This window comes from Lotus japonicus, chromosome 6 (assembly GCF_012489685.1).
Source record: "Lotus japonicus ecotype B-129 chromosome 6, LjGifu_v1.2".
In the NCBI taxonomy this organism is placed as follows: Eukaryota; Viridiplantae; Streptophyta; class Magnoliopsida; order Fabales; family Fabaceae; genus Lotus; species Lotus japonicus.
In genome coordinates, this window is record NC_080046.1 from 14,098,837 (window position 1) to 14,170,414 (window position 71,578).

At 38.1% G+C, this 71,578-nt stretch overlaps 6 protein-coding genes across 7 annotated transcripts in view; 2 read left to right on the top strand and 4 right to left on the bottom strand.

The window, feature by feature from the left end:
- Positions 1-954, bottom strand: part of LOC130724949 (cation/H(+) antiporter 15-like) — a 3,454-nt gene extending 2,500 nt beyond the window's left edge. The window contains exons 1-2 of the mRNA XM_057576216.1: positions 613-954; positions 1-253 (exon numbers count right to left, since the gene is read on the bottom strand). The exon at positions 1-253 is cut by the window's left edge and continues 755 nt beyond it. Of these exons, the coding sequence (XP_057432199.1) occupies positions 1-253; positions 613-840 (481 nt within the window). The 5' untranslated portion in view covers positions 841-954. The remainder of the gene's footprint in view (positions 254-612) is intronic.
- Positions 955-15,575: 14,621 nt separating this feature from the next.
- Positions 15,576-16,245, bottom strand: LOC130724951 (40S ribosomal protein S18-like). The gene is made up of 3 exons (XM_057576217.1): positions 16,117-16,245; positions 15,838-15,998; positions 15,576-15,741 (listed from the first exon to the last, which is right to left on the bottom strand). Exons 1-3 carry the CDS (start codon positions 16,243-16,245, stop codon positions 15,576-15,578), a joined length of 456 nt encoding a protein of 151 aa, XP_057432200.1.
- A 6,681-nt stretch (positions 16,246-22,926) lies between these two features.
- Positions 22,927-27,351, bottom strand: LOC130721959 (cation/H(+) antiporter 15-like). The gene is made up of 3 exons (XM_057572545.1): positions 26,918-27,351; positions 25,542-26,549; positions 22,927-25,070 (listed from the first exon to the last, which is right to left on the bottom strand). Exons 1-3 carry the CDS (start codon positions 27,143-27,145, stop codon positions 23,799-23,801), a joined length of 2,508 nt encoding a protein of 835 aa, XP_057428528.1. The 5' UTR covers positions 27,146-27,351; the 3' UTR covers positions 22,927-23,798.
- Positions 27,352-27,885: 534 nt separating this feature from the next.
- Positions 27,886-37,789, top strand: LOC130725920 (DNA replication complex GINS protein PSF3-like). 2 transcript variants are annotated; one of them, XM_057577112.1, is made up of 7 exons: positions 27,886-28,038; positions 29,912-30,012; positions 30,251-30,319; positions 35,876-35,976; positions 36,645-36,737; positions 37,169-37,308; positions 37,414-37,789. In XM_057577112.1, exons 2-7 carry the CDS (start codon positions 29,968-29,970, stop codon positions 37,521-37,523), a joined length of 558 nt encoding a protein of 185 aa, XP_057433095.1. In that variant the 5' UTR covers positions 27,886-28,038; positions 29,912-29,967; the 3' UTR covers positions 37,524-37,789. The 2 variants fall into 2 exon arrangements, with proteins under 2 accessions (XP_057433095.1, XP_057433096.1); XM_057577113.1 differs by having other exon boundaries at positions 27,895-28,038; positions 29,897-30,012.
- Positions 37,790-39,527: 1,738 nt separating this feature from the next.
- On the top strand, positions 39,528-40,225 carry LOC130726943 (protein EARLY FLOWERING 4). Its single transcript, XM_057578260.1, has one exon. The coding sequence runs from the start codon at positions 39,570-39,572 to the stop codon at positions 39,978-39,980; it is 411 nt and encodes a 136-aa protein (XP_057434243.1). The 5' UTR covers positions 39,528-39,569; the 3' UTR covers positions 39,981-40,225.
- A 3,017-nt stretch (positions 40,226-43,242) lies between these two features.
- On the bottom strand, positions 43,243-46,821 carry LOC130725918 (peptidyl-prolyl cis-trans isomerase CYP19-4-like). Its single transcript, XM_057577107.1, has 6 exons — positions 46,517-46,821; positions 44,803-44,850; positions 44,676-44,699; positions 44,330-44,512; positions 44,153-44,228; positions 43,243-43,748 (listed from the first exon to the last, which is right to left on the bottom strand). The coding sequence occupies exons 1-6, from the start codon at positions 46,737-46,739 to the stop codon at positions 43,610-43,612; spliced, it is 693 nt and encodes a 230-aa protein (XP_057433090.1). The 5' UTR covers positions 46,740-46,821; the 3' UTR covers positions 43,243-43,609.
- Positions 46,822-71,578: the final 24,757 nt, after the last annotated feature.

Consider the following 71,578-nt stretch of genomic DNA (forward strand, 5'->3'; position numbering starts at 1 on the left):
TGCTTTGAAGCAAATAATATATTCCACTCCCCATTGCCATTGGAATTATAATGCCTGCAACAGCAATGCTTGTAGCTTTCTTCCTTGCGTGTAGGATTGTGTCTAAATTCATGTCCAAACCAGCAATGAAAACAAAGAAAACCAGCCCAAAGTGTGTCATGGTTTCAATTGGAATTATTGCCCTTAGCGGGACAAGTGATGATCCATAAAAAGGTGTTCCCCCAATTATCTCCGGGCTTATCATGAACCCTATCTGTTAAACCCAAAAAATCATCAAGATATGAAATGAAATCATCCATTTATGTAATTTCATAGATGCATGCATGTCTCATCTTATAGTAAATTTACATTCTAACATTCTGGCAAGCACATAGAGGGCATTAAGTTATATGAGGATCCCTAAATAATACCAGAAAGATATGTCCCGAAAGATAACTCAAGTGGTAAGAGTTGACAAACATATGGGGAGGGAAAGGTCTAGGATCAATCCCTAAAGAGAAAATTTTGCCGATCAAAAAACAAAATAATTGATAAATACTCTATGCGTGCTATAGTAAATTAATAACATGCTATAATTTGATCTTTAAATTGAGCATGATGGATGTTACTTACCAAAATCTCAACAACAATGAGAGGTTGATTCAAGGGTCTCAGGATGTAGTATGCAGAACGAGTGGTGATCAACATGAGAGCAACTTGGGCTGTAAAGAAAGGGAGGTAGAATGTTAGAATGCTATCACTTTTCCATATTGCATTGGGATTAGACACGATTGTCTCGTAACATCCTTCAATTTTTACTCGTTTGTTATATTCATGTTGAATCTCACTAACATGATCCATAGCTTCAATTCAATTCCTCTCTTTTGATCATAAATGATTTGGGATCAATGTGGTATCAATATCTTTTCGTTCTTCTGGGTCCTTAGTTTCTCCCCATTCTTTCTTCTGGGTCACCTTTAATGTAACCTCTAATAAGGGGCTCTAATAAGGGGAATGAATCAAAGTTTTAATTAGATAAAGTGAAAAAACAACCATGTCATGTTTCTTTTTCTAATTACCTTTGGGAAATTGATGTCATTGGTGGTTACAAATTAAATTCCCAACGGTTTTTCTATTTCTGTCTCATATTTAATGAGAAATTGCAAAACCATTAACTTTTAATAAATCTTCGAATGTCAAAAAAAAAAACAAATCTTCATGGTTTATCCTCTTTGACTCATTATAATTAGTTAACTACTATTACTCGGTACTTACCATCAACATGCATGTCAATCAATTTGTATTTTAATTTTGTCTTTGAAATAAATTTGTATTTTAATTAAGAGTTGGTTTTTTTTGTTACACTTAAGAGTTGGTTTTAATGATATCATCAGATAAAATTGATTTTACATAATTTATCAAAATGAAATAAATAAGTAAGGTGAATACTAGGGTGGTCCTTCAATTTAGTACCGTTAGATCTTGAAATCTATGAATATTCTTAGATAGATGGTTAGTAGTGAAAGGATGATGAAAGGGCAAAAATATAATATACTCCCTCTTATTAATTAAAAAGTAAAACAAAATTCATAATTCCTAATCCTATTTACTAACCTCATTTTATTGTTTTAACTTTAATTCAAATGAAAAAGAACCCAGAAGAAGAAGAACAAAGAGGAATGATAGCCTCATGTGCTCTACCTCTCCCCTCTCACCAACATCTTCCACCGTCGTTTCTCTCTTCCACCGGAACCACCATAGCACAGCCAAGAAAAGACCCAAATCATGTGGGAACGACATAGATCGGTGTCGACGAAGATCGAGGATGGCTACGATGCGCGAATGATGGAGGGAAAAAGAAGCAGCTCCATGACGGTGCACGACCTTCATCTCTTCTGTTTCCTCACGACAACCCAAATTTGGGTTTCCTCTCTTCATATACAAGTTCTTTATCCTTAAATCTTTGTGAGCCCTCAACCCATTTCAGTGTGACGGTGGTCGAGGTTAATGAAACGAACAAATATGGGTCACTTAGTGTGGAGGCCCAACTCATTCCCTTTCCCACATTCATAGTATTATGCTAGTAAACTTATCTTGTCATTTACTTCGGTAAATTAAAATTTTATTCCGTATTAGCAAACATGCGAGCAAAACCATAAACTCCACCATATAGATATGTATTGCACACATACATCAAGTACGAGTTATATTACACCAACATACAACACATTGTTATAGAGAACGCCAAACTGGGAATGAAAATGAACCCGACCACACAAATCAGTCATGACAAGCTGATCGAGGGAACTAAAGCCCTTTATTTACATACGGCTACACACACACACACAGACACATATATATATAATCACACAATGACAGCTCCTGCTAATAGCAACTCGCTCATCCATCTTCTTATATATAGTCTTCAGCTGTCTTCTTGTATATCATCTCGATCAGCCACTAAAGATAAAGAAGTAAGAGAAAAACAAGCACAACAGATGGGTGAGAAGTGTTCCAACTCAATCCCATGAGGGAATAACCTAACATAAATGAGTAAAATACAACATATTGTAGTAAAGTTATCAAACAGTCATAATGATAAACATAAATCCTCAGGCCTTGCTCACGGAGCCAAAGCGAATCTTGTCCACGGGACCAAGAAAACCTGTCATGATTATTCTTGCTCACGGAGCCAAGTAAAACCAATATACATGCCCTTGCTCACGGAGCCAAGGAAAACCAATATACTTGCCCTTGCTCACGGAGCCAAGGAACATTAAAACAATCTGCTCACAGAGCCAGAAGGTCACATAACTCATAAACTTGCCCACGGGGCCAAGACTCATTCTTCAACATTACCTTACTCACGGAGCTAAGGTAAATCCTTCAAAATCATCATAGGAGAATGAAATCCAACAAATCTCAATATCCATAGTAACAATAGCAACAAGAGTTACTCATCAAGTCAATCGTGACAAAATCCACCAATAATATCAAACACATGAATCAAAACAAACATTCATTGCAAGTAATGCAAATAATCAAACTGGCAAGGGACCTAAGGAGGGCCCAAACTCATTTATTCATATTATTCCTCCATCATGGTTAGTGACGTCTCCCCCTTTACCTTAATCGCCTTGATTAGTGTTGTCTCCAACAATCCTCCCAAGTTCCTCTGCACAAATTAATGATCACACTATTTCATTAAAATTTGATTTTTTTTTTTGTCCTTTGGCCACCAGTCTCCACGGGGAAAGGAGCCCCAAGTGACTAATCTGGCTTGGGATACGGTAGTGATGTCCCTGACCACAAATGTATTATGTTTTACCTCAGAGGGGATCGAACCCGGGCCAAAATCCTAGGCGAAATCCCTTAAGGAAATGCACATTCACCACTTGTGTCACCCCTTGTGGCTATTAAAATTTGATTTAACTAGTTTAAGTTAATTAACCTTTTAAGTTTATTAAGTCTTCTTCATATTCTTAAAGGGTCATAGTCCAATCTCAAGGTTCAGGTCTTTCAAAGGTCCAAAGTCTCATAGTTCAAATCTTCAATTAATTACTCAAAGTCCAAAATTTCATGGTTCCAATACAAGGTTATCAATCAATATATATTAGAAAAGAAGAACTTCCATAGTGACGTGTCAGCACCAAATTAATTCTTAGTGACGTGTCAGCACCAGATTAATTCTCATAAAAATTATTCAACGTGTCAATTTGTTAGAGGATATAATTTTCAATTGATATATGTTTTAATTTTATATATTCTAAAATAATTGATTGATATTAATTTAAAAGATAAGATTTGGTATTTTAATTTATTTTTAGAATATATTGATTAATTTTTATTGGATTTTCGAATTTTTTATTAATTCGGGATTTTATGAGTTTTTATTGTGATTTGCTAGATTTTGTTAGTTTTTATCTATCTTTATTTAATACCTTTTTTAATATTAGATTTGATTGGGATTTAGGTTGTTTATTTCTTAATTTTATTTTAATTTATCTTATTATTTATTTTATTTTAAATCCAGGAAATACTTTATTTTATTTTAGATTTACTTTTAGAGTATATTAATTAATTTTTCTTAAATTTTCATATTTTTAATTAATTCAGGATTTTATGAGTTTTTATTGTGATTTGCTAGACTTAGTAGTTTTTATCTATCTTTATTTAGTACCTTTTTAAGTTTTAGATTTGATTAGGATTTACGTTGTTTATTTCCTAATTTTATCTTATTATTTATTTAATTTTACTTCTATGAAATATTTTATTTTATTTTACATTTATTTATAGAGTATAATAATTAATTTTTATTGAATTTTCAGATTTTTAATTAATGCAGGATTTTATGAGTTTTTATTGTGATTTGCTAGATTTTGATAGTTTTTATATATCCTTATTTATTATTTATTTAATTTTAATTTCATGAAATATTTTATTTTATTTTTGAGTTACTTTTAGAGTATAAATGAATTTTTATGGTATTTTTATTGAATTTTCATATTTTTATTTAATTCAGGATTTTATGAGTTTTTTATTGTGATTTGCTAGATTTTGGTAGTTTTTATCTATCTTTATTTAGTACATTTTTAAAGTTTAGATTTGATTAGGATTTAGGTTGTTTATTTCTTGATTTTATCTTAATTTATCTTATTATTTATTTAATGATAATTCTAAGAAAAGGGAGTTGATTTGGTGCTGAGGGTCCACAAAGCTTCCATGGACACATAGAGATTTGATAGCTGCTATTTCTACCTCTGCCACATGTCGCGATCAGGACAGAGGTATGCCGTAAGATGATGTTACGTGAAGAAGAGTTTATCATGTTCTGATTGATGGTTTGTGCCATTTCAGTTTATCCTTTTTTCGTAATTCAATCCTGGATTCTTAAATTTCACATATTTTGTGTGTTTTGATCCAAAAGTTTACAAATTTTTGCATAGACCCTTTAACGAATCATTGTTGAAGACGTAACGTTTTGATTCTGATGTAATGTTATTTCTATTGTTCTTCTTCCGCTTTTGTATTTTTTTAAACCAGATTTTAGTATAGTTTGTAGAAATTCATGCGTGTGAAGCCATTCTAAACCAGATTTTGGTATAATTTATAGAAATTTACGAAACTTAGGATAGCCTGAATTTATATTCATTTCTCAAATTTTGCCCGTTTTTATTCATCATGTTTGAGCTGTGTGTATAAGCATACTATTTGCACTGTATGTGAATGATGCACAACTTACTAATTTTTTTTAATGATGCACATGTCAGTCAAATTGATGAAAGCATATGAAGAGCTCACATTTAATCTTCATGAGTATTTTTAGCCCATTCTTAAGGTTGGTTCATGTTTTCCTCAAACTCATTAGTTTTGCATATACTCATGTTTTAGTATGTCAATTGGGTGACTTATCTTACTTTGCTCTATATATTTCCTTAAGTTCAATTTAAATTGATTGTTAGTATAAGTTTATTGGTGAAGTAACCACAATTATTTTGGGTGGGAGAATTATTTTGTTTTTTTCTCACATATATAGATAATTTGTTGGGGGCACATACGGGGCAATACACCATTTTTTGTTTCTCTTGACTGAAATGTGCCTTTGATTTTTTGTTTCACATGGGTTCCACCCCAAAATTCACAAATACACTAAATACAATTCTTTCACCACAGTCCTTTTAAATTGGTGAAGGAGGGTATTTTGTTCTTCAAGACTTCATTTTGGGTTTATGTTTCAATCTTCTTCATGAATTGATTTTGTTCTTCAACTAATTGTAAGATGTCATATGCTTCAAGGATTCCTGCTTTTCTCTTCTTAATCAAAAGCAAAAGGATTGAGGAAAAGAAAATATTCTAGGGTGCAGAATATTCACTAATTGGAAAAAAAATAACACGTGTCATTCTCATATTAATTCTCATAAAAAATACATTTTAAAATTTTAGATTTGATTAGGATTTATGTTGTTTATTTCTTGATTTTATCTTAATTTATTTTTGATTTATTTTTAGAGTAAAAAAAATACATTTTTAAATTTTAGATTTGATTAGGATTTAGGTGGTTTATTTCTTGATTTTATCTTTATTTATTTATTATTTATTTTTAGAGTATTAATTAATATATCCCAAACTTTTTTTTAAAAAGAGTGAGTTTGAAAGCTATAGCTTAAGTTAATTTGTTAATATATTCCCAAATAATAATAATAATAATAATAATGATAACATATGTGTGCGGATATGGGCCGGTTGGGTACTATAGTGCCCATACCCGCACCCATACCCACTATTTTTTGCGGGTAATTATCTATACTCAACCTCATACCCATTTAGCGATTTTTTACCCTACCCGTAGTGGGTATTTTTTGCGGGCACCCTATGATTTTGAGACCCATTGTCATCCATAGATTTAGATTTTGGGAAAGATGGATAGCTTCCTGTAATGACATTGAATTGTCTAAAGGTGGAGAGCTTCGAGTTGCTACCCACGTGAGTATGGAGACGGGTACATGTAATTTTTAAAAACGCAGGTATGGAGATGGTACTATAGTACCTACCCATTGTCATCCCTACTTAGTTGGAATAAACACAATAATGTTATACTTTATGATATATCTTACACAATCCTGATTTGTGCTACTATCACATTAATTTTTTTTAAGATTAATATGTTGATAATTCTTTATATCTATGATTTGTGTTATCGTCTTCATATTTACGAAGAATGTGAAACGAGTTCCTCTTGGTCTCAATCGGGCTTAGAAGAGAAGTCTTTATGTCCACTTTACTCATCAATTCTGACTTTTCTATTTCATTCGTTGTTTAATATATTTTTAATAATCAAAGTATTAATTAATGTATCAAATATAATATAGACATATTTCCCGTGCAACGCGCGGGTAAAAAACACTAGTTTTAATTAATCAACTTCTTTCCTCATCAATCAAGATTATCAAAATTTATCAAGTTTTAAGTGAATTGAAAACCTGCCCATAATTTTAAAAGCCTTTTAAGTCATCAAGTTTATCTCTAGTTTAGCTTCTGTCTTGTTTTGCTTTTTCCTTGTTGTTTTGTAGTTTCATCTGTGTAGTGCACTATTATTTCCCTGTTTGTTCTTGTTTCTGTCTTTTCCTTGCTACTCTTTGTACTGGCTCTCTTTGCTGGTTGGGCTTTCTCCAATCTAGCTTTATATATTCCTTTTTGGTTTTCCAAAAAAAAGTTTATCACAAAAATCCCCATTTAACTTATTTAAGCTTCAAAATCCAATTATTCTAGAAAAACATCCCATCTTAATGATTCTGTGTGATATTCCAGTGTAATTCATTCCCAATGGACACTGTTACATCATCCTAACATAATCAGGGCCAAGAGAATCAAGCTCCTGCATATGAAATCAAAGGTTTTGGCCATGGTGATCTTGAACAGAGAAACCTGTTCTTCTTGGCTCTGATCCTCTCCTACTTCTCCAGATCAATTCCCTGTTACCTCTACATTCAGATGGTACCTACAGAGTCTTATAACAGCGTTGGGTTAACCTTATATTTTCAAAAAATGCAAAAAGTATTCATAACTGAGTTCAGCTCGAAGTTCGTGAATTAAAGGTTAGAAAACATGTTACTTTTTGTTATAAATCTTTTTTATGAGCCTATAAACAGATTCGGGAAGGAAAGAAACCTTAAAATCACGTTTCTAGAAAATCTGGAAAATTCCAGATGAAAACTCGCCGGAGAAGACGACACAGCGGCGGAGATGACGGCGGCGATGGTCACCGGAGGTGAAATGGGCACGGTGATGACTCCGCCTTGCTTCCATAAGCACATTGGTGGTCGTGGCGTGGTGATTAGTGGTCTAAGCAGAGAGAAAAAAACACGATTGAAGGTCAAGAATCTAGCCGGAAACTGGAAACCTGCGGTGGGCTGAAGAACACGACGAATAGAGTGGAAAAATTTCCCAGAAATGGCCTAAAAATACCCAGAACCTCACCAAAATTTCCAGAATCACTCCTCTAATACCCAGAAGCAGTTTGGTGATGTTTTTGGAAGGATTTGTGTTGGTTTCTTCGAAGGACAGAAATGAAGAAGGAAGAGAGTTTTAGAGAGAGATTGGGGCTTCTTTTTCTCAGTATCTAAGGCTGCAGAGGTAAGGCTTAGAAGGGAATGTTTTGGGTGTGATTAGAATCGAAGGGAATTGGTCCTTTTATAGAGAAATTTGAAGAGGATGAGTGGCATGAAGAGGCTTCTTCATGTGAAACTTAACCATGGGTTCCCATGGGTTATCTTTATTTTGCCCAGAGGTCCCTGAAATGAAATTTGAGGATTATTGAGGGACTAAATTCTAATTTCTTAGTTTACTAGGTGTATAAAAGTAAATATACCAATTAGGAAATCTTAATTAGTTTCAAAATTCTAATTTCACCTAAATAATTTCTTTTATGAAGATTATTGAACCACAAATTGCTAATCAAATCATTTCAAATTATTTCTATGCTCTAAACATCTTAAATTAGTGTTTTCATTTTATCAATTATTTCCTACAATACACACAATACTAATAATAATAATAATAATAATAATAATAATAATAATAATAATTAGCTAATTATTTTAGTAGGAGAAAAATGAGATGTTACACTTAGTACCTAGAGATGAGCAAAATAGGTCTTTCACGGTGACGACGCGGTTCGTACAAATTTGAATCGAAAAATGGAACATAGATGAAGAGGGATGATCATACATTCTCTTACTCCCACATTACCAACTTTATAAGCTTAATTAGTAAAACAAAAGAGAACAGAGTTGTTGGATGAAATGAAGAAATATAAATCAATGTGTAAAAGAGTATAGATGCAGGAACAACCTCATGCTTGTGCTCTGTTCATTTTTACTCAAAAAAATTTAGAATCAAACAGAGAAGAAACCTTTACCTAGTTGGCCTGGTTCTTGCCTTCTCACTTGCCCTATGACTTCTTCGATGGACGATGAGACATAAAAGTGCAACCTTGATGTCGTTGTTGTTGCTGAGAGAAATGAGAGGATTCAAACCCGCCGGAAACACTGCATCACCGACGACGTCGACCTTCGTAAAGAAGTGTCGTCGTTGTGGTGGTTTCTTGACTGTAGTAGGTGCGATGGTCGCTGTGAAAGCCTCTAGATGTCGATCAGCAGCAACTCTTGGGCTGTAAAACGAGTGGGTTCGCCGCGACTTTGCACCGCTGTGACTAATCTTAGCGCCGTTTTAGCAGCGATTGTGAATGGAGAGGCTGTGAGATTGAGCTCGTGAGAAGAGGTTGAAGACGCACCACTGTGATAGTCCTCTGAAAAAAATACCTTACAAAAATTTCAGCTTTATTTCTATACCAAGTTGTAACACCCCGATTTCGGTGGCGTCACTTTAGTAACCAAAAGAAACTTAAAGCGGAAAAACATGGATTATTTTTTTTTCGTCGATAGTACCATCGAAGACTGGAAGAAAATAAAACTCTACAACAAAAGCTAACAGAACTAATGTACATAATATAAACACAGCCCCCGCTGTAAGTAGTAAACCACGTCACGAGTAAACCTTCAGTGACGGGAAGTAAGAAAAGGTAACGCCCGTAGGCAAAAGTACAAACCAAAAGAAAGGTCAAGTGTCCGCAACACTATCCCTCAAAAATGAGAATAAGGCAGCCCAGATGGCCTAAAACAAGACCTCCTAGCCCAACCAACTCTCTGTAATTCCAGTAGAGGAACCACACAAAAAGCTATAAGCGGGAAACTACCCTGTTCCCAAAAGAAAACATAACGGTCAGAGCTAAGACTCTACTCCTACACCAATCCTATCTCGAGGAGCTCACACCAGCACTAAAACCTACATGCTAGCATGATCGTCGTCCGAATCTGAATCCAGAACGACCTAGTCTATGTACACCATCCGTCCTCCTCTCGCAACCGCGACGCGCTCCTATTCCAGCGTCTCAACCCTAGTTCCCCCCCCCCTCCCCCGAAGGGTGAACCGTCATGAACCAGCCCGCCAAAGACATCTGACAAAGGGCGTAGTCCACCAAAGCACACACAGAAGACGCGAGGGTCAACTCCAAAGAATTATGTAAATAATACCACCAATAGATATAGATAAGAGAATAGCCACTTAGGCTTATAGCTAGGGTTGTATATTTCACAATGAATATAAACGCAGTAGTAACAGATAGCATGCATCAAATAGGATTAACAATTATCAATCACACTCAACAACTAAGTCAGTATGCATGTTGCATGAAATTCAAATGACGGTTAACCCAGTTAACCAAATGCATTCCGGAAACGGATGGACATCAAACGGATCAATCCTAGCACCAGCAACGGTGGGACCATTTCTGCCCGCGTGCCTCTTACACCACACAAAGGTAGTCAGATCAGCAGTAAACCCGAAGGTCTGCCATTTCGGTCTGCTACAAGAGTCGTCTACAAACGCTCTTACACGGCATTCCGGGTCTGATGACCATTTTGGAAACCGACGAGGTCCAGAGTACGTCCTGTGTTAATACCTCATTAATGTTGCATGAATGCAGGATGATTAGTCAAACAACGTCTCCGAATCTCACTCGACACGTCGCCACGTGTTCTAGCTAACTTAATGTCTCTATAAAGAATACCCTAAGGTAAAAGTCGATTCTGCGACAAAATACAATAATCATAAAATGAGTGCAAACACTCACGATAACTCTTCGAGTCATCAATGCTCTCACGAAGTCTCACGCTTCAGTGGAGTCTCACACATTCACAAAGTCTCACGCTTCAGTGAAGTTTTATGCTTTCACGGGGTCTCACGCCCTAGTGAATTTACACACTTGCACGAAGTCTCACGCTTCAGTGAAGTTCCATGCTATTCACGAGGTCTCACGCCTCAGTGAAGATCCATGCTTTCCACAAGGTCTCACGCCTCAGTGGAGTATCCCGCATTCACAAGGTCTCACGCCTCAGTGAAGCTTCATGCTGTTCACGAGGTCTCACGCCTCAGTGAAGATCCATGCTTTCCACAACTAAGATTCAATCCTCAACTTGCATTCGAGATTGTTATCATTATTTAAAGGTTTAGAGGTTGTTTAATATCTTATGAATTTTCCTTGTAAAAATAGCTTCCTTTTAGTCTTATCGTATTTCCTACGAGTTTTCAAAGATCCCATAATCCCGATTAACTCCCAGAGAATGTCTCGATCCACTAAACCATAACAAGGCCCGAACTCCGTTCGTCCCGTCAAACTTTCTCAAACTCTCAAAATCAAATCGGCATGACCTGCCCGTTATTCTCACTCCTCAGTGCCACAGATATATGTGCAATAGCATAGTTAAATTAGCACAATACAACAATCAAAATCCATGCATCAACACATCCTAAATTAACCACGTAGCACTTAGCATATATAGCAGATATCACACATCCTAGATTAATCATTTAGCACATAACATGTAAGTCAGTCTCGAAAACAATTAATAGATGACTAATCATCATTGTCAGCCGAAGCCTCAGAAAACATTTTTCCCAATCAAACACAAACAAGTGCATAAACAGTAAATCAAGTCGAATTCGTCGACACCTAAAGCATTAACTAATAGTTCAGTGAGTAGCCCTCACCTGTAGATTCTCCAGCTTGCTCCTCAATCTTTCCTTCACAATCTCCCTCCTCGAATCCACAAAGTTCCTTGTTCTTCGGGAAATTCCTCAAAAGAACCTTTAGAGTAAAACCACAGAATTCTATCAAAATCTATCGAAAACTAAGCTATCAATACTCACTAAGGTTACACGAAGTAGTATATACTCCGAGGTACGATAATCTAGCGCGAAAGGACAAGTTTTTGAAAAAGGAATTTTCCTCCTCCCCCATTAGGGTGCTCGGCCACTTTAGGTAATTAGGTGGTTCGATTTTTCTTCGATCAAACTTAGTTCCTAGGTTATTATTAGTCGTAACTAAGGGTATTCTAAACTCGGAAAAATTATCGGATCGAAAACTGTCGCATGGGTATTTTGGTCAATATTTTTAGCTCAGAATTTCAAAACTGAAATCTCAAAATGCAAATTGGATGGGGACGTCACCAACGACGTTTAAGACAACTAATCCTACTAACACTAAGCTAAGGCGATAGTTTTCAGCCCAAAGGTTGAGACTTTGCTTAAAAATGGGTATTTTAAGCAGAAATTGATTCCGGCGGAAATCCGGCGACATAACGGAAAAACTAATCCGACAGAAGTGCTCTTGGGCACGTAAGGAAGATGTTTAGAATCAAAAATGAAGTATTCAGGATAGTTTTGCAAAAACCTCAAAACTATGAGCACAGAAAGACATAGAGAAAAGCTATGGAAAAAACGATCAGAGGTAAGGATTAGCGACTATACCTCGAAACCTTGAAGTAGCAACTGTTTAATCGACGATCCAGCAAGAAATGAACAAAATCTCTTCTCCTCCTCCTCCTAGCAAACTCGCGGCTTCAAGAGAGAAAATGGGTGAGTTTTTGTGTTTGTGAGGTTTTTGTTTCAAGCTTCACATATTTATAGGGAATGAAATGGAAGATATTTATCAAGATTGGATAAGTATGAATAGATATTTATCAAGATTGGATAAGTATGAATAGATATTTATCAGGATTGGATAAGTATGAATAGATATTTTGAGAAGATATTTTGTAAACCGGTACAGATTTGTTTAGATATCGGAGGATTTAGCTCATAGAGTTAAGATAAAAATATGAGAGTGATTTCCGATTCTTCCTACTGATTCCAAGGTATTCTAGACACGATATTCTCCCCGCTGAATCTTCTAATTCTTCAAAGAAATATCGGTATGATTTTTGGTTTTCGAGGCTTGTTTTTAATGCTATATATAGAGGTTGGCAAAACGCGGGAAAATGAAAGTTTCGCAATTCCGATATTTCCGGCTTCATTCTCCATGAATTCTAAGATAGGTTTTGGCGACATAATACCAAAACTCAACAGAGGTTTCCTTGTATTTTAGGTAGCTAATGCAAAGTCGGTGTAAAACCTATTTTACCCGATAAGTTACTTTTTGCATCGGATGTCGGAATAGAAAACTTCCTTCTGAAGAAAGATTGAAATCATCAAGAGAAATGGGTGTACGCGTGTGGAATCTTCATTTGAAGCTCCGAATAGAAAAAGTCTTCATCGTCGGTTGATTCTAGGGTTTTGAAATACCAGGGTTTCGTTTTCGGCAAACTTCCGATGATTGGAATCGGACGTTCGTAGATCCTAGAGTTTCGCCTTGAAACGATTGTGATATATGGAAAAAGAGAAGTTCTAACATTTCTCTGAAGATTTTTGGACTAAATTCCTACAGTGTTCCAAGGGTGGAACATAGTTTGATTTCCTAAGGTTCTTGTCCTAGGTTTTAAAACGAATATTAGTCGTGCTATAACTTAAATCGACTTCGATACAATCCTTTGACTTTTCCTGAACTTTCTCCTTCATAAATTTATTTCATTTGGTAAACTCTAGTTCAAGTTTCCCTTCACGACACATCAACCCTAATCGTGAATAAGAGGTTTCCCTTCACGACACAGCTTATGCTTATATACAACTTATTTTAAATTTATTTCAATAAATTTTCAAAAATAGCTTATGAATAAGCGCTTATGTCATAAGCGCTTATTACTGTAAGTGCTTAATTAAGCTTTTTTTTTCAAACGGGGCCTAAGTATAGAACGCAAATTGAGAAGCTTCTGAGAGAGGAGAACAGAGGAATGGAATTTAGAACCTGTAACAAAGAAGAAAATTAGCAATAGAAGAGTAGAAATAGATTGTACTATTTATTGTACAAACTCAGCAATTCCATTCTAATTTAGTGTATTTGAGAAGAAAAGGTGCGGTATGGAAGCATCATCAACCAAGCACTTAGTTGCTACTTCTAATTTTATATTCTTCTTTACAATTTTCTATAATGTCACGTCTGCACCACTTTAATCAACTTCATTAAATTTTTACTCCAACCCAACTACTCAAAAAAGTTTTTTAATAAACCCCACAATCTACCCCATGCTTTTATATTTTATTGTTTTATCTCTATTATCTCCACTATTTCTATTTCTAATATATAGTACTGTTGTTAATAATAATTAATAAAAAGTAATTAATAAATAAACGATCAATTCTTACTTTTCAAATACTACCGCTTGCCAACTTTTTTTTTTGTAATTGTTATTCTCGCCCTCCTTTCATCTAGTTCCACCCCCCTTAAAGTGGCGAAAAGATAAAAAATACCCCTTGAAAAAAAACTTCCCCCTTCCACACTCATTCCACCTACCACTCCTTTTTCCTCATATCCTCTCTCATTTTTATTCTTCCTTCACCAACACGCCCATGTGTTCGTCACCGCCGCCTTGACTTTCATCGTCGTCGTCTCCATTCAAGGTACTGCTCGTGTTCGTTTCTGTTCATTTATGCAATGTTTCACACTTTAAAGTGTGTTATATTTGAATTTTAAATTGCATTTAAAGTACGAAGTACACGCACTTCAAAGTGCAAAGTTAACGCACTTCAAAGTGCAAAGTTAACTACACTTTAAGGGTGCATTTAATGTGCACCACTCAATTAGGTGGTGCACCCATACACCACAAAAGTTAACCACAAGATATAATATTAAAAAAATAAACGGTAGAGATCAAAACTAGATAGGTGATTTAAATTACATTCATATCCTCTAATATCCTCTAATTTCCACTTCTCTGTTCTGGTGAACCAATCTCAGTCCCTGCCAAAGCTTCCAGCCACCACAACCCAACACCCAACCTTGCTTCAATCTTCACCATAACCATTGAACTTTATCATCAAACCAGAACCAACCCAGAAACCATGGCAAGCACAACCTTTAACACCGACACAACCACCACGATGAACAGCTCTTTGAAATCCAGTTTCCACCGTTTAGCCCATTCCGAAAACACAAGACATCACACACCAGTGGGGATAATTTTTTTTGGATCAAGTAACCATTCACTTTCATTCTCTTCTATATAGTCATATTTGGCTGCACCAATATAATTATGTTGCTGATGTGTTTCCTGATTGTAAACTTGTTTGCGCATTATACAAGCAAACCAAATGTGAAGTTTAGAATTTTTTTTTGATCATCAAAAGTATATGTATATATAATAAATATGGAGTATTTTGGGTACTCCAAACCCAGTACAAATCAAAACAAAAAGAGAGAAAGGATCAAAGACAGGGGGCAGCGAAACACCCCTGCTAAAAACTAAAACTGTACAGGGAAAAACCAGCCCAACTACCTAAATTCACTACAACTACAGACAGGAAAAGTTCCTAGGCACTTTGCATAATTGTTGCCAAAACATCACGAAACAGCTCCCACACCTTCCAAAGAGTACCAAGTGGCATAATAAAGAAGCAGCATGCAAACAAATAGCAAGGTGCGATCATAGACATTCCAGGCAAGTTCTAGGATTGATGGTCCAATCATAAATAGAGTACTTAAAATCCTTATTCCAATCATAAATGTGAAGTTTAGAATGAAAACCAAACAAAAGCAAATTTCATTTATCAGCATAGTCTAAATCTTACACAAGACATCTACTTCTATGAAAACCTACAAATGTTAATCACCAGATTTTCTTGAGTCTCTTAAGGTCATCCCTGAGCTTCATGTGGAGGGCATCCTTGTAGTCCTTCTTCCTGTTGAGGAACCAATCTGGGATCTTGAATTGCTTAGGGTTGGCAACAACAGTCATCACATTGTCCAACTCAGCAACACCCAACTCACCAGCTCTACCAACAACATAAAAAACCATTCATTTCAGCAAAAAGATCAAACAAACGTAAAACAAACATGCAATCAAAATTGTTCAGAGACAAAAAGAAAACCTCTTGTTCATGTCAACATCAGCCTTCTTGCAACAGATGTTGGCGAATCTCCTTCCAATACTCTTGATGGAGGTCAGAGCAAACATAATCTTCTGCTTCCCATCAACGTTGGTATTCAACACACGTAGAATGTGCTGGAAATCCTCGTTTGCCAAAAGAGACTGCAAACCCCCATCACCCAAAATCAAACAAAAATTAAATTTAAAACAAAATTGAGAATCACTACACCATATAAAACCATGGAAGCAAAGTTGGCAAAATCAGCATGTTTTAAGCCACCAATGTCGTTATCCCATTCCAAACCGCCATCTCAGACACCTTGCGGTGCGAACTCCACCGCTCCTCCCTAGAAGCCCAGTCGTCGTCGCAATCTCCAGTCAGGGCAGCCACCGCGGCTGACGTCGCCATCCACTCCACCCACCGCGTGACTTCACCTTGGTCATGCTCCCCAAAGCCGCGCAGTTATGGGTCGACCTACCTCCCTCGCTGTCGCGAATCGCACCAGCAGCAGCCAAGGGGCCACCACCGCGAACTCCACCGCCTTGACCTCGCCGCGAACGACACACTAGTTGGCGGCGCTCAAGTGGCTCTGTGTCGCGACATTGGGAGAAGGTTGGTGTCGGAGATCCCCATGAACTAATTGCAATTTGGAAAACTCATTATTGGCCATTGGTTTGAAGGTGAGGAGCGGTGAAAGCAATGGAGGCTGATTGGGTGGAGGCGAAGATGAGATTTGGTGCGACGGCGGAAGGGAGCGGTGGTGCAAAACTAGGGTTGGAAGGTAGAAGACAAGGACAACCTAGTAATTTCGCGCAGAAATTTGATGGAGGACGGGTACACCACCCAATTAGGTGGTGTCCATTAAACGCACCCACACTTTAAAGTGCGAACTATAGTAGAATGCAGAAAAAATTGGAAAAATTGTATGGTTGTTTACCTTTTTCTTTTGCCAATGTAGAAGGTATTACCATGAGTCCAATTAAGTCCTACGAAGTTGACAAGCAAGAACAGAAGTCATTATCTGGGAAGTTAGTAAACGCAGAGGATGTGCAAGACGAGCCACTCTTTGTGGACTATACAAAGGCATTCACCACAGATAAGATAACTTACTGTTTATGTCGATAACAATAGAAAATTTAATCATAAGTGACTAGTAATGACGAATATTTATGTGCTTGTAGGGGTTTGCTTATCGGGATGAGGTTCTGGAATGGGCTCGTAATCTTATGAAGCAATTGGTCTTCTTTATTGTTATTACGAGGTCCAATAATGGTGGTGTTAACAGGAAGGCCTTTATGATATTACGATGTGAGCGGGGCGGCACATACCTATCATACAAGTCCGTCTTAAAGCGCTAGGACACGGGACGAAACTAAGAAGTGTAATTGTCCTTTCAGGCTAAGAGCAAGACTAACCAAGGAAGGGTGGAGGGTGAGTGTGAAGAATGGAATCATAATCATGAGAAATCAGAGATGTTGCTTGGCCATCCATATGTTGGTCACTTATATAGTGAAGAAAAGGCCATGCTTGGAAAAATGGTTGACAATAAGATTAATCCAGGAAACATGTTGCTCGCATTGAAGAATGTCAATTTAGTAATCTCACCACCATCAGATAAGTGTAAAATGAGCGCATGTCATGCATAAAGTCAAAGAGGGGGCCTTTAATAAAATTGCAACACTTGACGAGGTTGATGGAAGCAGACAAGTACACCTATTGGTCTAGGACTGAAGAGGGATCCATAGTGGTTAGATCATTATTCTTGGCGCATCGAGTTGCAATCTAGTTGTTTAATCAATTCTCCACTGTTGTGTTGATTGATAGCACCTAAAAAACCAACAAGTATAGGATATCATTGTTGGATGATGACCCTCCATTTGTCCTTGTTTTTAGGGTCATTTATTTGCTTCTTTTGAGTCTTTTTCTTTGTCTCATGTAGTGTTTCATGCTATCTCATTCATTTTTATCTTTATTTGTGCATTTGCAATAGTTAGGTAATTTCGTGGTTTTATAAGGACCTTTATCGCATTTTGGTAAACTTTTGGGTCTTAGGTAACTGTCACTCGTCTTGGGTCCTTTGCGTAAATAAATCTTTGGTATTCTGATATTTTTCTTGAGTGGTTAATGAAGAAGGCAAGTGAAAACTGAAGGAGATGGAATATCAAGAGGCTTAGAGCCTTGAAGTGTGCATTGAAGTGAATTGAAGAAGATTTATGGCGAGTAATTGGCGCTCAAGCGCCCCCTTTTGGCGCTCAAGCGCCACCACCTACAGTGGCTGAAGACTGGCAGGATAAGCAATTGGCGCTCGAGCGTGGGACATTGGCGCTCGAGCGCCATGAGAGACAGTGGTAGATGGAGGATTTTGAAGCAATTGGCGCTCGAGCACCCAGACTCGTTGATTTAAGTTTATAAATAGTTTTAGCTATTTTGTTTTGAATAATCTTGAACATTTTACTTAAGTCTAGAGCTGAGGTACATTCTGGTGCTTGTGGGAGGTTTTCAGGGCTTTGTAACTCAGGTTTTTCTTTACATTTATTGTATGGATTCTCTAGCCATGTTTGGCTAGTTACCTTTTGCTTTAGATTTAAGTGATACTATGAAGTTTTAGTTATAATTCCTATCTCTATGCATGTGTTCTTGAGTTAGCCTTTGAATCCCATTTCTGTTTTTTTTTTCTTTATAAGCTTGAGTGCACGCTTGCTTTTTGCTAAACTATAATCAGAACGGAAGTTGTATTGTAGTTTAGGGACCTGTTTTGTGATTACCCTTCTATACTTGCTGCTAAGATTAGAGGAAGGTTTGGGGTTTGTTAGCCTGAACATTACATGCTTGATGCTTCAAACAAATTTTTAAGTAAGCATGGAATTGAGCTTATCTTTTGGTTTGAGAGAATTATCTCTGCGAGGCATCGATAGGTAGTTGCTTAGGCTATAGCATCAAAGAGAGGCTTAAGAATTCACATGTATAGGATAAGTTTTCTAAAATGAATTAGTTGAACGAAAACCCAATGCATCTTTATCATTGTTAATTTACACGTTTTTACCATTGCTACTACGACTTCTATTTGTCACAAACAAACAACACTTAAACAGAATTTAATTTGCTTTCTAAACTTGCAAACTTTAGGCTTAAAACTAGGTCTATCACTCACAATCCATGTGGATTCGATATTTAAAACCGGGCAGATTCTGTACACTTGCAGATTGCCCATCATTGGAGATGGTAGATATGACACCAAATGGTGACACATTCACTATAGGTTTTTCATACCTATGAAATGAGTGTGAACTTGAAGTGACATGGACACTAGATAAATTGAGAGGGTTGATACTTAAGGATGATGATTTGTCAAAGGTTATAGTAACTGACAAGGACAATGCTTTGGTAAACGCAGTTGCAAACACATTCCCCACCACCACTCATTTTCTATGCCAATTCCACATTGCAAAGAATGTGAAGGCTAAGTGTACGCTAACTGTCAAACCCAAAGAGCTATGAGAAGATGTTGGGGATGCATGGAGTAATGTGATGTATTCAGCATCCGCTGTTGAGTTTGATGCTAATATGGATTTCCTGCCTTCTCTTTGTGGGGAGGAATCTGAGTTCATGTAGTACATCAAAACTCAATGGTTGCCTGAGAAATACAAATTTGTGAAGTATCACATTGATGAGTTCATGCACTTAGGGGACACAACAACTAACAGGTACTTTGCTTTCATGTATTAAAAATGTTCATCAATCTTGTCATTTTTATATGTGTTTAATTATGCCTTCTTTAACATTCAATAGGGTTGAAGGTGCACACTCAACTTTGAAAATATGTCTCAGAGATAACAAATGTGATTTGTGCGCGAATTGGAATGCTATACATAGGCGCACACTCCTGCAGCTCACTAAGATCAATGTTAATTTTCAGAGCAACATATTCATAAGACAACATAGATTCAAACATAAGTTGTACGACAACTTACGAGGCCTTGTGTCAAGGAAAGCACTACAGTTAATTGCAAAGGAGAAAGTGCACGTCGATCAATGCTACTGTTCTATAAGGAGAACACACGACCTTCCTTGTGCATGTGAGATTGGAGGGTGAGAGTCCATTCCACTTCTATCAGTTGATCTATATTGGAGGAGACTTACAACAACAACTGCGCCAGATGAATCCGAACCTGTTTTGGGTTTGAGCATTATGACTGAGATGGAGGTGATATAAAAAATGTTTGAAGAAGCAAATGCTCCAAGAAGGCAGATTATAAAAGAAAAGCTTCGAGAGATTGTCTACCCAGATCAAACCTCCATGTGCCCTCCTCCTGATAAACTTAAAACAAAGGGGCGGAACAAAAAAGAACCTAAAGGATAGACCAAACACAATCCCTCACATTAAGAGCACGTTGATGCGCTTGTGGAGTCACTACAAGATAACAACTCCACCCTTCCATCTTCTAAAACAGCCAAGGGCAAGGTATCTACAATAGAACATTGAAAAAAGAAGAGACTAACCCCTACCCCCACAGGATTTGCAGCCAAGAAGAAAGGGCAAGGTGATGCCCTCTCAGCCGGTTCATGAAGTGCTCAAATTCTTCTCAGCCCTTTTGCTTCATGAAGTGCCCAAATGTTTACATGATTATGTGATTAACATTGTAGATTTTGATGATGATGAGAATTACGGATATAGGAGTGTTTCTACCTTGATGGGTATGGGGCAAGAAAGATGGCCTAAAGTGCGGCGAGCAATGATAAATGAGTTCACCACACACACTTCTACATATCTGAAACTGTATGTCACCAAAAAATTGTACCAACACGTCCCACAAGTCTTGATTTTTGCTCCAAAGGAGATTGCGACATAGGAGAAATGTTAAGCATTCTGGATATGAGACACCTTGTTGCTTCAGCGTATCGGGTTGTGTTGGTGACATTATCGCGTAAGGGCTGCTCTACATTTTTTCCTCTTACTGGTCCAGTGCCACATATCCTGGACCACAAACTTATATGTATGCTACATGTCAACAACAATCATTGGGTACATTTATAACTTAAGTAATATACACTTTAAAGTACGTTAATTAGTGTGTTAATTAGTGTGTAATTAATGAAGATTGTAATCGTCTTGTAGGTGCACTTAAGGAATGGATTTCCTATGTCAGCTCTTAATACTTAGTGGCATCATCATTGTACTGAGGACACTCTACATTGGGAGTTATCATACTTAGACCACATCACTGCATATCAACAAATCCTTAAACAACAACAAAACTCACTCAAGAGCGAAGAAATAGTAGATCTAACTGTTAAGTTCAAACGTTTGATCATGTCGTTTGCAATGTTTTGTACGATAAGAATTTTAAAGACATAAACGATATACTAAAATTATTCACATTTCAGGAACACTTATATCTATAGTCTACACCCATGATGCGCTGACCAAACATGAACGATCTACACAAAGCGACAGATCAAGATCGTCTATGAAGATGAGATCATCTGAAGATTGCGCGCCAGCTGTGGAACTCAAAAAGATCACAGACAAACTTGAAGAAGAAGTTTCAAGAGAAGAGCACGTGATCTGACAAAGCTCAATGGTCAAAGCTCAAGTACAACGTTGTCGCCATCAAGCTGCCAATTATGCTCATCAACAGATAGAAGGCAAGACCCAAAGCTACCTACCAACTAACATACTACTCTTTTGGGCAAAAGGTCTTCAAACAGTGTCATGCATTTAATGCACCTGACAAAGGTACACTAAAGTATCGTTTGATGGCTATAATCTTCGTGAAGAACAAGAGTCAATGGCTATATTCACTCACACATAAGACATAGGAGTATAAAAGGAGAACTTGAAGACTTCATAAGGCATAAAAAATATCTCAATTTGAAATATCTTCCAACGATCCAAGTTAGCAACCAAGAAACTCAAGACAAGCTTAAGAGTCAAATTCTATCGTCTGCTGCAGAGAGATACACCTAAGAGTCAAATCTTTTATCCAACTTTCTCTAGATTTAGAACACAAACTATACCCAAGAGTCAAATCTTATCCAAACACTTTGTAGTTCATTGCGCTGTTAAAGTTTATAATCCCTCTTGTGAGAAGATAATCTTGTAGAACTAGACGATCTTGTAAAATATCTTAGAAGAAGTCATGCATAATACTTGTTGGAGAAGTCATGCATAATACTTGTTGTTGGAGAAGTCCTGTCTAATACTTGTTAAGAGAAGTCATGTAGAATACTTGTTAGGAGAAGTCTTGTAGAATACTTGTGGGAGAAGTCCTATCTAATACTTGTTGTGGGAGAAGTCTTGTCAAATACTTGTTGTAGGAGAAGTCCTTGATACATGTTAGTGGAAATCTTGGTTAAGCCAAGGACTAAACGTAGCTCCATCGCTTGTGGGTGAACCAAGATATATCGTTGTGTGCTTATCATCTATTACTTTATTATTTTTATATCCGCTGCATCAAACTATTGCGAAAACTCTTTCTACAACTTATAATCATTTGAAAACTCAAGTTTTTAGTGAACACAACTCAAACCCCCTTTCTTGTGTTACTTTTTCAATACCACTAACTGATGACTGAGTTTAGACTAATATAATGTGTTAAACAATGATAGTGACCTTGTAATGTATTGTAATATGATATGTTAAACAATTATAATTCTGTTCATGTAACTGTTTCTATTGTATATTTTTGTGCTTCTATTTCTGTTTTTGTTGCATCACTTTATGCTTCTGTTTCTGTTTCTGGTTTTTCGACCATTAAAGTGCGTAGGTGACCCACATTAATGTGCGTAGTTCACACAATTTAAAGTACAAGCAAAACTATTTTCAAGGGTGTTTTCGGATTTTGCATGTTCAAGGGAGGTGGAACTAGATGTCGGGGTGGGAATAACAATTACCCTTATTTTTATAACAACTGTTTGCCATCTTTCTCATTATTACTGATGTTTTATTATATATACTGTTGGGATTGTGATTCATTAAAATAATATCATTTAACCTCATTATGCATTAAAATAATATTACTTTTCAAAAGAAACCACTTTTTGATAGTTGCTGCAGAGAGCAACTTTTTTTGTCAAGGTGGAGTAACTCATTTCTTGCAATGGTGAGTGAAACTTGAGGAAAGAGAAAATTTCAGAGAGATGCTCTAAGATAAGAACAGAAATTGACAGAGAAGAGAAAATAGAGAGACAGTTCAGAGAAAAGGAATTCACAACATACATAAAAAAAACCCTACTCTAATTCTCTTCCCTTTTATACCCCTCTAAAAGAAACCTTGTCCTCAAGGTTGAATTGGGAATAACTTGCTTGAATCTCTCCAATATCTTCCCAAGTGGCCTTAGAAAATTTGCAAACTTCCCACTGAATGAGTACTTGAGGGACCAATGTTGTTCCCTTGAGAATGGTTTGAGTGTCAAGCACTGCAGTAGGACAGAAAATGGGTCCCAAATCAGATGTGGTAAGAGGTAATGGAAAATATGGTTCTATAGTAGCTCCACTGAATGGTTTGATTTGAGAAACATATCTTAGCCGCTGCAGGCAGTTGCAATTTATAAGCCACAACCCCAACTTTATCCAACACTGTGAAGGACCCAAAATAACGCATGGGTAATTTTTTATTTTTACATAAAGCTGTAGAATGTTGGCGATATGGTTGGAGTTTAACCAACACTGCAAATCCGATTTGAAACTGTCTCTCTTGTCGCTTTTTATCAGCTTGCGTCTTACTCTTCTCTTTATCTCTCTCCTACTTTCCCATTATCAACCATCACATAGTTTTTCACTTTTTCTCTTTGCCATTTCTATTTACCACCTCCATCCCAAGGCATGTATATCCACAAACATAGTGTGCACTTTGCAAGTGTAAAACCTCATTTTCCATGCATCTTGGGGTTGGGCACAAGCCATATGCATAAAGACCCATATCACATCACCACCAATAAATAACCAACCAACAGTGATGCTAATCTATCTTCACAAAAAGTGCCTCTGAACCATCTTTATTTGAAGATGCTTCACCAGATTGTTTAGTGCTAGTCTCAAATTCTATCCTCTCAAACCCATATTGTTGCACAAGAAGGAGTGAAGAGCAGGAACCAAAGTTATTTGATGCCACCATGTCCCCTATAACTCCAAGTTCTGGGCAATCGGTATGTTTCATCAAATTCGAAAAGACCACGGAGTTCCTACCAGTACCTTGTCCTAAGATGAACAAATCACATCCAATTTGATCTGTTTGATTAAGTACCTCTGAAATATCATCACGAGAATGAACCTCTTTTTCTAAATATTCTATAGAATCTTCATTATTCACTGCCTTGAGTCTAAATGAATTCATATACTCTTCATCCAACTCCTTCTGCTTTTCATTGTCCACTTCTGCAGATAACAACCCTTTAGATTCAACATGCGATGAAGATGATGAATTTGCTTCTGCAGCTTCCCCTGATAAAAGAATCCTCACAACAGACAGATGAACCCTTTGATGCTTTGACATCCTCCACGCAACGGCTAATGCTTCACGGTCATCAGGACCGCCAATGAAAAGCATGAGCACACGCAAATCCACTTTGAACAACGAACCAATTCCACGATCAACGAAGATTCCAACAGAGCAAGGCGCATCTCTCATGACATACTGGTTTATGTCCTTGATTGCAGAATTGGAATTTTCTAGGATACCCTCTAAACTTGATTGCTTGTGAAAAGGGAGGAGAATCAAAGTTGCTTGCTTTTCTTGTGCTACATTGTATATGTCCTCATGAATTGTTGAGTAGCGGGACACGGCAGCAAGGGTCTCCACCTTGGGGGTGTTCTCAGTTTCCTCTGCATAAGCTGCAAAAACATTTGTGATGGTTTCCAAATCTTGTTCTGATTTGGTAAGGGAATTATGTGCTCCATTTTGTTGCATGTTATGATGGTTGATGTGGGAAACCAAAAGGGATGTGGTTGTTCCTGTCATTTCAACAAGTTGAAGAGCAATCACACGTAGTGGAGAGAGTTTATTTGAATTACACGCCTCGAGGATGTTGATGATTCCTGTAGTTTGGCGAGGGTTATGGACACAAGCCAAAACTCGAAGCTCTGAATCATCCTTTAAATTATGTATAGTCCTTAACTTGTTTTGCCTGTGAAGCTTTCTTGGTTTGTATATGGCATTGATGATTATTGGCACAATGATAGTCATCATGAGAACTGTTACTGTTAAAATTGAGTAGGACTCCGCACTCAAAATCTGAAATGAAATAATAATAATAACAATAATCAAATATACCTTGGATTGGAGTAATAATAAATCTGATATATACATGTATAATGAAAGATTAGAAATCATATATATAAGAAATAAATTGATAACCTAAATAGTATTACCTCTAACTTTATTCCTTATTATAAGAATCAAATTGGAGGTTCACACATTGATTCTTTTTGTAGGAACTAACTTGAAATTTATTGTGCATTAATTATTTCTTAATAAGAATGTTCTTATTTGATTGAACTCACACTCTCTTTCCATTCTCCTGAGCATTAGTGATGCATTAAAATTAAGAAAAGTGGGTTAAGGACAATTTTGGAAGTTGTATAGTAATAGAGAACAAATTTAATACACTTAACAACTTTAACTAGATTTCTTAAACGGTATGAGATAGTTATTCATGATCTGAAACGGTGGTAGTAATAAATAAATATAGTAGTACGGTAGTACCTGCTCGTCCCAGGCTATGTTGAGCATTATTAAGGGTAAGACACCTTTGGTGTTCATAAGCAACCCAACAGCCACACCATCAAGAACATACATGCCATAGAATTGAGTTGCTATTAGTGTGCTTAAAATCTTTGGGACACATGTCAAGAACATAGTTAGCATGACCAATGTGACACCTTGTGTTCTGACAGCATACAAGAACCTGAGTCTCATGCCGCAGTTACCATAGAATATTGGAGCCAAATAAACAACCCCAAGATCCTCTGACTTATTTATCAGCATCTCAGTGAATTTCCCACGAGGTATGATGATTCCATAAACAAGAGCCCCAACAACAGGATGTGTCCCCAAAATATCTGTAATGAATGCACAAGCATAAGCTCCCATGACCACAAACAACAACTGATAATTGTCCCATTCATTGTGATTGGTTTTGCGGATGATCAACCGCTCCATATAAGGGCGAAGGACAATGAAGCAAAATAAGACAAACACAATGGTGGCGATCACCGAGTAAATGGCAGTTTTTTCATTCATTGCATATGGAATCAACAATGCAAAAGTGGCCCAGTTGTAAAAATCAGTGATCATAGCTGCTGTTAAGGCCACTCGTCCTAGACCTGTGTAGAGAAGCTTGAGGTGTGCCAGGATTTGAGAAACGATGGGGAAACCAGTGACACTGTATGTTAAGGTCCAAAACAAATATGCTTTGAATGTGTTGTGATGTGCCAACTTCTCAGGAGATCCCTTGTACATGCTTTGAAGCAAATAATATATTCCACTCCCCATTGCCATTGGAATTATAATGCCTGCAACAGCAATGCTTGTAGCTTTCTTCCTTGCGTGTAGGATAGTGTCTAAATTCATGTCCAAACCAGCAATGAAAACAAAGAAAACCAGCCCAAAATGTGTCATGGTTTCAATTGGCATCATTGCCCTTAGAGGAACAACTGAAGATCCAAAAAAAGGTGTTCCCCCAATTATCTCTGGGCTTATCATGAACCCTATCTGTTAAAAGCCCCCCAAAAAAACTCATCAAAATATGAAATGAAATCATCCATTTTTGTCATTTCATAGATGCATGCATGCATGTCTCATCTTCTAGTATATTTACATTCTGACAAGCACATAGAGGGCAGTAAGTTATATGACAATCCCTAAATAATATCAGATAGATATATCCCGAAGGATAACTCAAGTGGTAAGAGTTGACAAACATATGGGGAGGGGAAGGTCTAGGATCAATCCCTAAAGAGAAAATTTGGCCGATCAAAAAACAAAATAATTGATAGATGCAATTACTCTATGCGTGATATAGTAAATTAATAACATGCTATAATTTGGTCTTTAAATTGAGCATGATGGATGTTACTTACCAAAATCTCAACAACAATAAGAGGTTGATTCAAGGGTCTGAGGATGTAGTATACAGAACGAGTGGTGATCAACATGATAGCAATTTGGGTTGCAAAGGAAGGGAGGTAGAATGTTAGGATGCTATCACTTTTCCATATTGCATTGGGATTAGTCACGATTGTCTCGTAACATCCTTCAACTTTTACTCGTTTGTTATATTCATGTTGAATGTCACTAACATGATCCATAGCTTCAATTCAATTCCTCTCTTTTAATCATAAATAATTTGGGATCAATGTGGTATCAATTATCTTTTCCTTCTTCTGAATCCTTAGCTTCTCCCCCTTCTCTCTTCTGGGTCACCTTTAATGTAAACCTCTAATAAGGGGAATGCATCAAAGTGTTAATTAGATAAAGTGAAAAAAACAACCATATCATGTTTCTTCTTCTAACTACCTATGGGAAATTGATGTCATTGGTAGTTACAAATTAAATTCCCAACGGTTTTTCTATTTCTGTCTCATTTTATGAGAAATTGCAAAACCATTAACTTTTAACAAATCTTCATGGACCATCCTCTTTGACTCATTATAATTAGTTAATTACTATTACTTGGTATTTTTTTTTTAACATACTTGGTACTTACCATAAACATGCATGTCAATCAATTTTTATTTTTATTAAGAGTTTGATTTTAATGATACCACAAAATAAAATTGATTTTACAGAGTTTGGTGAACACTAGGGTGATCGTTTTATAAAATGAACGTCCTTCAATTTAATAATGTTAGATCTTGAATTTTAGGAATATTCTTTAGATTGACATTTTAGGACTGAAATGAAAGGATGATAAAATGGCCAAAATGCAATATACTTTCTCTTTTATTAATTAAAAAATAACACAAAATTGATTATTCCTAATCCTATTTACTAATCTCATTTGATTGTTTTAATAATTTTGAAAACATTCTCTTATTAGCGCGAAAGGATGATTTTCGGTCCTCTTATTCGCGCCCTACACCAAATCATTCAATCGAAATTGAAATCTCAAAACCTAAACCCCAATTTTCGCCCCTCTCATTCTCGCTGTGCCTGCACCGCCACTGCATATCGATCTCGCATGGTAGCAACTAGCAACAAGGTTCAGAGCTTTTTCTCTTCATTTTGTACTTTTTTCTTTCTTTCTTTCAAAGCTTCTCAGTTTCAATTTAAAGTTCTTACAATATTCATGTGATTCTCCATGTTATGAACAAAAATCTAACTTGTTAACATGGCATGCGAATTTTAACATTCAATTGCACCGTTTTAGGGTTTGGGAGTTTTTCTTAGTGTTGGATCAAATGCATGTTATGGTCTCTCATTTACCTTGTGAATTGTGATCATCATGTTTCAAATAGTTGGACCCTGGTGGAACTTTCAGACCTTGAGGACAAGTTGAATCTTCATGGGTGAAAATTATTGATAGGTACCCCTAGTTAGTTAGATAGGTGAGAGAGTTAGTTAGGGTGTTAGTTGTTTAGTTTAGTTTAGTTATATCATCTTGGAGGATCATTTGTAATTGGGCACTTGTGAGAGACATGGATCTTTTGAATCTCCTGAATTTGTAACAGTTTTTCTTCAATAAAAAAGTTATTTTTTCTTTAGAATTGGTACCTACTAGTTGATATTGGAGTCTTCTGCGATGTCTCTCTGCTGCAAATAAGAGGCGTGGATAGGTTGCCAACATTGCAGTGTTTGCCTGGGAGTAGTCACAGGGCTAGTGCACAACCATTTTGCGTAGGTGTCGTGGTTGCAGAGCGTGGTGAGATGTTAGGATTTAATTCCTATGAGACTTGAGTCCCACATTGGGAGTGTGAGATTCTGGGGTGGGGTTTATGAGGTCTTGGCCTCCCCAGCTTCAATGGCTAGCTTTTGTTGTGTGGTGTGGTTCTCCCAAGGTTCTCATCATCTTACTATGTTTTTGGTGAAATTAAATGTTGATAATTTAATGGTTTGGGATTCTTTTTCTATTGAAGAATGTGCTGCCTTAAGCATTTCAGCTACTGTACTTTAGGCCTAAGACTCCATGTGTACCCTGGTTTTTAAGTGTTAAACTCCAAGTTCGATTACTATAAGCTGAGTTTTGTATTTTTATTTTTGCGTTGTTGGGACTTCAGTGTTGAAGCTCAATTAGTTATTTTGTGTATAAAGTTGAATTAAAGAGTGTTTTCTTAGATCTCATTGTGTGAGATCTTATTGGATCTTGTTGAAGTCGGTTCTGTTCATTTAGATTTGTTAATTGGTTGTTGTATTTCAATTTCAACTCTGTCTGTGTGTTACTTTCTGTTTGTGAATATTATTTAGTACTGCACAATGGCATCCTACCTTCTTAAAAATTGATGAGGGGCATGTTGATGCTGGAGAATGGGAGCTGGAATATGCTAATAGATAAATCACCTGCTGTAAATCTATATGGATACATACTACCTGCATATTGATGTCAGAAAAAGCCCCAATTTGTATGACTTGTAATTTCTTTGTGTGGTTAATGCAGTCACTCTCTTTACCTCCTCCACTCAGGAGAGGACTGGCTTTGTAACCCTATGCATTGGACATATGTACTACTTGTGAATGAGTATATGAGTGTAATATGCCATTTGCTGCCAGGAATTAGTTAGGTGCTCTTATTCTGAATTTTAATTTGTTTTTGGTGGAAAAGAATTTCTCTCATTCTTGTTAATAACAAAACAATATGGTTATCTAATTAGAATTTAGAAACTTATTTATGTATATAGGCGTTGCGCTCTACAATTAACCCAATCTGTTTTTTTTTCTGATTCAAGTTTGTATGTTTATTACGGCTTTTGTTCTTTCTATATGCTGTAGATCTCATTGTTCTGCAATTTTTCATTTTTTTTCTAATGGAGCCACAACAATAGATGTGATTGAGTTCTGTTGTCTTCATTGTTAGTTCACTTTTTTTTTTAATTTATAAACTTAATGATATGGTTCAAGCTCAGTTTATTTATTTGCAGTTTTCGCTTTCGATGAATTAAAAGAAAGTGTGGTTGCAGCAAAGCCGTGGGTTAGAATGGCAAACTACTATGATATTGATGACATTATGGTAGAGGAAGAGGTGGGCTTCAGACTCTCTTCTTTCGCTTCTAGTTGATATATTTCAAATTCAATAAGGGGTGGTAGTTTAAGGGTGGATTATTTTTGTAAGTCTGGGAAAATGTTAAAGATACTCGATGATGTTTCGGGGTATTGCTAGTGTATAACTGACTCTGTTCATTATCTCAACATTAAGGATATAGAGAGTGCAACCTGATTTTCTTTTCCTAATACAGTGTATTGTTATGTTCTGGTAACAGATTGTGTCGGTGGTATTTCAGAAGCCAGCATCTGGAGTGGGAATAGATCCAAGTTCTGAGACCGACTCTGTAAGTGCCCTTGACACTGATTTATGTTAGGAACCCACTCACACACACCACAAATGAATGAGAAAATGCAGGAAAGTGATTGTTTATTGATTGTGGAAAGAAATTACAGAGAAGGAATGTGTTCCCAAATACTCTGCCCAGAGCAATGCTCCTATAGGAAGCTAATGCTTCCTATCCATACTAACAGCTAGCAATTCTCTGGATACCCACTCTACCTCTCTTACTCTCCTTATATACTGGAGATATTACAATCACTCAATCTCTCTCTATTCTGTTAGACGGTTAGCCACTATTCCCTTTCTTGCCCCTCCTAGAATATACCCTCCATACTTTAGGGCCCACATCCTCATGATGAGCCAATCTCTCTTGTGGCCTTGATACCTGACCCTCGTTCCTAACAATACCGGCTCCTTGAGCTGCAACCTTGTCCTCAAGGTTGAAATCCGGAAACTGACTTTGAATGGTAAGAGAGTCTTCCCAAGTAGCATCTTCAACGGTTTTCCCTTCCCACTGAATGAGTAACTGCGAAATGTTGTCTCCTTGAACCTCGACGGTTCTAGTAGCTAACACCTTAATAGGTTGTACAACCTCTGGTACTTCTCCTTCCAACTCAGCTGGCAACTCCGAGGCCACCTCATAGTTTCCAATGGCTTTTTTAAGCACAGAAACATGAAAGACTGGGTGAACCCGTGAATGCTCTGGCAGCTTCAAACGGTAAGCCACGGCACCCACGCGAGCGACTATAGGATAGGGACCATAATACCGCGCTGCCAATTTGGCAAACACGCGAGTGACCACAGACTGTTGTCGGTGAGCTCGAAGCTTGACGAAGACCCATTCACCAATCTCAAAGGACTTATCGACACGCTTGGCATTAGCTTGAGTCCTCATTCTATCCTGAGCGCGTAGCAATTGGTCACGCAACTGGCGCAAAGCTTCATCTCGCTCCAACAATTCACGTTGCACCGCTTCGACCCGCGTTTCTCCTAAGCCCCAACGAGTGATTACCGGAGGCTTGCGGCCATAGACCACCTCGAAAGGGGTCTGATTTGCAGCGGAATGGTAAGTAGTGTTGAACCAATATTCAGCCCAATGAAGCCAGCTCACCCACGTTTTAGGCTGGTCCGCCGAAAAACAACGAAGGTATGTTTCAAGACAGCGATTGACCACCTCCGATTGGCCATCGGATTCGGGGTGGTAAGCTGAACTCATCTTGAGTTGGGTTCCTTGGAGCCGGAAGATCTCTTTCCAGAAGTGGCTCACGAATATAGGGTCGCAGTCGCTCACTATAGAAGATGGTATGCCATGTAGCCTGATAATTTCCTTGGTGAATAATTCTGCTATGCTTCGTGCAGAGTAAGGGTGTTTCAGAGGTAGGAAGTGGCAATATTTAGACAAGCGGTCTACCACAACTAAAATAGCCTCAAATCCCTTAGACTTAGGCAACCCTGTAATGAAATCAATTGAGACATCTTCCCAGATTTGGTTCGGAATCGGCAGAGGTTGGAGAAGACCGGCAGGAGCAGCCGCAAGGTATTTGTGACGCTTACAAGTATCACAACGTCGAACGAATTCCTGAATTGTGTTTTTCATTCCAATCCAATATAGGTTTTCCGCCACCCGTCGATAAGTTCTCAGAAATCCGGAGTGTCCTCCTTGAGGTGAGGTGTGGTACTCTTGGAGCATTCGAGGAATTAAAGAAGAAGTTTGGGATAAAACCAACCTGTCTTTGTATAACAAAACTCCCCTATGCAAGCGAAACTCAGGGTGTGCATTGGAACCTTGCCGCAGAGCTGTGATGATGGCTTGGAGTTTGATATCAGTTTGAATCTCATCTGCTACCAAGGTTTGTTCATTCCATATAGGATATGATGCCAATGTGCGACATTCCCCTGATTCACTTACCCTTGACAACGTGTCTGCGCCTTTATTTAGCTTTCCGGGTTTATAGACTATATCAAAGTTGTAGCCTAGAAGCTTGGCTGCCCAATTTTGCTGATCCCCAGTAACTATCTTCTGATGTAACAACTCCTTCAAGCTTTTTTGATCAGTTGAGACCAGGAACTTCCTCCCTAAGAGGTAGGGCCTCCAATGTTGAATCGCTAATGCCACAGCCATCAATTCTTTTTCGTAAGCGGACTTGGTCAAGTTTCTTACTCCCAGGGCTTTGCTAAAGTAAGCTATAGGGTTCTTCCCTTGCATTAAGATGGCTCCTATTCCATTCCCAGAAGCGTCACACTCCAGCAGGAATTCTTTGTCAAAATTTGGCAGATTCAGAACTGGAGCTGTAGTTAACTTTTCTTTGAGAGTCTCAAAAGCGTGTTGAGCCTCGGGTCCCCAAACGAAGGCATCTTTTTTGGTCAATTCAGTCAATGGCTTGGCCACCTTACCGTAGTCACGAATGAACTTACGGTAGTAGCCTGTTAACCCTAAGAAGCCGCGAACCCCCTTGACGTTGGTTGGCTTTGGCCATTGCACCACACTCCTGATCTTATTGGGATCGACTGCAACTCCGTGAACTGAGATTAAATGCCCAAGATACTCCACAGTAGACTGGGCAAAACTGCATTTCTTTTTATTTGCTGTCAGCTCCTGCTTACTAAGGACTTGTAAGACCTGCTCCAAGTGAAAGAGATGCGTTTCCCAATCCTTGCTATAGATCAAAATATCGTCGAAGAAAACCAGGACACCTCTGCGTAACATAGGCTTGAACACTTCGTTCATCAAACTCTGAAAAGTGGAGGGGGCATTCATGAGTCCAAATGGCATGACCATGAACTCGTAATGCCCCTCATGGGTCCGGAATGCCGTTTTATGTATATCAGTCGCGCGCACCCTGACCTGGTGATAGCCTGATTTAAGGTCTAACTTAGAGAAGAATGTTGCTCCGTGTAGCTCATCCAAGAGTTCCTCGATGACGGGGATGGGGAACTTATCTGGCACGGTGACCTTGTTGAGTGCTCGATAATCAACACACATACGCCAAGTATTGTCTTTCTTCTTTACTAATATCACAGGGCTCGAGTAAGCACTCGAACTTGGCCTAATGATTCCTGTAGCTAACATTTCCTTGACCTGCTTCTCGATTTCATTCTTGTGCAGGTGGGGATACCGGTAGGGTCGAACATTCACCGGTCCCTGGCCTTCTTGAATGTTGATGCAATGTTCATGCCCACGACTTGGTGGTAGACCCTGTTTTGCAGTGAATACTTCCTTGAACCTTTCCAATAGCTCACTCAACTCTTGCTGTTGTTGAACAGTCAAGGTTTCCTCCACAAACTTCTCTGTGCGTGGGGTTTCACATCGGTACAGGACCCCTGCGTCTTCCGCTCGTATCCTTCGAAGTGTTTGCTGGAGTGCCACCATGGAGTCTTGCCCTGTTTTGAGTCCTTGCAGCTTAACCCACCGCTGACCATCCCAGAAACGCATTGACTGCGTGTGCCAATTTGCGATGGTGTCTCCTAAAGTTTTCAACCATTCAATGCCCAATACCACGTCGGGTCCTCCCAATTCAAAAAGCTGAGGCGCACAATTGAGATGGTAGTCTCCTAACTCCAATCGGATTTGCTTGCAGCGCCCTCTGACATGAGTTTGGAATCCATCGCCCAATTTGATGGTCATTCGTGGGGTGTCCTCTACTTCCCATCCCATGCGTTGCACAAGCTTGTGGTCAATGAAGTTGTGAGTTGCCCCACTGTCAACCAGAACCAGTACCGGGACTCCATTAATGGTCCCCTGAAGCTTAATGGTTTGCGGTTTTTCCTGGGATTCTTGTGCCATGTTGGAGAAGCTCATCATGCTCATCTCTCCTTGATTTTCCTCTTCTGGTTCCTCGAGCTCCATAGCCAGAACATTTCCCTCCTCAACTTCCTCATCTCCTTCTTCTACGATTAGGACTCTCAATTGTTTGTCAGGGCATTGGTGTAAGGGGTGGTATGACCCCCCACACTTGAAGCATTGCCCCTTTTGTCTCCTCTCAAGTAGTTGCGGGTAGGTTAAGTGAGAAAAGCCCCGGTCCCTAGGCCCAATTCGTTTTTGCTCCGGTTGAGTTTTTGTTTCTCCTCGTGGGCCGTTGAAAGTGGGCTTGTTCGCTGAGCCCGTGTCCTTTCCTCCCTTCACCCAAACCCAATCTGCCCCACCGGTTCTACCCGATGCCCCCAATCCATTCTTATAACCCGAACCGCCTCCAAAACGGTTGCCCAGGGTATAACCCGAACCCGTTTCACCCTTCACTTCCTTCTCTACTGCTCGCGTGAGAACCAGCAATTTGGATCTACTTACTCCGCCCATCGCCACCATACTCCGGACCTTTCCCCGAATCTCCTCCTTCAATCCATGGAGGAAATATCCCTGGAATTGTTTGTCAGGGAGTCTAGGAATTTGAGCAGTAAGATACTCAAACTCTGTGATGTATTCTTCGACTGAACCACGTTGGCTCAACTCCGTTAGCTGCTCATAAACGTCCCCGTCACCATGTCCGTCGTAGCGTTCGAGCAAGGCTTCCCTCAACTTCTCCCATGTGAGAAGCTCTTTAGATTCGAGTAAGGAATTGTAGAAATGGATGGTTGGACCTTCCATACTCAACTGGGCTAAACTGACTTTCACCTCCGGCGAGGTCTCCTGGACGCGGAAGTAAACCTCGGCCCGCGATATCCATCCCGCCGGGTCTTTCCCCTCGAACGGTGGTAACTCCACTTTTTTGACCGATTGACGAAATTCCGTCAAGGCGTTGCCGTTCAACTGAGGTGTGCGACGCTCGGAATCAGTTCCGATCGTCAGATCTGAGACCTTCTCTACCGCGATGCTCTTAGCTCCCGATGATCCTCCTGGGTCACGATTGACACTGGCATCCTCATTCTGAACAGATTTTCCCAGCGATCGCTCCATCATGGCCACCAGCGAGGTCGGCAGATCCTTCACTGCCGTCGTGACCGCAGCAAGTGAGGAACGCATTTCTGCTAGTTCCGTTTCCAAGGCATCGATCTTGGCCTCCATTGGGTACGTCGTATTTTTGGTTTTCTTTGGCGGCATTAACTGGTTCCGGTGAGTTTCTCCGGCGTGAAGATCCGGCAGGTCGGACCAAATTTGTTAGGAACCCACTCACACACACCACAAATGAATGAGAAAATTCAGGAAAGTGATTGTTTATTGATTGTGGAAAGAAATTACAGAGAAGGAATGTGTTCCCAAATACTCTGCCCAGAGCAATGCTCCTATAGGAAGCTAATGCTTCCTATCCATACTAACAGCTAGCAATTCTCTGGATACCCACTCTACCTCTCTTACTCTCCTTATATACTGGAGATATTACAATCACTCAATCTCTCTCTATTCTGTTAGACGGTTAGCCACTATTCCCTTTCTTGCCCCTCCTAGAATATACCCTCCATACTTTAGGGCCCACATCCTCATGATGAGCCAATCTCTCTTGTGGCCTTGATACCTGACCCTCGTTCCTAACAATTTATGTATTTCAGAAGCAAAAGAATTAATGGCAGTGATACGTGCATGGTGGAACTTTATACTTTGACCTGACATTAGAACAATTGATTTCAGATTGAAGCAGGTTCAAAAGTCGAATTGCCTTTTTGGCTTGCTCATGAATTACAGTTGAGACAAGCAGTATCAGTAAATGTTCCCCCTTGTTTCAATCAAAAGTAATGATAATCTTTTATGGCTTTTTATGACTTATAAGCACATTATATAGTAGAGCATGTCATGACATTAACAATGAGTTAGGAAGCACTCTTAAGTACATTTGTATTGCTGTGTTACACTTAAAATGCTTTTGCAGACATTTCTTGTTAACCCTTGTTTCATGGGTCAAAGTTGAATTTGGCCTAGGTGTTTTGATTTCTTTTTGGGCTTTGTTGTTGTACAGGGTGGTTTTGCCTGGGCTTTTAGGGTTATTTCTTTCTGTCTGTTGGGCCTCTTTGTCTTGGTCTTTTTGTTGATTTGCTCTTTTTTTCTGTAGCAGATCAGTCGCGTTTGTCTTTTCTATTCAAGAGGCATGCTCTCAGACCTTGATATATTAATATATATTTTCACTTTAAAAAAAAAACCTTATTTTTCATGTATTTTTAAATTACTGTCATTAAGTGCATGGTGTTGTACGGAAGTATGGATAGCTACAAGTTACTCAACGATCAGTTTATGTGGTTATTTATCATAAAAGTTATAGAACTAATAATGACATATGCATTCAAATCTGCATTATCATTCACATTCAAATGTACTACATGAATGTTGATAGTGTTAGATTGCTTTATATTTAAGTTTAAAATGTTAGTTTTATTATCTTATAGTTGATGATTCTTGACTTCAGAACAAGGCTAGAGATCCAAGCTGATTCTGCATCTGTGGATCTCAAGTCCAGATGTCAATTCTTTTATGAATTTGGTTGCAAGATAGCACCGATGTAAGTCTTGGATATTCCTATATTTTCTTGCTTGCAGCATTATTAAAGAGTGCCTATTTCTCTTTGGCTTTATAATCTTCTTCTCTGATATTTAAATATATATTTTATTCTTGAGTTTTGTCTTGGAAGATCATCGCTGTCATGTTTCATCATCCTTAATTTGGCACATATCTGAAATCAAATTTAGTGAGTAACTCGATTAACTAACTACCTTTGTCTTGTATATACAGAACAAACGTCAATTTAAATAGAGAGAAGAACTGCATATTTGTTTTTCATGTTATATCAATTCAAGTCTTTAAAAACGCTTATATCATTTTAGTTCATGCACAATTGAAATATATGTCGTTCTTCTTTGCCTTGTCCTTCTTCATGCAACTATCCTGCCATTGAGTTTTATTTTTTGCTTACTTAATACTCATTTATGGCAGAGTTGGCGACAGAACCATTGGGTTTCTATTATTATCTGCATTTAAGAGTAGGTACAAGGAAGTCCTCACAAAGGCACATACTGCAGCATTTGCAGCTGGCTCCAAATTTTGGACTATTCTGACAAAAGAAGAGATCAATTGTAAGAATTGTTCTACTTGCTAAACAAACATACCTTTTATCTTTGTTTTTGTGGTCACATCTTTATACATTTTAATATTTGTATGATCTAATGCTTATCTTGTAGTGTATGAGGCAGCTCAATCTGCAATGGCATCCTTCAAGAAGTGGCGAATGGGGGGGCCCAGATTTCAGATATCTAATGTTCTGGGAAGAAAGAGAAAATCAACTGAATAGTTGCTTTCTAACCTCAGTCATTAGACATTATTTATGTCAATGTTTGGGACATGCTAATTGCAAAATGTTTAGAATGGACAAAAATGTTAAATTGTAGATGTTGACCTTGTACACTTAATACAATGTGTTGCAATTTCAAGTTATTGATTTAAGTTTAAGACCACAAAAAACTTGGGCACTGGGAAAAGTGAAAAATATGAAAAATAACCTTGTGGTTATGTTGTGTTCTATCAATGAAAGCCAGACCCAGATATTTTTCTTGACCACTGATCTTGTTCTTGTGTTTGTGCCGGCTCTTTTTTGCTTTTTGAATCCAATTCTTCCAGCTGAAAGTTGATTTAACATATGAATTACTGTTTATTTAAAAACCATATTATTTTCCCTTTGTCTTGCTTTTTCTTCTTACTATTTAAACTTTTACATTTGGATTCATCCCCCCTCTATAATTTTAAACAATTTATGATCTGCAGGAATATAATTTTATTGATTTTACTTCTATACATCAATTTATTTGATATATTCACATCTCGTTCCACCTGAACACATATTAAAGAAAGAGAAATGTGAGCAATTATAATTGATGCGATGAGCAAAGAACACAAGTATAGGAATACTCATTTCAACATTTTCTCATTTATTCGTTTATGTAAGTTTAATTGAAAATGAAACTCACATTTTTAGTAGACCTCACATAAACTTCAATTAAGACATTAATATTAATTTGATTCATATATTTAAATATAGAACTTTCCATGTCACATGGCTTCATTAAATAGGTGATTTAGTTTTATGATATTCAAGATCATTACTCAAATTTAATATATACAGGGTGGATTTGTTAAGAAAAAAAATCAAAAATTTTCACAATTTCTTTGAATAGACTTTAAAACATTAATTTTCCCAAAGATGGTAGTAATTCAGCCTAGACATAAAAGCAGGAAGAATGTTATTTTAGCAAGAAAAAGCACGAAACATAAGCAGGAAGAAACTTTTTGGTCAAATCAGGCTAGATATTTTGGTTAAATTGAAACTAAGTAGTGAAATTAATCTGAGTAGATCAATAATCATAATAGTAAGGTTCTCTTCGGATTAGGGACCAAAATTGTTGTTTTCAGGCATATATTCTTCTTCTTTAATAGTGCTTAACGGAGGGAACTTTTTTTGTTGTTGTTGGATAAGAGTGTAAAGTGTGGAAGATATTTCTGGTTGAGCTGAGCTGTACACGTGATGTGGGGTGAGATATTTATTTGACGGCAAGTCCACGGAGGCGTAACGACGGTTCTTTTTGTCGCCGTGGCACTGCACTTTTTCACTTTTCGCATCTAAAATCCCTTTAGATAGATATTTTCTGCTTATTATACTATCCCCACTTGCTCTTTTCCCCACCTCCTCTTGTTGACTCTTAATATTTTCCCTTTTACTTTCATTACCTTAAAAATGAATGATATAGGGTTAATTTGCCTAATTGAATATAAGTGGATATATGTATAATTGGATTTGGATCTCATCATGGCTATTTAACATGACATCGTGTCATGTGAAGGATCTTCAGTTTTAATTTATTTTAAATAAAATCTGAACCATTAATAAATATATAAAGAGAGAAAATTAAAATTTTGAGTGAAATACTTTTGTCAATTAGATTTTTAATTAAAAGTTGAGATCTCTCACATAACATGATCATGTGAGATCGCTACATAAGGGGATTCAAGATGCAGTTACATCAGACTCAACCAAACCAACACAATTCATGGAACCTCCTCAATCCAAACGCAGTTGGGGTACCTTGAGGAGTTCTTAACTAAGTAATCGGCTATAGAGCTTTCGGATCGACGAATAAAAAAAAAATAAAAGCATTTATGACAACACTACATTCACAAAACTTTTCAAAACCACTTTTGTGATTCTTTCTTGTTATAATTCCCAAAAAAGAAGATATTTTACAAAAATCTGAAAAAAGTCAAAAACACAAATTAGCCTTATTTTCCCCTTATAAATATTTACCAGCATTGGCTCAGCTCACCTCAACAAACACACAAAATTTGCATGACCACACTTTATTCATCTTCCTCCGCCGCCGAATCCACCATGGAAAACCCCTCCCACCGCCACCACCACCGCCGCCGCCGCCATCCCACCACCACCGCGAGCACCACCACCGTCGATTCCGACGGGGAGTTCGACGACACCCATGACGGCGACCCCGAGGCCTGGGCCACCATGAACAAGAGCTTCCGGCAGGTTCAGTCGGTGCTCGACCGCAACCGCCTCCTGATTCAGCAGGTGAACGAGAATCAGCAGTCTCGGATGCCTGATAACATGGTCAAAAACGTTTCTCTGATTCAGGAACTCAACGGGAACATCTCCAAGGTTGTTTCTCTCTACTCCGATCTCAATTCCAATTTCTCCAATGTTTGCCAGCAACAACAACGCTTCAACAATGGTCGTGGAAAATAATAAACCCATAATAATAGTGTCATGTGTGTGTTTGTCATGTGTAATGTAATGTAATGTGAAATGTGTCTGTTGTTAAAGTTGGAACAATTGTGATGGTAATTTTGAGCTCTGTTTGGTCATCATGTCAATAAGGACGATGAAGGCTAGCATTGTATCGTCCTCTTGGACTTCTTTCTACACACCCTCAGTGAGGTGTAATTCAATCAATATTGAATATCAATAAACAAACTAGTTATTGTTGCAAATTCTCTTGTAGAGTTAGTTCTACACATGCTTATTTATGCTATCTTGTTGTTAAGGCTTAAATTTTGGTTGTATTGGTCGCGCTTGTGGTTATGTTGCAGACAAATGCGGGTTGATACGGACCGCTCTATTCGCAATTGCGTTGGTAACGGCAATTTAAAACCTGACATGCCTGATTGGCATTGGTCACTTGACTCATCCATGTGGCTATTGCTCTTTCTAAATGATCTAATGAGTTATGATTTGATTCCAATAAAGCAAGAATTACTTTAGATGAAAAAAAGTGAGGAGTTATAAATTATAATTAAGAAGTTAATTAGGTTCTGTTATATATGTTGATCCATATGATCATAATTTCAAGTGTTTAATTTTCCAATCAATGACTATAACTTCTCACTTTTTAGTCAGATAGAGATTAGATTCCCTTTTTCCTTGAGACCTGATTTTTGGAGTGAGTGACTAGCTGACTGCTAAAGGAGTTTAATAGTCTGGAGTTCAATTTCATATTGGTGTAAAATCTTGTGATCATGGCTTCTGGCATTTTCAAAGGGCAGAGAAAAAAAGATCTTTTATTTTATTTTGCTACACTTGTACACGGGATTTAAATTGCAGTAGCAGAAGACATAATATGATAAAGATGTGCATGTTAGGGTCTCTAATTCTAGCTCATACTTTCAGTGTAATTGAAAATCAATAAAATAGTGACTGGATCCTCTTCTGGACTTCTGCAGAAGAGGTTACATGCCCTTTCTTTGAGACCAGAGTGACTAGGTGACTGCTAAAAGGAGTTTAAGGTCCTGCTTGATTATGTTTTTGAAAATAGTTTTCTGTTTTCAAAAACTAAAGAGTGAAATTTTTTGTTTGACAACAAGTGTTTTGCAATGACCAATTCTGAAAACAGATATGTTTTTTGACCTTTTAAAACAGAAATTAGAGAACAATGAAATGATATTCTTGTTCTCTATTCTTATTTTTTGTTTTCATTAATGGCAACCTTCATTGTGATTAGTGGTGTACTCATCTGTGCAGAAGAGCCAATCGCAAGCTCTTTTTGTGCTAGAAAATTCAAAGTGGTGAGATATTTTTTGGCTGTTTTTTGGGTGAAGAAGAAAGAAACAGAGGTATGGAAGAAGGAATTAGAGTCACAGATTTGGAAGACTTCATATTTGGGAGAGGGAAATTGTATGCCTTTAAGTTTGAGAAAAGAAGGGAAGATTCTTTGTTAGTAAAAAATTATACCCTGCATTCTCTACAAACACTATGTGCATCATATGTGCATAGAAGAATTGAAGTAACCAAAACAACATTGTTCTTCATATGTATCAGTTGTGCAGTGATCTGGGTAGTCTCTCTTTGGTAATTTTTATTCTTTAACATAGATACAATAAAGAATTATAGACTTGAGGAAATTTGACTCAGATATCAGTAATTATTAACATTGAGTATTGCTTGAGAATTTCACTGTTATTCTGTAATTTGATGAAGAATATCACTTCTTTGTTGGTTCTCATGATTGTTTGTGTTGGTTTCATGCACATAATTTGCTTTGTGAAATGAAAAACTCTTAAGCCAATGCAATATGCAAATTGTGTAATTGGTAGGGTTTGATAATGACAGTAATATTTGGTAGCAGCCTCATAGATGTACTCACAATTAGTAATGAAGTTTTGCTTCTTTAAATTATTAAATTCAATTTTTTTTTTCCAGGGGAAATAACAGAATAGATGGACAAGGAGATCTATGATGACAAAAATCCATAACAGACAGCTCAGTTTGGAGGGTCTTGATGGTTCCCTACTCTTTATTGGAATTTGCATATCAAATGCAACAATTGGACTAGTAAAGAAGACCAAAACAGTTCCATGACTCTTGGGCCTTGTGAATTGTTACCATATAAGAGAGAAGAGAAGATTGGGGCATGGACCTTCCCCTAGATGACAGTTTACTCATTGAAAATGTCAAGGTTCAAATTTGTACTTATAGAAGGAATTTATCACAATGTAAATGCACTTTATGCCTAGCAATGGTACCAAATAGCAGAAGACAGATAGCAAGTTTCATTGTATTGTTCTTATTATTTGATTATTGAAATGATGTAAGGCAGATAAAAGAGTTTAATGCCATGGACTGAAATAGAACCCATGTTTCCCATTTTGTTTACCTGTGCTCAAGATTTAAAGCAGTGTCTTTTAGGTAAGCAATATCTTAATTTGGTATTATGAAAAATGCAATGATGCTGCTACCTTTGCTCCCCTAATAGGTGCAAAAGCTGCTGGAGCTTGTGCAGAATTAATTCATCTGGGTGTAAAAGGAAATATGAAATGGTTGAAGAAATTTTGCATCTCAGTTAATATATATAACTGATATCCACGAGAAAGTAAGAACCAACTAGTCTCGTTAGCACCTAACCATTATTTTGATTATAAGTATTATACACATGATTATTACTTTATTAGAATAATGGACTTATAAATAGTGGCTGAGTACATATAATTGATGTTTTTATTTTTTTTACTGTTTGACTGCTGTATACATAATTATTTTTTTACTGTTTGACTGCACATTTGACCATTAATTAAGTTGTAATTGTACTCATTTAAGATTAATAGTACTAATTTTCATGCAAGTTATTTATAAAATCTGGCAATATAATGAAATTTATTCCTATTCATTATTTGGAAAATTATACTTAATTTGTGTAATTTTGATTGAAAATTCATAAAAAGAATAAAATACAATCAAATGATGGATAGCCTAAATGGTACTTGGTGGATTAAAATTTTCCAAGTCCTGGGTTCAAAGTTCAAACCCTACTGGTACCTAGATACCAAAAAAAAAATGAGTTTCTACCGCCAAAAAAATGAGAACATAATCAAACAGACCCTAACACTCTGGAGTGCAATATAACATTTGTGTAAAATCTGGATAACTATGGTCTCTGGTCTTTTTAAAGGACAGAAGGAAAGAACGAACATTTTATTCAAATTGCAGCAGTAGGGGACCTGTTACTTAATGCACCTGAAAAACAAATTTATTCTTATATCCATTAACGGAATAAAAAACATCTTAAAGATCATAGAGTAGCTTTCTCCACCCTTATGTCTATTGTTAATGATTTCCCTCTCTAGCAATCCCTAAAACATACTTTTAGCCGGATACAGCCGTTAATTACACAAATATGAACCTTTAGTCTTCAAAATTTATTCATTATGCATGCATAGAGAATTTGTGAATCATGGTAGGGAGCAAAGCTAACTAAGTACACGTTTAGATGCAAACTAAAGAGCACTTATGGAGCTTATTTAATCAATTTTCTAATAGATAAGCTCCAATAAACTCATATCCTAACTTAGTAGAATCAACAACCTCTATTCATATACACCAAGTCATGAAGTTAATTCTCCACTGTCCAATATGACAACCTTCCTTTTGGGCAAGCCACTTTCACTTCCTTCTGATTCAATCTTGTACAAAACCTCCATGCCGGAAAGCACCTTGCCGAACACAACATGGCGCCCATCCAGCCTAACAAGAAACAGATGGAGGCATGTCAGATTGTAAGTTTCTGAAAATACCTCAATAGCAAATGGTGAAAACATAACCATATTAGGATTTAGGAAGTTGAGGGTCTAAAGTTCAGCCTTCCACTCAGGTACATTTAAAATAAGATTCATTCTCAATAATTGTAAAGACGCATATGCACCTTTCCAACTGAAATTCACCATGTGCACCCAATGGAATTTATCCAACTGAACTATTCCATTCAAATTATTTCTTTTCCACAAAAATCAGAATCCCATTTTATTTTCCAAGAAAACAAACACCTTTAAGTATGTTTCATATTTCTAACTCTCACTACAAGGGCTTTGACAAGCAGCTAATTGAGTTCCGAAGTATACAGAGCTAGTAATGCAAGTCAATGAAATTACCAGCTGGTTTTTACTGTTGTTATGAAAAACTGGGAGCCGTTTGTGTCTTGCCCAGAATTTGCCATCGATAGATATCCTGACAATCATGCAAGTGAACAGGTGACATCATATAACTATTTGAACATAATCATATTTATGGATTAACAAAGAATATCAGTAACAAAAACACAATCTCACCTGGCCCAGTATGCTTCAGCTTGAAGTTTTCATCAGCAAACTTATCACCATAGATGGATTCTCCACCTCTTCCATCACCAAGGGTGAAGTCACCCCCCTGGACCATAAAGCTTGGTATTATCCTGTGGAATGCACTCCCTTTATAATGAAGAGGTTTCCGGCTTCTTCCCACCCCTTTCTCTCCTGAAACGTGATGCTGTTCAATTTATAGTATTTACCACCTAGCAATATCAAGATTGATCCTAACTGATCACCAAATTAAGCAAGGGAGAAAAACTATCATAAATATAGGCAGTTACTCCAGTATAACACTAATTAAGAAAGTTAACAAAACTTGATAAGCTACCTGTACAAAGCGCTCGAAAGTTTTCTGCACAAAAGGGATGTTAAGATTAGTAACCAAATCCTTTACATGAAACCAATATCTGTCTACTTAAACATCTCCACCATATATCCATAATAGCATACCATACCTACAGTTTTCGGTACTGTACTCCCAAAAAGGCCCATGACTATGCGACCTGAAGCAAGAAACAACATCTTTAGTGTTTTGAATAACCTGCTTGGGCATTATAAAGTTATTACGTAGCATGAATTATTTATCAACTCACTATGAGCCAAGCACATAAAGAAAAGATATTGGGGATTAAATTCTGCTCTAACTTCTTCACAAATAGTGGATATGATGTTAACAGCTTGTTTGTATTCATGGTTAAACTTCCCAGAATCACTTCTTCCCCTAAAAATTATTCCAGTATCTTCTCTTAGAATCACTTACCTCCACACACTAAGTGGGTCTTTGATTTCATGATTTGCATATAATACAAGGCATGTTCACTCAAAGCTATGTGTGTGCTTGCTTCCATGGTGGCACACACTCCAAGCACGTTTAAGGCATAAGCTACAAAGGATAGCTTCTCACTTAATGTGATTTTGCTTCTGAATGAAAAAAGAGCGTGTTTCCAAACTAACTTAAGACTTGTAATTTTTGACTTGAAGTGATTCTCCACTATTTTACTGTGGCACCAAACATATTATAAGAAATGCAACAAAGAAGACGCACAAATAACTGTTTCTATAACCAATTAATTTCTAGGGGCCATTTCTAGTGCTAAAGTAATCTGAAAGGAACACATTTAGGAGCATGTGCATGTGCCAGATAAATTATTCATCCAGGCTGCTGGCAATGGGCCAGACTTGGCAGCAATAGTTTGCATAATTCATTAGACTGCTGTGAAGTAGACACTACGCAGCCATCCTGTTTCCACATTCCATGAAGTACTTTGGAAATGCTACCAAGTACGTTGATAGAACTCAACCAAGAACTGTTTCTATTTCTGTAAAAGAACCCTAATTCCCAATTTGGGAATCAGAGAACATACATGAGAGAGATACCAAACACCCTCCCTAACCCTAGAAAGAGAACCACTTCTCTCTCTAAACCCAAATTCCAAATGAATACCAAGATGACTAATGTTCTCTAACCCTATCTTATTTATAGGCAAAGCCTTACTAACCCTCTTAACTAACTATCTAATCAAAAGTACCTATTAATATGTGAGTACCTATCATACGTATACACAAATGTTGCAATATGCGTACACTAAGTCTCAAAAGTGACACAAATCCCATCTCCCATAATAGACCAGATGGTATTCAATCCCATGTCAGAATAAAACAGTGTTGTTAATCGCGGATTGCAGACTATAGCAGTAAGCCAACCAAAAATCTGCTATTTCCAGGCTCTTAAAGCGGAAAATAGCGCTACACTAAAGCGCCGCTATAACTGCTATTTGACAACACTGGAATAAAATTACACTTATTTTATCAATCTTCACAAACATATACAGCACAAAAACTCTGCATAATTCTTGGAGAAGGCAGCACAAATGAGCATGTGTTTCTGGATCATTTTCTTTTTCACCCAAAAGGGATTCTACATTGTAGCTTCTCACAACTTGTGTCCTAATGTGCCTAGGATTGTGTGCCCACCATTATTCCAAACACACACAGACCTTCTAAAACCAGCTTATGATGTGTCAAGTTAATGCATCAAAAACCCTTTTTACATTTAATCTGCACCCCACTACATTCCAAATCACTATCCAATTACAAATCATATTCACGAACAAAACAAGTCAATAAAGCCAAAGAAAAATTTAAAGTTTATAAGGAATACAAACATACCCGCGGATTTTCCATCAATCTCTACATCAAAATACACTTTGTGGGTGACACGCTCCAAATCGTCCTCCTCCTCGTGATGAGGATGTTGCGGTGTGTTGGTGATCTTGTTCTGGTCGGTTCCGTTGTCTACCAAGATGAACTGAAAGAATGTAATGATCGCGCAGAGGAAGAAAACCCATAGCAAACACGCCGAAATCAGTGTTCCAGTGGCTCTGGACGCCATTTTTGAGCGAGCTGTTCCCTTCTTCTGATGCAAAATCAGTGATCACTGCTTAGAAAATGGAACTTAGCCAAAATATATCACTGTTTAGTTTAAGGCATCAAATTTATAGTATTAGATTTTTTTTAACTTTTTTCCTTATCAATTGCCTATAAAAAAAAATTAATGGTTTAATTATAGACAAGTTAGATTCTTATAAGGGTGATGTCACAAGATCGAACAAAAAAAAACATATGGTTGGAAGGGACCACCACCGAATTCTAGACAAGGTAACACTTGTTATTTGTTAAGAACAAAACAAAAATATATAAACTAATTATTTACTTGCACCAAAATAGACCGTTCACTCATAGACTACTTCACTCATAGACTACTAGCGGAATTACCCGTGCCCTGTACGGGTGACTAATTTTGTTATTTACAATTTAAATTTCGTGTAATATTATGTTTTGTATCTTTTTAGTCAATATATTTTAACAATTATTTCAATTATATGTTCTTAATAGTGATAATTGTGTTTTTTTTTTGACATTGATAATTGTGTATTAGTCTACAAATCAGTATTTTTAATTTTTTAATACATGTTTAATTATTAATATTTGATTGACTATTTTTCATATCAATGTTTCTATTTATAATAACAATAACAACAATAATAATTTATATTTTGATTCAAAATGTTAATTTCGAAGAGAATTCAATATCAATATAAAACAACAAAATGAAACCCCACTTCTAATAAAAATTAAATCAAATCATAGGAAAAAAATCACCAGATTAAATAAACTAAAATAATAGATAATTTACGGGAAAAAAAAAATTGAAAGCAAAAGGATATATATATAAAAAGTGTTGAGAAATATCCTCTCTCAACATGGGTACAGTCGTACAGTAACCTAGCAGCATAAAGCTGAAATGATAGAAACATGTCACTATTGCGAAAACCTCGAAAGAACCCTAGAGGCACACAAACGTGCTAAAAAAGCCTACATAAAACCCCTAGCGCCTACCCCCACTGAAAACAACGACTAACAAAAATTATTTTTATCCAAAGGTTTCTCTTATTTTTGAATAAAGTCTCACATGACTATTAAAAGTTTGAACTCGTTCCCCTTTTTGTCTTTGGCCCTTCGATCATACCTTTGGTAACCACCGCCTACCAGAGACGATGGAGGAAAAATCCATTTTATTAATCCAAGCAGATAAATTGAAGGATTTCCGTCTTTCCTCTTCATGATTTAAAAAATGGGTGAAACAATATATAATGGTGAATCGAAAATGGAAGAATGGGTAAATAATAGGATCATGAAATAGGGGTGTTCATAACCGAACCAAACCAATTAAAGCGCTCAAACCGATCCAAAAAACCAAAACTCAAAAAAACCGATAACCAAAAAAACCGATATTTCGTTAATGGATCAGTTTGGTTTTCAGTTCCCATGTTCAAAATAGAACCGATCCAAACCAAACCGAAAGTATTTATTTATTTAAATTTTGACATACATAATTACCCATTTAACCATACTTATAATGTTTTATTCCATGTATACCCAAACCTTTACATTATTGTGTTTACCCTTTTCCAAGTTAGAAGACATATGTCTTCTTTTCATTCTGCGAAAGTGAAACCCTCATTGTTCTGCTTCTTTTCCTCTTACTCAAAACAATACATTTGTAACATTGGTTGATAATCAATTTAGACAGAACTAATTAGATATTGTCCATGAAATGCAGTAGTGTTACAAATTACCGTCATCACTTAACAATCATCATATCAGTGCGTACTTAATTCATTTTTTACAATATTAATATTAGTGTTAAGTATGATATCTTGTCTCTGTAACTTTTACGGTGCTTCTTGTTTTATGATTTTATTTTCTATTTCGTTATTTATTTCAAGATTTTTAGTTTCTTTGAAAAAATGAAATTCAATCTAATCCAAACTGATAAAAATTGGATCATATTGGTTCGGATTTGAAAAAAAAATGATTGGATGATTAAATTGTAAAACCGAAACAATCGAATCGGATGAACTTTTCCTGTAAAACCGAACGCGAACACCTCTATCATGAAACATGAAATAAATAATTTTACACAACAAATAAAAAGGAGTGAATTTTAAGGATAATGTAACCAATAATAAACTTATAATATTGCGATCATACAATGGTGGTGAAGAATTATAAAATAAAAATGGAAATAAAACTCTTAAAACAATAAATCAAAATAAGATAAACACAATGCTACAAAAAACGGGTCAAAGAGAATGTTATAGATTAAAGAAATAATGTGAGAAATGTCCCAAAAGAGAAAATGAATTCTAACCAATGCGCGGGTATAGCAAAATTAATTATTTTTGCATTAAGATAAAAACATTACCTTGCACATGATTGATAAATTATTTTTTCTGTATAGTTATTTCAAACGAAAGAAAGATTGAAAGTGAAAGTTCCTTAACATGAAATCGAATAACGAATTGAGAAACAGAAAAATGAAAGGGAGGAAAGAGAGGAGTACGGAAAATATGGAAGAAGGTTGAAAATACTTACCATGGAGTAGACGAACGAAGAAAAAAAAACATGATGAGTTTTTTTCATAAGAAATCCCAAATATGCGAGGAAGAAGTATATGATGAATAGAAAATGTAGGAAAATGAAAGTCATTGCCTTGTTGTCGATGAGGTATGCACAAAATGATGCTAAAATTGTTACTAATGCTATAATTTAACATGTATATTTATTTCCTAAATTAATAATTTTGATTTATTAATGCTTAATTTTTTTCCTAAAATGAAATATTCACTATTGGTCAATGAAAAATTAATCAGAAATTAAGCATATCAATAAAATTATTTGTATTAAATGTTCTAAGGATTCATTAATTAAATTATATCAATATAATTTTGAAAATGTATTTTCAAAAATAAAAATTTCGAAAGTGTGGAATATTCCATTTTGAAAATTCAATTCTTTAATTCAATCAAAAAGAAAATTCAATCATTTAATTAATCTTGTCTAATCTAATTAAAAAATTTCGTTATTTATTACAAATTATTTCATTGTTCCAATAAATTATCAATTCTTGAGCATCAATGTTTTCTAAATTTGAATTTCAAAAAGATAATTAATTATACTCATTAACTTTAGGAATTAATTAGATCCATTAATTTCAATTATAAGAAATAAAAATTGTAGTATCTAAAATATGAAGTATTTATTCAATTGGAAAATTTTCAAAAAATTAAAAATAAAAAAAATAGTGATGCTAAAGATTTTAAAAATTCAATACTTATTTTATTTTTAAAAATTCATTTGCTCATCACACTCATTTTACATCTAATCTAGTATTAATTAGATTTTAAACAATTACTATAATAAAGGAAATTCGAATTTAATTTCCCTTAATTTATCTTTTAAAATCATTTTAACCATAATATTAAAGAAAAATAAATAAATGAATTTTAGAAAATAAAAATTAAAAGATCCAATATTTATTTTTATTTGAAATAATTACGTATATTTATTATTAGTATTTAGTATATTATTAATTAAAATAAAAAAGGATTCCAATTATTTGTATGAATCGTATTTTCAAATTTGTATTTTTTTTTAATATTTGATAAATCTTAAAAAATAATTTAAGGGAAAATAAAATTGAATTTATTTTTTTGCATCCTTGCTTTGATAGTTTTTATATGTATTGAGTTGAAGTACCCTTGTACTTCATTTCAATATATCACGTTGCTTATAAAAAAATGATCGAAATAGAGTTAATTATGCTGTAAAAAAATTAATATCTTGATTTTAGTTTGAATACAACATCTCAAATTTTTTTGTAATAATTCTTTTTGAAAATGGTTTTTAATTTTAAATTCGAAATTTATTTTTTGTTTTGTTTTGAAACATGTCTCCAAAAATATATTCAATAATTCATATTTTTATTGGTTAATTTGAGTTGCATGATAATTAGTTAGTGTGTAAAGAAGATTATGTCCCGCCCAAAATGAACAATAAACCATTGAAGATAGCCATGGCGGGAAGTACGACACAACGAGCTTCATTGCCCTCCCTTAGATGATGGACCCACAAGCCAGCTGGAAGATTCCTTTGGATTTGTCTTATATGTACAGGGATTTGGGCCCTGATTGTCAGGCCCAAATATAGGAAAGGTCCATATCATGACCACCCCCTCTATAAAAGGGGAGGTCATCCACTTGTACGAAACCAATTTTTCAGCATTAATGAGAATATTCCTTTTATGGTAGTTTTGCTATTTTAGTGCTCTGCTAGGGTTTACTTTTTGTCTTTCTCCTACGTAAGCTTGCCCTAGTACAGAACATTGGCGTCGTCTGTGGCTATGACTTAGCTCTTCCGGTGACAGAAGGAGGAATTGCGAGCCATGGAGACTCGTTCATGCGGCGTGGGTCGACGCGATCATCGCCGGCGCGGTGGTGGTCGACACGGCGGTCGCGGCGGCGGATGAAACAACAACCGTCCCGTACTGGACGAGCAAGAGCAGGAAGCTTCATCGGAGGGGGTCCACTCAGTGGCGCCGTCGCCAGCGTCATTGGTGAATGCAGCTCCGGGAAGACCTTCAGATCTGATCGCTAAATCAGATCCAGGTGTTCGGCGGCGTTGAATATGTGAACTTGGAAGATCTTAAAACCACTGCTCCACGGAGAGCGCAAGAGGCAGTGACAGGTATCACGCCTGCGGCTTTGCAACAAATGTTAGATACCTTACAGAAGATGCAGTCCCAAAACGAGCAGTTGCAAGCCCAAGTTGAGTATCTCACTCAGCGGCAGGATTTTAAGCAAGAACAACGCCTGGAGGCGGAGGATGTAGTTGAATTTCAACCTTTTGTTCCAGCCATCACTAGGGTGGACATTCCAAAGCACCTGCAAACCATGGCATTAGACGCCTTTTCGGGCGAATCTGATCCTATGGAGCACCTTAGATATTTCAATACCAAAATGGTGATCGGCGGGGCGACGGATGCGGTAAAATGTCGATTATTGCCTTCCACGTTCAAAGGCATGGCGATGCAGTGGTTCATTCGACAACCGCCCTTCTCCATTGATAATTTCACTGATCTGTCCACTAAGTTTCTGACTCAATTTTCCGCCAATAAAACCACAAAAGCAACAATGTTTGATCTTATCAGCATACATCAGCAACCAGGCGAGAAATTAAAAACCTACATGGCACGCTTCAGCAAGATGGCGGTGCAGTTGGAGGAGGAAAATCCAGATGTCTGTTTGGCGTCATTCAAAAATGGCCTTCGGGCGGGAGATTTGAATAGAGACTTAACAAGGCGACCGGCGAAGGATATGATGGATCTTCGCGCTCGTGTTCAAGAGTTCATATTGATCGAGCAAGATGATCAGAAGAAACAAGAAAGAGAGGAAGGACGCAAGCAGTCTCAATCTGGCGGTGTTTCACAGGACAAATCCAAGGCGGGGAAGGAAACCAGGGTAGCGCAAACCCCCCGTGTACCAAGACCGGGACCATACCAAAACTCTAAACCTGGCTTTCAAAATACATGGCACAGAAATTCACAAGGTCCCACTGCTGCCACAGCTGGTCAGCCTGGTGCTTCGCCAACGCTAGTCCCACTTACTAAGTTGAATGCACCCTTAAGTACCATTTTAAGGGCAGTTGGGCAGACCAACGTTGTGCAGTACCCACCACCCCCACGGCGGCCGCCAGCTAACGTGGACACCAATAGGTGGTGCGAGTACCACAAGGCGTTGGGGCATACGACAGATAATTGTTGGAATTTAAGGCGGGAAATTGATCGTTTGATTAAAGCTGGCCATTTGGCAAACTTTGTTAAAGACACAGCAACGCCGGAGGTAGCTAAGATCACTCAGGAGGACAAAGGTAAAGGTAAAGAGATAGTTGAAGAGTTGGGCGATCCTGTTGGGGAATGCTCATCTATTGCAGGAGGATTTGGCGGGGGTGCAATTTCAAGTAGGGCTAGAAAACGCTACGTGGCGACAGTACATTCAGTACAGGAGTCGAACGAAGGCGAGTGTTGGGTGAATCATTCCCCTATTATATTTACCCCTCAGGATTTCGCGCATGTGATTCCCCATGACAACGATCCAATTGTGGTAACAATTAGGGTTAACAATTATGTGACAAAGAAAGTATTCTTAGACCAGGGATCTTCGGCGGATATCATCTATGGAGACGCCTTTGATCGCCTGGGACTAAAGGAATCAGATTTGAAACCATACAAGGGAACCTTGGTGGGATTCACAGGGGACCGTGTCAGTGTGCGGGGATACGTGGAAATTCCGACTGCCTTTGGAGAAGGAGAGTTTGTCAAAAAATTTCAAGTAAAGTACTTAGTATTGGCGTGTAGAGCCAATTACAATGTACTCTTGGGGCGAGACACCCTCAACAAGGTCTGCGCGGTCATCTCAACTGCTCATTTAACTGTTAAATATCCCGCCTGCAACGGGAAGGTCGGGATATTGCGTGTAGACCAGAATGCAGCAAGGGAATGCTATTTAAGAAGCGTGGCGCTCTATGGGCGAAAGGCCGCCAAGGAGAGCCATCGAATTACAGAAATCTTCCCACAAGAAGGATTTAGCTTGGACCCAAGGGACGAGGCTGATGATTTTCGCCCACAACCTCTGGAAGAAACCAAGCAGGTGCAAGTCAAGGACAAGTTTCTAAAGATTGGCAGTGGTTTGACAACAGAACAAGAGGACAGACTAATCACCCTTCTGGGTGATAATCTAGATCTCTTCGCATGGACCATCAATGATGTACCAGGGATTGACCCCAAGGTGATCACTCACAAACTAGCCATACGACCAGGGGCGACCCCAGTCATCCAACCAAGGCGAAGAATGAGTGAAGAAAAGCACAAGGCTGTACAATTAGAGACTGAAAAATTAATCAAGGCCCGCTTCATCTGTGAGGTACAGTACCCAACGTGGCTCGCCAATGTTGTGATGGTCAAGAAGGCCAATGGGAAATGGCGAATGTGCACGGACTACACAAGCTTGAACAAAGTGTGTCCCAAAGATTCGTACCCACTTCCCAATGTTGATAAGCTTGTGGATGGAGCTTCAGGGAATGAACTTTTAAGTCTCATGGACGCTTATTCGGGCTATAATCAGATTATGATGCATCCCTCGGATGAGGAAAGTACAGCATTTATGACCAATCAGGCGAACTATTGTTACAAGACAATGGCTTTTGGTTTGAAGAATGCAGGAGCTACGTACCAACGGCTCATGGACAAAATTTTTTCAAAACAAGTAGGCAGGAATATGGAGGTGTATGTGGACGACATGATTGTAAAGTCCGCCAGGGCTAGTGATCATGGTGGCGACCTCAAAGAAGCGTTTGATCAGTTAAGAACATATCAAATGAAGTTGAATCCTGAGAAGTGTTCTTTTGGGATCCAGGGAGGAAAGTTCTTGGGATTTATGTTAACATCAAGAGGAATAGAAGTGAACCCTGATAAGGGAAGGGCGATCTTGGAGATGAAAAGCCCAACAAGTGTAAAGGAGGTTCAGCGTTTGACAGGGCGAATGGCCGCCTTGTCACGTTTCTTGCCAATGGCGGGTGACAAAGCGGCCCCGTTCTTCACATGTTTAAAAAAGAATTCAAAGTTTCAGTGGACAGAGAATGCGAACAAGCTTTTACCAAATTGAAAGAAACATTGGCCACATTACCGGTACTCTCCAAGCCAACACCAGGCGTTCCATTAGTGCTCTATTTAGCGGTTACTGACAAGGCAGTAAGTACGGTGTTGCTCCAGGAAGAAGGAAAAAAGCAGAAAGTTATATATTTCGTGAGCCATACTTTATAGGGGGCAGAGTTGCGGTACCAAAAAATTGGAAAGGCGGCTTTGGCGATTTTGAAAACTGCAAGGCGCCTCAGGCCTTACTTCCAAAGTTTCCAAGTCAAAGTCAAAACTGATGTTCCCTTAAGGCAAGTACTTCAGAAGCCTGATTTATCAGGGCGATTGGTTAGCTGGTCAGTTGAGTTATCAGAATATGACATACAATATGAGCCAAGGGGCCAAGTCACTGTCCAAAGTTTAATTGACTTCGTGGCGGAATTAACACCCACTGAAGGTGAGAAGACTCAAGGAGAATGGGTCCTGTCTGTGGATGGGTCCTCTAATAACACTGGAAGTGGGGCGGGAATAACAATTGAAAGTCCAGATAAAATGATCATTGAACAGTCTCTCAAGTTCGAGTTCAAGGCGAGCAATAATCAATCTGAGTACGAGGCTCTGATTTCCGGCTTAAGGTTGGCCATTGAGTTGGGAGTCCAGAAGTTATTTATCAAAGGAGATTCGCAGTTAGTGGTTAAACAAGTGAAAGGCGAGTACCAGGTGAAGGATCCGCAACTGTCCAAATATTTGGAAGTGGTGCGCAGATTGATGATGGAGGTCAAAGAAATCAAAATAGAACATGTCCCGAGGGGACAAAATGAGAGGGCTGATGTGTTGGCGAAGTTGGCAAGCACAGGGAGATTGGGCAACTACCAAACAGTCATTCAAGAAACCCTGCCTCGCCCGAGCATTGATTTGGTAGAAATGAAGTTGAAAGTTGTAAAGTCAGTCAGTGAGGGCGAGCTACCTTGGATGGAATCGATTAAGACCTTCTTAGAGAACCCACCAAAGGAGGATGATTTGAACACGAGAACAAAACGCAGGGAAGCCAGTTTCTACACACTGGTGGATGGTGAGTTGTATCGGCGGGGAATCATGTCTCCTATGCTCAAATGTGTCGATACCAAGGACGCCCTCGGAATAATGGCGGAAGTTCACGAAGGTGTGTGTTCTAGTCATATCGGCGGGCGATCCTTGGCAATAAAAGTGATAAGAGCAGGATTCTATTGGCCAACAATGAAGAAGGATTGTTTGGAGTATGTTAAGAAATGTGAAAAATGTCAAGTCTTTTCTGACTTGCACAAGGCTCCACCAGAAGAATTAACAACTATGATGGCGCCTTGGCCGTTCGCCATGTGGGGGACTGATATCTTAGGACCATTCCCTGTAGCGAAGGCACAAATGAAGTACATCATCGTGGCGGTTGATTACTTCACTAAGTGGATAGAAGCCGAGGCGGTGGCGACTATCACAGCCGCCAAGGTCAGGAACTTCCTGTGGCGAAGGATTGTTTGTAGATTTGGGGTCCCCATGGTGTTAGTAATGGATAATGGAACCCAATTCACAAGTAGTGTTACCCGGGAATTTTGTGCAGAAATGGGAATCGAGATGCGATTTGCCTCTGTAGAACATCCACAAACCAATGGGCAGGCTGAGTCGGCTAACAAGGTTATCCTGAAAGGTTTAAAAAAGAAACTGGATGAAGCAAAAGGGCTTTGGGCGGAGGAACTACCAGGCGTTCTTTGGGCATACAACACCACAGAACAGTCAAGCACAAAGGAAACCCCGTATCGTTTAACTTATGGAACTGACGCCATGCTCCCAGTGGAAATAGAAAACCAAAGTTGGTGAGTGGCTCGGTTTAATGAGAATGACAACGGGGAAAATCTGATAGCAAATCTGATTATGTTGCCAGAAGAACAACGGGAGGCACACATAAGAAACGAGGCGGGGAAAGTGAAGGTCGCAAGAAAATTCTCAACAAAAGTCGTGCCAAGAAAAATGAGGGTGGGAGATTTGGTGCTCCGAAAAAACACAATACCTGATAAGCACAACAAGCTTTCGCCCAATTGGGGTGGGCCTTACAGGATTATAGGCGACGTTGGAGGAGGAGCTTACAAGTTGGAACAACTAAGCGGTCAAAAGGTTCCACGAACATGGAACGCCTCTCATCTAAAGCAGTATTTTAGTTAAAAGAAACAACAAAGGTGAATGAAGCCGCACTCTTTTTCCCTTTCTTTGTAGAGGTTTTTAATGAGGCGGCATGTATAAAGAATGGAGACAATTGTTCCCATGTATGAGTATGAAAAAGAAATGAAGATTATTTCAACAGAAGTTACTTTTTAATTTATATTACGAGTTTATGCAAAGTAAATCGTATCAAGGTATATAATACCGCGAATAAACCTTTCGGAATAAGAAAGTATCGCCATCCAATATTGCAAGCCTTGGCAATTCTAGTGGCCACTAGAAACCAAGCCTCGTCGAAAAATCGACTAAGGTATATAGACCTAAGTAACAACAATAATTGATAACAACTCAAGGTAACAACAAAATTTAAAACGGTCTTCATTAAAAGCAAGAAAAAGGGGCGACGCCCGTACATAATTTGGAATGAAAAAAGACAAAAGGGGCAAGGCCCCAAAGATAAAAGATGACTCAACAAAATAAAAACAAATTACAAATTCAAGCCAGATTCTCATTGTTGGCGTTGTTGCCCTGGCTTGTCCCAGCTTGAGGGTCTTCCTTCTCGTGATCCTCGTTCTTGTGCTGCTCATTCCCATCCTCGCCATCTTCTTCAGGCTCACTTTCATCATCGAATTGGGGAAGGAGGTCGAGGCTAATGTCATCATCACCAACTACTTGACCATCCTTGATCTCCTTCAGCCACCCAATACGGGAAAGATCAAAGCCCGGCTCAACCACACTAATTTGCTCTTTGGCCGCCAGAAAGCCTTGAGCAAACTGGAGAGAAGCACGCCCCAAGATGGAAGCACTTAGGCGTTCGTACTTCTTTTCCAGTTTTTGACACTTGGCCTGAACAGCAGTGTGTTTGTCGTTGATGGTTTCCTTTAGGGACTTGGTCTTCTGAAGGAGCAAGTCAGAAGCAGCCAAGTCATCAGCTAACTTAGCACACTTCTCCTCGGCGGCCTTCAGCTTCTTGTTGGCGGTTTCAGCATCGGCCTTCGCTCGCTCATATGCAGTCTTATAATCAGCCGCCTTCTTTTCATAACGGTTCTTGGCCGATATCAACTCCTTCACGCACTGAGCCATTCCCGCCACAGTACTGGCAGCAGAAAGCGCGTGATGGATCGCCACGGAAGCAATGTTGGGGGGGCCTTGACCGGAAATGTCCTTGTGAATCCGGTTGTCAAAAGTACGGGTCATGAATTCCAGCCCATTGAAGTGAGGATCCGACAAGTTCAGCAAGGGGGGAGGAGCCTCGCCACCAATGGCTGAGCTAGGGCCAGCTTGGTTAAATGGAGTTGGTGGGCGGTTGATTAGCGCGCTTGAATCTTGTTGAGGGGGCGGGACATTGTCATGTCCCTTCTTTTTCTCAGCCGGATGACTTTTTGGATCGAGAGTCGATTGGTGGAGAGGCTTACCACCAGCAGCACCTGAAGTTTTTTGACGTTTAGGGTCCCTGACGTTGTCAGAACCCGAAGTACCTTCATTCTTCTTCTTTTGCTCAGTTTCGGCGGCCCTCTTCTTCGCCGCCGCAGCAGACTGGGCGAGGTATTCCTTCATCTTGATTGGGTTCGCGTCAACCTTGCTTTTTCCCATCGTAGCTGTATGGAAAACACCAATTAGACGAGATACATGAACAAAAAGAAAAACAAGTTACGTGAAAAGATTATAAACTTACTAAAAAATTGATTTAAAGTGCCGGATTTCGACGCCTCAATCAAGTCGTGACCAGAAATTACTGGTAGTGTGCGGAGGTAATCGGCGACGCCTTGTTCAGATTCATCCAAGGCGTCGTATGAAACGGATATTTTTCGGCGAGGGTTCTTTGTCCAGTAAAAAGGGAAGAGAGGGTTATTGTCGGAATCTCGGAACAAGTTCTTTATTTCGGGCGACTCCATAACTTTAAAGTATTTTTTCTGCCATACTTTGTAATGGCTTTTAAGGGCGGTGAACCGACTCATGTTCTTACGGGCTAAAAGTGGAACCCATTTCACAGAAGTAGGTTTAGTGGTGACTGATTTATAGAAAAGGAAGAACAAAGGATAGGTTGGAGTGAAACTCAAGTGTTCACAAAGAATTTCAAAGCAGCGGAGAAAACCCCAGGCGTTGGGCTGGAGTTGGCAAGGCGCCACATTCAGAAAAGAAAGAACGTGACATATAAACGGCGAGAAAGGAAGTTTGATGTTCAAGTCTAAGAAGAAATAGCCATAAACAAAGAAGAAATCGGGCGATTCATCGGCTGGTTCTTTACGCAACAGAACACAGTCATCTTCGCCACATGGGAGGACATTCAACAGATGATCTTCATTATTCGAGGTGGCGGGATTTATCTTCGTGAACCCTTGAGCAGATATTCGAAGCGAATTAATGCTCCCAACGCTGCTCCAGATAGAACGCAACAGACATTTATCTTCAACTAAATGCGCGTTAGAGCGCCATTCAGGTGAAGATAAATCTCCATTAGAGGAGAGAATTGAGTCTACAGAGCCGGCGGGACCGGAATCATCATGGGTAGAAGGCGAGGAGTGAATTTCAATTATAGAGGGGGCGACAACTTCCTCCTCCGTGGAGGGTGAAGAAAGTTCTAGGGAAGAAAGGCTAGCGTTTGGTAAAGACATGCGAGGCAGTTTCATAAAAAGAAGAAAGAAGATGAACAAACTAAAAGTAAAAAGAAGATGAACAGAGTCAAAAGAAGAAAGAAGATGAACAGAGTCAGAGAAAAAAGAAGTAAACGAAGAATCTCAAGAAAGAGAAAAACTAACCAGGGGAAGAACTGTGGATTTGAGAAAGGAGAACGTCGGCGATAGGGGAGCACCGCGCAATGACGACGGCCGGAGGAAGAAAAGGTTCACCGGAGTTCAAAGAAGAGAATGAAAGCTGCGGTGAAAAGGTTTTCAGAACAAAAGTTTTAAGAAAGTGAAAAATGAAAAGTGAAAAGGGGTTTTTATAGAGAGAAGGGAGGAGAGAGAATGAGTGGGGGAAGATCGTGGGATTGTGGGATTTGAAATTCGAAAAGGTAGGAAGTGAAAAGACATTACTCCTCGAGACGCACAACTGAAAATTGCATTTATAACAAATGATGACGAAATCCCGGAAAACAAGGATACGTGCGTCAGTTGAAAAGACGTGATTGACGGTTATGATTAATGGCGACATATCTTTGAAACGGCAACAAAGGTGGCGAAGCGTGAAAATGGCGATGTAACAACGAAAGTAAAATGGCGATGAACGAATAAACAATAGAGGCGAACTACTAGGTAACATGATGAAGACATTTCGACTCAATTACTCGAGTCTCATGTCTTGGGGGCATGTCCCGCCCAAAATGAACAATAAACCATTGAAGATAGCCATGGCGGGAAGTGCGACACAACGAGCTTCATTGCCCTCCCTTAGATGATGGACCCACAAGCCAGCTGGAAGATTCCTTTGGATTTGTCTTATATGTACAGGGATTTGGGCCCTGATTGTCAGGCCCAAATATAGGAAAGGTCCATATCATGACCACCCCCTCTATAAAATGGGAGGTCATCCACTTGTACGAAACCAATTTTTCAGCATTAATGAGAATATTCCTTTTATGGTAGTTTTGCTATTTTAGTGCTCTGCTAGGGTTTACTTTTTGTCTTTCTCCTACGTAAGCTTGCCCTAGTACAGAACATTGGTTTTTATAGAGAGAAAGGAGGAGAGAGAATGAGTGGGGGAAGATCGTGGGATTGTGGGATTTGAAATTCGAAAAGGTAGGAAGCGAAAAGACATTACTCCTCGAGACGCACAACTGAAAATTGCATTTATAACAAATGATGACGAAATCCCGGAAAACAAGGATACGTGCGTCAATTGAAAAGACGTGATTGACGGTTATGATTAATTGCGACATATCTTTGAAACGGAAACAAAGGTGGCGAAGCGTGAAAATGGCGATGTAACAACGAAAGTAAAATGGCGATGAACGAATAAACAATAGAGGCGAACTACTAGGTAACATGATGAAGACATTTCGACTCAATTACTCGAGTCTCATGTCTTGGGGGCATGTGGACTGGGCGGGACATAAAGAAGATTATGTCCCGCCCAAAATGAACAATAAACCATTGAAGATAGCCATGGCGGGAAGTGCGACACAACGAGCTTCATTGCCCTCCCTTAGATGATGGACCCACAAGCCAGCTGGAAGATTCCTTTGGATTTGTCTTATATGTACAGGGATTTGGGCCCTGATTGTCAGGCCCAAATATAGGAAAGGTCCATATCATGACCACCTCCTCTATAAAAGGGGAGGTCATCCACTTGTACGAAACCAATTTTTCAGCATTAATGAGAATATTCCTTTTATGGTAGTTTTGCTATTTTAGTGCTCTGCTATGGTTTACTTTTTGTCTTTCTCCTACGTAAGCTTGCCCTAGTACAGAACATATAGTTTTCAATTATTTTGGCAATTGGCAATATTTGCAACTTCCAAATATGATTTCGTAGGCCATTTCAAAAAATATATTATGATTTCATAGGTAATGGTTACATAAAAAAATGAAAATATAATTTTGAATTAAAGAAGACCATAATAAATAGGGTGAGTCATTATTGTATGTTGTGACAAAAAAGTAGAATGACTTTTTTTTCTTGGAGGGAAAATGGATAAATTTAGAGATGTCATGTGTCATAAACCTTATAGAAGAAAACCTTCTTTTCATATATATAGATGTCACAGATTTGTTGGTCTGTCAGGAGTTTAGAGATGGTTCCGCTCATTATGTTTGGAAGTCTACGCCTTCTGATGTTATTGCTTATCTTTGTCGTGATGTTGTAGCGTAGTAGTTCTGTTTCTTAATCAAAAAAACTATCCACTCATAAATATTAAAGACTATCCACTCATAAATACTAATTTGTTAATAGTTTTAATTTTCCTCTTTATACTAAAAAAGACTATCCACTCATAAATACTAATTTGCTAATAGTTTTAATTTTCCTCTTTATAATAAAAAGGACTATCCACTCATAAATATTAATTGGCTTAATTGCACTTTTGGTCCCCAACTTTTCCCTTCCTGCGAAAATCGTCCTCCAACTAAAAAATTAGCAAAAACCATCCTCAACGTTTACACTCTGTTGCAAAGCTGGTCTGCCGTTACACTTCCGTCTAAAAACTAACGTTTTCTGGGTAAAAAATAATAAAATAATAAAAAACACATAAACTTCATCATCTTCATCTCTTTTCTTCAAACATTCTTCACAATCTTCTTCATTGATATCAGAAAAATCCAGAATAAGCAGAGAATTAAAAGCAGAAGAAAATTTCGCCTCATCTCCCCGACACCACACACACAACACCACACCACTAGCCACCAAGCCTCTTCTCCCCACCCCCTTCTGTGCTAAAAAACCAAACACAACACAACACATCCACCACCACCAAGCTACAACCAGAATTATAGTACATAGCCAAAAATACCAAAACTCCAACCAGAATCATAGTAGAGTTAGAAATCCCAAACTCCCAAACCACCCACATAGCAAACCTCGAATTTGTTGAGCTCTCCTCGGATTTGACGACGCCATCGGGACGATGACACTACAACCACCGCACACTTGGACTCCCCCACACCCCACCCTCCATAACACACCTTCATTTCAGAATCTCCAGATCGCACACCATTAGCATCGTTTCAGAGGTCGATTTGGTGGCTAGTGGTGTTGGGGGTTTCGATCTGGTTTGCTTTATTGCTTCACAACCATTAGCATCGTCAAGTTATGGGTTGTAGGTTTGGTGGTGAGGGCTTTGGTGGTTTTGATCTGTCATTGTCCTTTTCATCTTCTTCCTTCTTTAGTGGATTCTGGGTTACTGGGTTGGGGTTTGCTGGTGGCAAATCTGAGTTTTTCAGAGAGGGAGGAATCATACGGAGAAGATGTTGAGGATGATGATTTGGGGCTTCAGGCTTTGGGGTTTCTGGGTTTTGGGTATAACAACAGTAAACATAATAACCATGTCATCACTTTTCTAGTTTTTAATCAAATTGAATTACTGGGTTTTGATTTGGAAGATCGATCTTGCTCTATTAAGTGCTAGTTTTCAATTTCCATTTCCCTTTTCATGCTTATGGCTTAGTAATCATACTTGACAATTGGGGTTGCTCTGAAGCAATGTTGAGCACCATGGAAACTGGGGATGTGGGTTTTGTTTGAAATTGTTGTTTCTCGTGGCTCATGATTTCAATCAGTGACGGATCCAGGAATATTTTGTTGTGGGGGCAATATATACATGTGAATTTGTCTTACTAAAAACATAATATATTATCTTTCAAAAGAAAATAAAACATTATATATTATCATAACTTTATTGAGTATGTATTATAGTTGTACTCTACGAGTTTTGGTGCATGTTTTGATACACGTTTAGAAATCAAAATGAAGGTAAAATTACAGTAGATGTAAACTTTTCCCTTCGAAAGTCGAATTCGATAAACAACAATTAAAAAAAACTTGTATGAAGAAAGTTATGACAAAACTTCACCGTGACTTTTCACCATTTATCAAAACATGCACTTGATTTTTTAACCCATTAAACATTTTTTTTTTGAAAGATCAAATATCCATTGATAAAATGATGAGTTACAAATAGCGTGGCTTGATCTCTGAGAATGCAAGCAAAACTCAAGGAAGCAACAAGCCAAAAGACCTAACATAATAGAGCTTAAATAAGAATTAAAACAACATCGGGAATGCAGTCCCAAGGCCTTAAGCGTGAAACTGTACACCAAATGGAACATCCAGCCTATCTTCTAAAAGAAACCACCAAGGAGCAGGAATTTCATAGCCCTTGTTTGCTAGGGAGTCAGCTTTCGAGTTGCCTTCCCGGAAGATGTGGCGAACTTCTAAACAATTGACATCTTTTATCAAAAGGTCAATTTGATTAAGCTCATTGCTCAACTTCCAAGGTCTATTGTCCCTTGAGAGGACCCATCCAATTGCAATTGTGGAATCGCTTTCAATAATCACATTTTTGAAGAGGAATTGCTGACAGAAGAGCAACCCATGCAAGATTGCTTTGACCTCCGCTTCATAAGCCCATCCAAAGCCAATTCCAAGAGCAAAATATCCCAAGCATTTCTTATTTGAGTCCCTAAGAACACCTCCGATTCCGCTGATTCCTGGATTACCTTTCGAGGCTCCATCCACATTGCATTTAATCAACCCAATGTCGGGAGGTGACCAAGAAACCTGTCTAGGAATGGTAGGAGAAGAGGGCATTCTAATATAAGATAAATTCCTATTAATCTGGTCAGATTCGAACGGACAGTTTGGCCAAGCATTTTTTATCCACTAAGCTATACGCAATCCAATCATATCTTCTACTGCTTTCATTTGAATCCCTTTTCCTCTAAACATGATACTGTTTCGTTCTAACCATACAGACCATACCAAGGCAAAAGGAACGATAGACCATATTTTGCTATCCATACCTGGTTTCAAATTGGACCATTCTTCAAACACTATCAGTAGAGAATTAGGAGCAGCCCAGGCCATTTCTTCCCTCTTGAAAAAATTATACCAAAGAGCACTAACCTTTGAGCATAGCAAGAAAAGGTGGTCTGTGTTCTCTTCTTCCAAGTTGCAGAGACAGCAAACTTTATTCTCTTCTGATAATACTCTTTTCTTCCATAGGTTAGCCTTTGTCGCAAGCTTGTTGTGGCATGCTTGCCAAGAGAGTAACCAAACCTTCGGTGGAAGGAGTTTTCTGGTTTGCTCAGGTACCATGAATTCACCCACTTCTTGAACATTGTTATCAGCCCAAGTACATAGATTTTTCACTGTAAAGAACCCATTAACACTTCCACACCATATAAGATAATCTTTACCATTTGCTGCAGGAATTCTGGAATTAATCAGATTCATGAATTCAGAGTATGCTCCCAGCTCCCAACCCAGAAAATTCCTCCTAAAAGGAATGTCCCAATTCCATTTATTCCTTACAAAGAGCCCCACATCAGCCACATATGCATTCTTGTTTGAACAGATTGCAAAAATTCTGGGAAATTGCAATGAAAGTGCTTTGTCTCCAATCCACAAATCCTGCCAGAATTTGGTATTGCCCCCGTCACCAATTCCACACATCAAATGTTCTTTAAATCCCAGAGATAATAGCGATTCCTCCTTGAGAACAGCTCCAATGTCCTTAATGATTGCAGAGAGAGCACCACCCTCTTCTAATACAGAATGAAGAAGAAGTCTTTTGCCATCCCACTTATACTTCCCCGCAATAATCCTCCTCCATAGACAGTTCACCTCTGTACCGTATCTCCAAGCCCATTTTAGAAGCAAAGCTTTGTTCTTCCAAGCAAGGTGACCTAAGCCAAGACCACCTTTATCTCTAGCTTTACAAACTAGTTCCCAAGGAATCCATACCATTTTCCTGCCTCTATCTTCTTTTCCACATAAGAATGCTCTGAAGATTTTCTCCACTTCTGATATGACACCTTTAGGAGCTTTGAATAAGCTCATCCAATACACTGGAATTGAATTTAGTGCAGCTTTTAAGATGACCAATCTTCCACTGAGAGATATGTATTTAGAATTATATGATCTCCCCTTTTTTCTCAATTTATCCAGCATGGGTTCGCAGAATGATAACCTCTTTGGGTTGCCCCCTAAAGGTGCTCCCAAGTAAGTGATCGGAAAGGACCCTACTGACCAACCATATGTTTGAGCTGCTCTTACAATCTCTGACTCATCTATGTTGCATCCAAGCAATACTGATTTATCCATGTTGAGCCTCAATCCCGAAGCAAACAAGAAGGCAAACACTGTATGACAAAGAAGCTCCAATTGCTTGTCATTTTTCTCACAAAAGAGCAGCGTGTCGTCCGCAAATTGAAGGTGATTCAGAGCCTCCGCACTTCCCATTCTTACTCCACTGAACAGGTTCAAGTCAGATCTGCCCACAAGTTGGTTAAGCATACATGATAGTCCATTTGCACATATGTTGAATAAGAGGGGAGACAAGGGATCCCCCTGTCTCAGGCCCTTTTCAATGTCAAAAAACTCAGAAGGTGATCCATTGACCAAAACAGCAAGTGATGCAGTCGTTACACAACTCTTCATCCATAGGATCCACTTCTCTCCAAAGTTCATTTCTGCTAATAAATCAAGAAGAAACTGCCATTCTATTGTATCATAAGCTTTGGCAAAGTCGAGTTTGAGAATGTAGCCTCCCTTGTCATTCTTGTTCAAATAATCAACTACCTCTGATGCAATAAGTATACAGTCAGTTATCTGCCTGCCTGAGGTGAAGGCAAATTGGTTTTCAGAAATTAACTTGGGCATCATCTTCTGTAGCCTTGCTGCCAAAACTTTGGATACCAACTTGTAAACACTGCCAATTAGGCTAATTGGCCTGAAATCAGTCACCTCCCTTGGACATGGTTTTTTAGGGATTAGCGAGATAAATGCCGCGTTGAGACCCCTCACGAGCTTGCCATTTGCATGAAATTCTTCAAAAAATTTGAAGATGTCTCCTTTAATCAGCTTCCAGAAGTGTTTGAAAAAATTGAAGTTAAAACCGTCGGGTCCTGGTGCTTTATTACCCTCACAGTGTTTAATAACATCTCAAATCTCACTTTCAGAAAAACTCTCCTCCAACGCTGCTCTATCCTTAGCTGTTAACTTTGCTAGATTAGTACACTTCACCTTTGGCCTGAGGACTTCTTCACGTGAGAAGAATGATTGAAAATGGTGTCGAACAACCTCTTTAATAGTAGTTGGATTGGTTATGTCAGTGCCCTCCACTCTTAGCCTAGAGATTTGATTCCTTGCTCTTCTAGATTTGCTAACAAAGTGAAAGAAGGATGTGTTTTTATCACCCTCCTTCAACCATCTGACTCTCGACTTTTGAAGCCATTTAGATTCCTTTTTTCTATAGCCTTCCCATAGACCATTCAGCACCTGGCTTCTCTTGTTTCTGAGCTCTTCTGACATGCCTTCAGCCTCTAACCTTTCCATAACAATTTGGAGTTCACTCTCCAATGTCTTAATCTTTTCCTGTGTCTGAGAACTAGAATGGCCTTTCCATCCCCTGATTTTTGTCTTTAGCTCTTTAAATTTCTTTTGTAGGATAAAGCCTGACCAGCCTTGAACTGCTGTAGAGTTCCACCACTCATTAATCAGTCCATCAAATTCTTTGTCAAGAAGCCAGCTGTTGTAGAAGACAAATGGTTTGGGACCCGAGTTATATTGCCCCATGACTAGTAGTAGAGCTCTATGATCGGATAGACCCCAATTCTCCACTCTCTGAATAGCTTCATCGAAGAAACCCCATGCTTCTTCATTTAGCAACCATCTGTCAATTCTGCTCCAAACCCCGCCATTTCTTGAACTGAACCATGTGTAGTCAGAATTTTGCAGTGGAAGATCAACCAAATTCCACTCATTTACAAAGGAGGAGAATGATGGATCGGCCCCTCCCAAACTACCACTTCTATCTTCAATGTTCAAAGTGGCATTAAAGTCTCCGCCTAATACCCACCCGCAATCCCAATTGCTGATAATAGTACCCAGTTCCATAAACAACAACACTCTTTCTGCTTCAGAGTTGGGACCATATATGTTTCCAAATGCAAGATTGACATTTAAGCAATTGTCTTTAGCAATAATAACCAAATACCTTTCTCCTTTGAAACTTTGGATTACTGAAAAGGCAGAAGCCTTCCACATGGTTAACAAACCTCCGGCAGAACCTCTTGCCGCTACTGCTTCACACTCGTAATTCAGGGCCTTGGCGAAATTCAGAGCTAGTTTCTCTTTCTATGAATCCAATTTTGTTTCCTGTAACATCACCAGTTCAGATTGAGCTCTCTTCACCAGTTCCTTGATTGACCTCCTCTTCTCCGCTTTGCCCATTCCCCTGACGTTCCAAGATAGCCATTTCCTCTCCATGCTCGGGTTCAGAAATTGGTAGGAAAGCTCCCAAATCACTTTCTAGAGATGCAATGGCTGATTCATCAGTTCCATCGAATTCCAATCCGAGTACTTTGCCCAACAACCAGACTTTGGAGCTTCTCGTTAGATAGCGTCCAGTACCGCATCTCCCCTCATATTTGGAAGAGTTTGCATCCACTTGCTTCCCCTCACCAGGGCATGATTTAGGTTTTCAGCCCCTTTTCTTCTTTGTAGGAGTAGCACTCGCCAGATCTTGAGACCACGAAATCTCCTCGTGAATGTTTTTTAGTTTTCTGGGTCTCCCTCGTTTCTTTTTAGGAATGCAAAATGAAGTCTCAATTTCACCAACTGGTAAAGAGTCAGCAGTAATGAGGAGTGGCTGAGAAATTGGTGTGATCATTGTATAATCAGCCCAAATTGGCAACGACCCAATAAATTTTTTGTCATAGTAGTTTCTTGGATTGTTTGTCCTCATATTATGCACCGCGGTAGGCCTTGGACTTTCCCAGCGAATAAAAGTATCACCATTAGGTCTAAGTTTGAAAAAACATGTCCCCTTATGAGATAAGTCAAAGTCACGTGCTCCTCCAATTGCTACCTTAAAGTCTGTTAAAAAACTGTACCTAAGACCCTCAAAGCCGTTTATCATCAAAAAGAGGCTCGTGCTGTTCCCTATTCCAGCTATTATCTGACCCTTATCATATCTGCACCAATGGTCCTCAGGCTTCCTCTGCCTACTTTCAAAATCATTCCCCAAATTAGATAACTGGCATAGCAGACGTTCTGGTTCTACTCTGCATACTACCCTTGTGCTCTCGTTGACATCAGCTAACAGACAAAGATTAGTTTCAACTCCCAAGGACCCCATTGGCACCGTCACTGCTTCCCCCTCCGACCTGGCCTCCGCCGTCTCTGCCACCATTGTTCCCTGTGGCGAACCCTGCGATTCTACAACTGCGCCGCTGGACTCATCCACGAGCAGCATCAACTCATTTGCTGGAGCGACTGGATCAAAAGGTCCTTCCCCCTCCATCAACACTGTGATGGTTCTTTCCTCAGAAGTAATTGCAATCTTTCTTCTATCTATGATGGGATAGGGAGAAGAAACCAAAAATCTGGCGTAGTCGTATCTGCTATGGTTCTCAGTGAGATCATCACTTTTGATAAAGTTCCCCACACACCCTGCCAGTAAAGAGAAAAAATCTCGGTTCCACATGCCCAGTGGTACGTGCCAAGCCCTTACCCATAAGAAATATCTTGATGGTTTATCAAAGATGGACGCGGGTTTCATGACTGTGAAAATGTTCCCGAGATCCCCATCATTGCTCAGAAACTGGAACATCTCCTCTTGATTCCCAAATTCAATGGTTACTTCAGTAGCCCCCATTGAAGCCACCTTGATCTGTAGCCATCCATGACATCTCAGGAATTCATTGACCGCTTGTAGGCTCTGTTTCCCACGCAGTGTTGCAACTATAGTTCTTCCAATCCTTTCCATGTCCTCCTCCTTCATTCTATAGTGACCTTCTGAGCCCCATTTCTCCTCTTTGTTCTTGCAGGTCACATTGTCTTGTTTGTTTTTTTGCCTCCATATGATTCTATCAGCTTCATAGATATTATCCCTGTAGTTCTTTCTAATGGGTTTCTTAAAGAATGGATATCTTGCCATTGAAACCTTGATGGTAGAACTTCCCAGTCTAGTTCCATTAAGGGACTGGATGGCAGCTTTCGCATTACTAGCCTCCGTGAAGCGGACAAAACCGAACTTGCTTCTTCTATGGCTTTTCCTTTTTTTCTGCACAAAAATACCTGCTATCCTCCTAATCTTGGAGAATATCTCCTTGACCATGATATAAGACGTATTCTCCTCCAAACCATCAATGAACAAGGTGCAGTGGCTTGCACCATCCTTCTGGTAGCTTCCTGTACCTTTCCTCTTCCAAGGTCCCTTTGCTGAAAAGCCCTTTGAGGATTCTGCCCTCCGATCGAACCGCCATGGTTCCTTCCCTCTGATCGTCTTTGGCCGCAACTCCTTTCCTACCTCCTCACCACCTTCTGGTTCTAGAGAGAAGGGAGAGCACATCTCTTGCACCTAATTATTGATATTAATCAACCCCCATTAAACATTTTTTCATAACTAAAATTAAATAATTATAAACATGGTTAATTTCTTGTTCGCACATAGTAAGTCTAAGTTTACGAAAATATAAATAATTACATAAAAATAAGAATAATAATCCTTAGTATCATCATATTTATGTGGGGTATTTTCTTGTGTGGGATACTTTCTATTATTTGGGGGCAATTTTTATTATGTGGGGGCGTATCATCATATTTATGTGGGGTATTTTCTTGTGTGGGATACTTTCTATTATCTAGGGGCAATTTTTATTATGTGGGGGCATTTTCTAGTGTGTAAAACAAATAACACTAAATATCATAATATTTAATACTACTACTAGTAATTTTTTTCACAATCACATGGGGACATTTGACCCCACATGCTCCTAAGTAGATCCGTGCCTGATTTCAATTACTTAATTCTTCTAGGTTATGCTTTATCCTCTATGCATATGTCTCTGCTAATTCTTGGATTTTTTAAAATTAATGCTTATTTGGTGTCAACATAGATGCATATGGATTTACTGTGTGACCTCAACACCTGCAAAGAGACCGTGAATATGCTAATCATAAACAGAATACGTTAGTTTTCAGATGGAATGGTAACGGCATACCAGTTTTGCAACGGAGTGTAAACGTTGAGGATGGTTTTTGCCAATTTTTTAGTTAAATGACGATTTTCGCAGGAAAGGCAAAGTTGGGGGACCAAAAGTGAAATTAAGCCATATTAATTTGTTAATAGTAAATATGGGCTAATTTTTTCGCTATTACTTACTTCAAACTATTTTTCACTTATATAACTTTATACTATTTAAATCTAGACTAATTTTAAAAATAAGTATTAACAATGTTCTTAAATTTTAATTAATTATTATTTATCACTTGCTACTATTAAATTAAAATCATTTGGCTATTTGTATATTTTAAATTTAAATATAATACTTAATTAAAAATAATTCAAATTTAGTTAATTTTTTAAAACACTCATTTATAAAAAAAATATATACTAATTATTTTTCTAATTATTAATTTACAAAAAATAATTTTAAAAAAATATTTTCAATTCCATCGATTATATCATCTCTTATCATTATCATGTACATCTCAAACACAAATAGAATAGAGTTTAATTTCTATGCACCGACGGTGTAAAGTTTTTTACACCATCAACCAATCAGATTTCAAAGATGTGAGAAAATCTTTCTTTTTATTTAATTTCATTAATTGACGTGGCACATCCTTGAAATCTGATTGGCTGACGGTGTAAAAAAACTTTACACCGTCGGTGCATCATCCTTTTTTCTCAATAGAATAAGAGACTCTTATTCCTATCAAACAACTCTCTTAAGAACCTAGTTCTTATTTTTAAGAACTAAGAACTCCACGTCATCCCCTCCAATGGTTAAGAACTCAGTTCTTAGCACAAAAATAAGAACTAAGAACCTTGCATTGGAGATGCTCTAACACGGTTCGTAACTCGTGTTGGTTACAGAGGAATTGTCTTACAGTTAAATTGGTGCGACTAAGAGAGTTTTTCACCCCATCATAGGAGTGAAGGATTTGGACTTTGTAATTAATATATTGGGGTGACAACTGCATGCTTTTACGGACTAAATGATATCTTGTATACAATGTAAATGGGCAGTATAATCTTATAACATTTCTATAATACAAATAATGTATTAATGTTGTTAAAAAAAGTTGAGTAAGGATTGAGCATTTAACATTAGCATTAGTATGAATGAATACAACTGATACTATGTCAACACCTCATCCCCACCAACTTTCATAGTGAAAAAAGAAAGATAGAAAGAAAAGAGAGGGAAATGACAAATGTGATTGGTGATGTGATGAAAAAAAGAAGAGACGCCTAAAATTACTATTTACAAGTTTTTTTAGATAAATTTTTTATTTTTAGTTAAATTTGATAAACACCTCCATGGGACCCAAAAAATATAAGG

Excerpts from the sequence above, each read along its gene's own strand:
- LOC130724951 (XM_057576217.1), bottom strand. The coding sequence starts at position 16,245 with ATGGCGACGTCAGCCGCGGTGGCTGCCCTGACTGGAGATTGCGACGAC. Across the intron at positions 15,999-16,116 it reads GGAATGGGATAACGACATTG|TCTCTTTTGGCAAACGAGGA; the intron begins GTGGCTTAAAAC and ends GGGGGTTTGCAG. Across the intron at positions 15,742-15,837 it reads GATGTTGACATGAACAAGAG|AGCTGGTGAGTTGGGTGTTG; the intron begins GTTTTCTTTTTG and ends TGTTGTTGGTAG.
- LOC130725920 (XM_057577112.1), top strand. The coding sequence starts at position 29,968 with ATGGCAAACTACTATGATATTGATGACATTATGGTAGAGGAAGAG. Across the intron at positions 36,738-37,168 it reads GGTTGCAAGATAGCACCGAT|AGTTGGCGACAGAACCATTG; the intron begins GTAAGTCTTGGA and ends CATTTATGGCAG. Across the intron at positions 37,309-37,413 it reads GACAAAAGAAGAGATCAATT|TGTATGAGGCAGCTCAATCT; the intron begins GTAAGAATTGTT and ends CTTATCTTGTAG.
- LOC130721959 (XM_057572545.1), bottom strand. The coding sequence starts at position 27,145 with ATGGATCATGTTAGTGACATTCAACATGAATATAACAAACGAGTAAAA. Across the intron at positions 26,550-26,917 it reads TTATTGTTGTTGAGATTTTG|ATAGGGTTCATGATAAGCCC; the intron begins GTAAGTAACATC and ends GGCTTTTAACAG. Across the intron at positions 25,071-25,541 it reads ACATAGCCTGGGACGAGCAG|ATTTTGAGTGCGGAGTCCTA; the intron begins GTACTACCGTAC and ends ATTTCATTTCAG.
- LOC130725918 (XM_057577107.1), bottom strand. The coding sequence starts at position 46,739 with ATGGCGTCCAGAGCCACTGGAACACTGATTTCGGCGTGTTTGCTATGG. Across the intron at positions 44,513-44,675 it reads CTTTCGAGCGCTTTGTACAG|GAGAGAAAGGGGTGGGAAGA; the intron begins GTAGCTTATCAA and ends ATCACGTTTCAG. Across the intron at positions 43,749-44,152 it reads ACAACAGTAAAAACCAGCTG|GCTGGATGGGCGCCATGTTG; the intron begins GTAATTTCATTG and ends GTTTCTTGTTAG.
- LOC130726943 (XM_057578260.1), top strand. The coding sequence starts at position 39,570 with ATGACCACACTTTATTCATCTTCCTCCGCCGCCGAATCCACCATGGAA.